This window comes from Puccinia triticina, chromosome 3A, assembly GCF_026914185.1.
Source record: "Puccinia triticina chromosome 3A, complete sequence".
In the NCBI taxonomy this organism is placed as follows: Eukaryota; Fungi; Basidiomycota; class Pucciniomycetes; order Pucciniales; family Pucciniaceae; genus Puccinia; species Puccinia triticina.
Window position 1 is genome coordinate 8,363,994 of NC_070560.1, and position 71,810 is coordinate 8,435,803.

Genomic DNA, 71,810 nt, shown 5'->3' on the forward strand with positions numbered 1-71,810 from the left:
CTACGCCAAATTTTACCTATAGTCACTCATACATAGTACCCCCTTATCTTCAATGGTTCAGTAGTTATAAAGGATATAAGACTTACAGACAACCTACATTCTTCATTAGTTACAATACTCATTTCATTAGTAACCTACTTGAATCATTACAGTAAATTCCTTTTACATATTTATTCTCACATACTAAACTCTTTACATACATTTCTTATTATGTACTATGCCTGTTGTACACCTTACATCATTGGATCTGTGCTTACCTCTTTCAGTAGTGCTCATCATTACAAGTAGTTACTATGTTCTCATCACTCTTCCCCATTAGTACATTCTTTTATTCCCATAACCAGCATTCCCCTTTCAGCATTGCTCATCATTACAAGTAGTTACTATGTTCACATCACTTTTCCTCATTTGTACAACCTTCATTCTCATAGCCAGAACTCCTCATTGTCTGTGCTCATCCTTTCTTCATATAAGAACTGTCTTTCCCCCCTCACTTGTACCTCATGCAGAATTTATAGATAATTTTAGATACAGAAATTATAAGTGCCCATTCTCATCAACCCCTTGCCATTAAACCTTGCCATTGCATTCCCCACTCTCATCACTCCTCCAACTCTCTTACCCTCAGTAGTCAGTAGTTAAAGCTCATAGTACTAGCTCCTAAGATCAAGCAGAAATCAGCCACACCTTTTTCTTCTTTTTCTTAGTGTTACTCTCATCCCCTCAGCATTAGTCAGGAAGGCAGCCTCATCAGCACCCTTGCATAGCTTACATTAGTACTAGTGTTGCTATCCATTTCCCTTCCAAGCTCTATTCTCCCCCTTGAGTAGTTCCAAAGCGTATGTACTGGTTACGGATGATCTCTACCTCGAAAATGGAAAGCGATGATATGTTGGCTCACATTGACGAGGTGGCAAAAGTAGCCAAACGTCTTGACTCTCTCGTCACCCCCGGCAAACCACTCACCGTGAATGAGATACACGCCACTGCTCTGATCAACTCCCTCCCCGCAGACTGGATGAGCTGCGTCTCTTCCCTCATGAATCAGCCTCAGGTCACTGCTGAACAGGTCGCTGTGGCTCTAAAAAGCGAATACCTCCGTCGAAAAACTCACGACGCAGAGGCACCTGTGTCGACCTCCTCGGCCAAGCCAAAGGCCTCGAACCAACACTCTTTGTCTAAACCCCGTGGTCGCCCCAACCGACCTCCTCGTGACAACTCTCGTCACTGTGACTTCTGCAACGTGGACGGCCACGACTTAAACAACTGCTACAACTCTCGACGCATCTTGGACGAGCACAAAGCAAACCAACGCTCTCGAGCGAACCAAGGTGACTCCGATAAGCGTCACGGTAGCCAAGCCATACCAGCAGCCAGGGCGGGAAGGACCTCGGCGGCTACTCTCGGCAGGTCCTCTCAAGATCCTGCGGAGAATGAGGAGTCGGACTACTCCGGATCCGAACTAGAGGTGTCTGCAGGCAACGCGGTTGCCTCTCTCTCCGCCAGCTTCGACTCGCCGACCTGCGGAGATGCCAATATCAACTCTGGCTGTTCTCTTTCCATGACGCCAGATGCCACCGCTCTTACCAGCCTCCGCAGCGATCACACTCCTGTTCGCCTTGCGGACCACTCAGTCGTTGAAGCCACTCACAAAGGTCTGGCGAGACTCCCCATCGAAGGCGGCCCGACCCTAAAGACTCTGGTAGTTCCTTCTCTTCATGAACCCCTTCTCTCAGTGGCTGGAATCTGTGATGCAGGCTTCACGGTCATCTTCACCAAGTCGTTGTGCGACTTCTACAAGTCCTCTGACCTCAAACTCAACGGTACCATGGCGGGAAGGGGATACAGACGAGGAAACCTCTTCTACCTCGCCCCTGAGCCTGTGAGCTCATCTTCCACATTTACCCATACCCCCAGTCCAGTTGACAATTCTCTTTTCGGCTATCATCTCCGATTCTCGCACATTGGTCTCAAACCGTTAAAATCAGTTCTAAAACAGCACAACATCCATCCCTCTGAAATGAACGAGATCGCGGTTCAGCAATGTCCGACCTGCGTCCAGGCCAAAATGCACCGGAAGTCTTTCAAATCTCGGTCCTCCCATCGCTCAACAGCTCCTGGGGAATTAATTCACTCTGATGTCGGTTCCTACAAGGTAGTCTCACGTGAAGGGTACAAATATTTCATTACCTTCATAGATGATTGTTCAAAATTTCTCTCCGTCTTTCCCATGAAATTCAAAAGCGAGTCGTTTGCCTGTTTCAAATTATTCCACGCTTCTTTTGAGAGAAACGGCAAGAACAAGATTCTTTCGCTGAGAACTGACAACGGCGGGGAATATATGTCAAAGGCTTTTGAGGTATATCTTGCCAGTGCTGGCATCAAACATGAACCCGGTCCCCCTCACTCTCCAGAACTGAACGGTGTGGCAGAGCGAACAAACAGGACAATCAGCAACCTTGTTCGCTCATCTTTAATTCAGGCAAGACTTCCCAAGTCCTTCTGGGTCAACGCTCTTCGTCACTCACTCTTTTCCTACAACTCAATCCCCTGCAACACACCGCAAGTTTTTCGTTCCCCCACATCAATCCTAGGGGTAAACGCCGTTGACTTTAAATCTCTCCATCCATTTGGTTGCCTGTCTTGGTACAAAGTCCCTGAAGCCGAACGGAAAAAGCTTGATCTCAAGGGCCGTGTGTCCTTACTACTTTTGTATTTATCTGACGGCAATGGCTTTCGGCTCTGGGACCTGGAAAAACATTCTGTTGTCAAGTCACGGGACGTTATATTTGATGACTCCATCTTTCCGTACGGTGCCGCACTTTGCTCCCCCCCGGAACCTCTACCAGTCGAGGTCTCATGGCCAAAATCGATCTCTTCTTTTCCCGCACCTCCGGCAACGGCGTCCCATCCATCTGACAACCCATCACCAAATCAATGCGCAAATCCAAACATACCTTCAACTCCCGAGCCGCATTCCCCCAAGAAACCCACCAAACAAGTTAACACTCCGGATCTTCCTCTCTGTCCCCGCTTTGATCGCCGCTTGACTGCCTCAATTCATGCCCCAGGCAACGCTCCTTGTGATCCCATGCCCATCAGCTCAGACTCGGGCATCTCTCCAGTTGAGCATCCATCCCCGGATATCTCTGTCATTTCCCTACCTCCTCTTCTTCCCGCATCTGATCGTCTACCTCCCCACAGCCTTCCATCTTCCTCACCTACAGCGCCAGTACCTGCCTCCGCCTCTCCTTGACTCCCAACTCCCGCTCCCCCCCACTCCCCAACTCCCAAACCCCCGTCGTCACCCCCCAAGCCTCCCTCACCACCACTCCTGCCCCAATCTCCACCCCCTAGGCGACGTTCTGGCCGTGAGCGCAAGGCTCCAGATCGCTATGGCACGTGGTCAAAAAATGCCTCGATAGAAGACGACATCGACACACCAAAGACCTGGCGTCAGCTCCTCAAATCACCTAACAAACATCGCTGGCTCAAAGCTGCCGAAGACGAATTTGCATCCCTCCTTGGCATGCAGACTTGGCGCCTGGTGCCGAGACCGGAAAAGCGAAAAATTATCAAATCGAAGTGGGTTTTCAAGGTTAAACGCCGACCCGACCGAACCATCCAAAAACTCAAGGCTCGCCTTGTTGCAATGGGATACACCCAAGTACAGGGCCTTGACTATGACGAAGTTTTCTCACCAACCCTTTGGCTCGAATCTCTCCGCCTAGTCCTCAGTCTCCTGGCATGTCGACAATGGAAAGGCCGTCAAGTAGACTTCAAGACAGCTTTCCTGAATGGACACCTGGACCAACCAATTTACATGGAACAGCCCCCCGGCTTTGAAGACTCTCAGCATCCGGATTGGGTCTGTGAATTGAATCAATCACTCTACGGACTCAAGCAATCCCCGCGACAATGGAACATTGAACTACACAAGGCCCTCATTGACCTTGGTCTGTCTAACTCAAAATATGATCCAACTCTGTATTTCAAAACTATTGGAGGCTCACTGGTTGGCGCACTGACCACTCATGTAGATGACCTAGCCATTGTCGGCGAGCCGTCATTTGTTGATTCTCTCATAGCCTCCATTGGAAAACGCTTCAAAATTGGTGCCGACAAAGATTTAAACCACTTTCTCTCCATCAAGATCACTCGCAATCTGGCTACACGACATGTTTTCCTCAATCAGTCACACTACATCACGGAAATCTGTCAACGCTTTCTGGACGGCCAACATATATCAGTGCTAACTCCAACCGATTGCAACTTCAAGAACTTAAGCCGTCGGAAACCATCTGATCCCTCATCACCGGGCCCGTACAATCAACTTATTGGCTCACTGCTGTGGGTCTCGCAGTGCACACAACCAGACATCTCCTTCGCCGTCAACCGCCTCTCCCAGCATCTGAAAGATCCCTCTTCCGCTCATTGGTTTGCAGGTCTGCGGATCCTGCATTATCTAGCCTCAACTAAGAACCTCAAACTTCGCCTGGGTGGTAAACTTGAATGCTCAGGCTTTTCGGATTCTGACTGGGCTGAAGATTGCGACGATCGTCGATCCACTTCCGCCTACACGTACCGCATTGGAGATGGAGCCATCTCATGGAAGTCCAGAAAACAAGCTACTGTTTCTTTGTCTAGCACCGAAGCGGAGTACAAGGCCCTCTCTGATTCCTGTAAAGAGGGCCTGTGGCTCCGACACCTTCTCAGCGAGCTACATCTACGACCGGACACCGCAATTCCCCTTCACGTCGACAATGAGGGCGCCGAAGCTCTTGCAAGGAATCCAGAACATCACGCAAGAACAAAACATATTCATGCGCGCTACCATTTCATCAGAGAATGTCTTCAAGATGGCGAAATAACACTCCTGCACGTCTCAACCAAGGACATGTTGGCAGATATGTTAACAAAGCCTCTGCCCGGCGTAGCACTGGAGAAACATCGCACCATGTTTGGCATTGTAGATGGATGATCAGTCTCACTTTACCCTATCCCTCAAATCTTTCAATTCTTCTTCTTCTCTCTAATCTTCTACACTCCTTTCACTCTCCTTCCCTTCCTCCTTATCATCCCCAGCCCCAACTCCTATCATGCTCTCTATTTCTTTCTCTTCCTTTCCCTTTTTCCCTCCATTTCCATATTTACTCTCTCTATTTCTCTGATTATGGCACTCATGTATGCAGCAAGGGGGGGTGTTGAGGTAGTCACATTTGTTTCATGTTTCACTTCTGCTACATACATTTCATTCCACTTTTCCTCACATGTCACACAGCTTTCACATCTCACCTTGTACACCTGGGATCAGCGGACGTGGAAGGATCCTTTCCTCATCCTTCACAACCACTCCGTCCGGCTCGCCTCGTGTCCGCTGCTCCCAGGTACAGTCTTGATTGTTTTCTCTTCTCTCTTCTTTCTTCTCTTTCTCCTGTTCCTGATCTATTGTGTAATGAACTCATCCTTCCACAACCACTCCGTCCGGCTCGCTTTGTGTCCGCTGCTCCCAGACCTCTGTTTAGCTCATCACGTAACTCTGACTTAAGCGTGGAAATTTGAGTTTGTGAATTATTTTTGCATTAAGTTTCAAAATTAATTCCTTGGTCTCAAAGGTCTCAGATTTTTGTTTTTCCAAGTATCATTTTCCTGATTTAGTTACTAGAGAGTCTGCCATAGAATTTCAGACAGCAGCACAATTACAAGAATGTTCCTGTATTTCAGAAACCACATGTTAAGAATCATCTATCATGATGTTAATGTTCTCACAAGTTTGCGGTGGGCAGGAGTGGAGTCCTGGGTTGCACGGGGTCAAACCTTTTTTTTTTTTTTTAGATAGATCTTATCTGTTATCTACCAATGCTAGAGTGTCAATGATTGATTGCATTTTGTTACTTGGAATATACTTTTTTCATAAAACCATTGTTACATATGTGAAACACTTTGTGTGAATTTTGCAGGATTGGGACCTAATTGATCATAGGGGACCACATTTGACCTCAGACATGTCAATTTTTCACTCCTGCTATACTATATGAGAGTACTACAAAATGATGGTTCAACCATATTAAACATTTGGTTCTCCGAACTCATACCTTAGTATTCCTTGAGATTTCAAATTGATAAATTATAATGACTGCGGAAGTGCTGGATGTCCGGACTTGAAGATCGTCTGGATGACCGTTGCCGTATCAGTCATTATAAATAATCACCAAGAATGGTAGAGGAAAAAAACATAGGGAGAGGAAAAAGTTCAATGTTTGAAAACAAATATGATTGTACAATTTTATAGTTTTGTCCTCTCTCAACAACCTCTTTCTTATTAATCAGATAAGCATTTGTATTCTTTTCTCGTTATAATATGTTTATTTCAATTCTGTTTTTGCTCATTTTATATCCCCTTGGGGTGATTTTTTATTAGTTATTGCTAACCTTTTTAGTTTCATAAATCCTCTGTAGCATAGTGTAACGTTTCTGTATGGTAGCTGACCTGAACTCAGTTACATTGATTTTTAGCCAAAAATTAGGTTGGTGCAACAAGTTACGCTATGATATAATGTAGAGGTGATGATTTACAACTACCGCTGATAAAAAAACTGTACACAAAATTTGCCGCTACGCTTCCTGTTAGTGGAGCGGACATTGTGACGGTAGAAGTTTTGCTCTTTTTGGGTTAAGAGAATCAAAGCTTATCAAGAGGGATTGCATTTATGCCATCAGAAGGGTGTCCTCCGCAAGGCTCATTTATGTCCTGATTTTTATAAACTAATCATTGAATAGGTGCTTGTTTCTACAAGTAAAGTATGTACAAGATGGTTGTTTTACTCTAGAGTCTAGATAACAGGGCTTGAGAGCGTCTTTGCAGAGGTGGTTGTAGTTGCGCGAAGTAGCGCGGCTTTTTGTTGAGCTGAAGGTTGCGGCTTAAGTAGCGTGAAATAGCGCGGCTTTATAGCGCGTGAGAGCGCTGGGTTAGTTGCGCTAAAGGTCGCGGCTTGAGTTGCGCGAAGTAGAGTGGTTGGTGCGCTATAAAGAGCGGGCAAGGAAGGGTGATTAGACTTAATAAATTAAGTTTGGAGTGAGGTAGGGTTAGCCGTGCTCGGAGCGCGGGGTTATGGACTTAACGCAAATAGTTAAGTAAGCTTGGTTAAGCTTAAGTGTAGGTTTGGGTTTGGTTTAATTTGTTGGATAAACAAAAAAAACTAGGTAGATTAGGGTTTTTGAGGTTAAAAAGGGTTTTGTTCCCGGCCAGACCCCCAATTGTCAGGCTCGGTGATGCCAAGAGTATGGATACTCCTCTAGCTACGCCGGCGACAGAGCACGGTGCGATGTAGCGCGCAGCAAATGCGCGGTAGAAGGCCGAAGTAGCTTATCCAGTCTACTGGCACTTCCAAGGCGGTAGTGAGAGCCAAGGATAATCCTGTGGCCACTATTGGTGACACCCGTGCCCTCCGTGGCGGGATGGGGCCCTTGGTTTCCTTGGCTAAGTCTGGGATGACCCAGGAGTATCTTCTCTACCCCCCAAGTCACCCCGGTATGGGATAAAGGGAAGAGGCTCCTTCCTCTTCCTCCTCCTCTGTGTCTTCTTGCCCTTAGGGTCTTGTGACCCGAGGGAGAATAAATAGTGAGTAGGGAGGAGCTCTTGCACCCCTTCAACGGGTGGTGTAGTGTAGCTCCTCATTAGGAGCTCTTTAGCCGAAAGGTCTGAGCCCGTCCCGAAACTCCAGGGGCCTGGAGCCAGCTCAGACCTAAATGACCCTTTATCCCCTCTAACCTCCTTGTCTGAGGCCAGCCTACCACTCTAGGCTCTTGGATTGCATCTGGGGAAGTTGTTCTTAGCGCAAGTCTGCAACAGTCAGTATGCATTGCACCTAACTACTATCCATTACTGTTTTCCCTTTCAATCTGCTTCCGTTATCTGCGTGATCAGCTCTTCTAGGTCCCTTGGGACCTCGATCCTTAGTTGATCTCGGTTCCTATGGCCTTGCCGTTGACCCCTAGAAAGTGTGTCCGCGCGGTTTTCCGCGGATACTACCCGTTTCGCGACCAGGTTAATCTGCTGTTCGATCAGGATTTTTTGTATCTTCTTCCACTCGTTGTTGACAAAGCGGTCCTTCGACTTTTGTTTTAGGATTACACTTTCTGTTGTGGTGTTATCCGTCCACACTATGAATGTTTTCCCTTTCCTGGCGCCGAGTTTCAGGAGCATTAATAGGCCTAGTCAGACCGCTACCGTCTCTAGCCTGGCAATCCGTTCTTCCTCTTCAGGAACTTCTTCTAGTCCTCTGTCGAGGACGACCATGGACCGTAAGCGAAATTGCGCCCAGCGTTTGCCTATCAGTACCCCAATGCCGTAGCCGGTCAAGGCATCCCCCACCCATCCGATCTCTGTCGGCTCTTGTCGCGGGATCAGTCTGTTCGGCATGAAATTCTTGAGAGTTGTTAACCACTCGTGCAGATCTTCCTCAGCGTCCTTTGGGATTGGCCGCCTTTTCTCTTTGTGGACCCAATCCATTAGCCACCGGTATATGCTGCAAAGGAAACATCGGAGCTGCGGTAAGATGTATGATACGTGGTTTAGGCGTCCAGCGATGACTTCGACCTCGCCGTACGAGAAATTTGCGCCTATTTCAAGGAAGTGCTGAACTTGCCGAATACGTTTCGCAAGTTTTTCATCCGGGAGCCTCAAGGTTTTCTTGGTCCCATTCCAAATGAAACCGACATACTTCTGTTCTTCTAAGAACGGGGAGTATTTTGTGGTGTTGGTTTTCACCCCTAGCTCGTCTGATCGTTTCACCACGTCTATCATCAGGGTTGGGGAGCTGACCTTCTTTATGAAGAGGTTATTGTCCACCCAACGGAAGATATTCACTACATCAAATTCCGCTAGCATGACATTTTTCCACGCATCCGCTGGCCTGCCAAAGGAGCCGCATCCGGCAACGCCTCCAAAGGTGATTCGTGTATCTAGAAGTAGGCCGTCGTTAAAGTCCCGTCCCATTAGATAGGGCCATTGGTCCGGGGCCGTGGGTATCTGGCGGTAAGCCTTTTCCCAGTCGAAGATGGCTAGGAGGACTGGATACTTCAGGTTTTTAATGAAGTTTGCCACGACGTTAAAGTTGTCCCATGTTGTCTGAAAATTCTTTGCGTCTACGAAGGAATTCACCGAAGGGATCTCGGTTCTGCCGTGCGGGAACGAGAGATCATTGATCAGTCTGAGCGAGCCATCGCCGTTTATCACTGCCCCTAGTGGGTTTGTGCGGAAGAATGGGAAACGCTCGGCCACTTGATTGTACGTGAAAGGTCCAAACATCCGTTTGGCTTTCAGTTCTTTCTGAATCGACTCCTCGATTTTGCTTTTTGCCAGAAGCGCAGAGGTGTGGTTCGGTGGGGTGTAATAGGTTAGATCTTTTGTCAGCCTGTGTTTGGGTATTCCCTGGTCAAATCCTTTGCAGAAACCATCCAGCACGTCCTGGAACTCTGGTAGTAGGCCTGCCGCTTTGAGAGCTGCTTCCCAAGCCCCAACATTCATCTCACACGACACGACTGTCGGCCAGCTTTCCTCGGTCTCGGCGACGAGTTAGGGACTTGCCTCGGCCTTATAGGTGTGCTCACTGCAGACTCTTTTTTCGTGGCAATCGCACTGCTGGAGTACACATTTCAACGTTGTCAGGGACCCGTTGCTCACATGTTTATTCACAAAGGACGGGTGTTTGTATTGCACACTGGATGATACCCAGGAAACAAAGGAAACTTAGGGGGGTGAGTCCTCTGCATATGGTCCTCTCACTGCCCCCCCTTTCGGAACAGAGAAACAATTTAGGGAATCTCGCTAACTAATAAGTCTTCCCCTTATTGTACCCTTTGCCAGACCCGTTACCTCCACTTCCTCCTCCACCGCCGTTCCCAGCCCCTCCTCGATTACCGCCTCCGCCTCCGTATGCGTCTCCGTCGTCCCGATCGTCGTGGCTTGCGCCCCACCGACCGCCTTTGAAGCCCCCCTGTTTCGGTTGTTGGCCTTTGGACCCGCTAGGACCTTTTGGCGTCTTGGGACCTGGTCGTGCCAAGTGGGCCGCGCCTTTAGCCGCCGGTTGTTGGAGGTGAAGCGGGATCTTGTTTGCGTGGTCCTCCTTCTTGACTGTTGGTTGGCCAGTGATCGGATCCCATCCGAACCTGCATCCTCCTCCTGCATACGGGTTATCTTTGAACTCGCCTCCCCGAACTGCACCACCTTCGCGTGTTGCGTCAAGACAACCTCTTTCCAATATATGGAGATGTTTGCGACGGATAAGGATCCGTCTGGCATAGTCACCCGGTGTGTTAGGGCGTTGGTTCTAACCTGGATGTCGTATCGCAAGGCTTTCATAAAGCCTTCTCGCTTGATGATTCGGTCTGCGTTCCGTTTGTGAGTGATCAGCCAGATTGCCAGGTTCGCGTGGTTGGGTATTTTCGCCACCGCGTCGTAGAATCCCTGGTGGTTGATAGACCACTCCTGGTAGGTCTGGGTGTACTTGCAAGGGTAGGGGTAGCCACTGTAGCAATCCTTGTCCCCGCTATCCGACTTGACCCTCTTCTCAGCTTGATGTGCCAGCGCCCGGTCTTGCCAGACTTCGTTGAATATGGTGAGGGGGAGCGGTGCTCTGAACGCAAGGAGGTTCCTTTCGAAGAAAGGTGTGAAGCCCAGGTCGTCGCTGGTGGGGATTGCGGCATCGTTGAATATGACGGGAGCTCCCAGGTGGTATGATCCCACCGTCATCTTGTCAAAGTCCCGGGTCCGGGGGATATTTGTTTGAGTCGGGACAGGGACCTTGAAGCCTAGGATGGGCGGAAAGTCGGTCGCCATGAGGGGGGTTGGTGACGGGTGACGGAATGGCGTTGGGTGAGGTTGGCTAGCGTTGGGGGGTCGGCTGGCTTGGGAGTCCTTCGAAGTGCTGGTGTTGGTCTGGGCGGGAGTTGCGGTACACGTTCTGACCCATCTGTGGCCGTCCGGCCGAGGCCGGCGCAGATTTGATAGAAGACTTCTGCCTGACTCGCCTTCCCTTCTTCATCCGCCGCCATCCCCTTTCGGAACGCCACTAGCATCGCTTCCCTGAGGTCCAGCGTCCCTTTCCTCGCGCCGACCGATCCTTCCTCCATCTCTCCAATTACTCCTACTGGATTATCTGCACAACGGTGTAAGCGCAGCAGACAATCTCAGCATCACAACCTCTCTCCTCTAACCTCGAAACCTGTGAAACGTCTATAAGCTTACCATTCCCGAGTTCGATCGTCTTCGCCCCTGCCTTTCCTCCTCTCTCTGCCACCTCCCAGATTTCCTCCAGTCCATTTGTTCCCCCTTTCTCTCTTGTCTCGTCGCCGTCTCCAACCTCCCCCTCGTCTCCTTCCGGGGCCCGCGATGTTGACCTAGTCCAAATCTTTCTCATTGAGGCCTTCTGGATGGTTACTTTCTTTGTCTTCTTCGTCGTGGGAGCTTGTGTCTTCGACTGGTCCTGCTCGTCGAGTTCAACCTCCTCCTGCTGGCTCCGTTGGCTGGTGGACATCGCCTGAGTGGGTCCCGGCTCCGCTTCACCCTCTTGCCCCTGCAACTCGGTCTGATCCTTGTTGATCCCCGCGATCTGCTTCACGGTTGCGGTAGCTGCTGCTATCAAGTTGGACATTTTTGTCAGTCTCTTCCGTTTTCCAATATAGCAAAGCAAAAATTTGGTCCTTGATTGGCGAGTCCTTGGAGGCAACCTGCTATCGGCGGGAATCGGTGATGTCCTGGATCCGTGTTGGCTACTGCTGACCGGTACCGGTTGCTCTCCGATCAACTAGGTTTTAGTGCTCGGTTGCTGCGACCTCTGTTGCGGAGCGCAGTGCTCCCTTGCGGGTGGGAGTCGTCCGCGTGCTCTCGCCGGTGCTCTTCTACTGCGCTGTCCGCGGGGTGCCGCCTCTCCCGTTGGTGCTCCTGGACTCGTCCCACCTCCCGCTGCGCTCCCGGTAAGCGCACAGGAAAAGCTACTTCTAATGAAACAAAAAAAGAGGTTAACGGAGGGGCCAGGGGCGCCTGGGGTGGTTTAGTGCCCTCCGCGGTTCTTACAGGGCCTGCGCACGAAATGCGCAGGGGTTTTTGTGTCCTGTGACTTCTGGGGCCCTTGGAAAGGGGGTAGTTGCGCGATTACTCGCACCCAGGGGATAGTTTGGGATAAAATCCCGATAGAAAAGGGAAAAAACGCAGACTTACTCTCAGCAAGGGTCTGCGGTAAAAAAGACTACCGATCCAAGTAAACCAAGGTCAAGGCAAGGTCCGGCTGGCGCACAGGTCAATTAGACAAGGGCGAGACGGGCAAAGCTTCGAAGGGGTTATAAATGTATCTGAGGGGCCTTCCTTCGCCCAAAGGCCCTTGATTATATATTCGAGCTACAACCGGTAGGGTTGTAGCTCTTATTGCAAATACTTCCTTGGTTTCTCGGCCGGAGGAAGTAGTGCTTCTTACAAGGGTGACGGGAGTGAAGGGGGATTCTACTAGTCCCTTTGCTCCCGTTCACTTTATTTGTTATTCGATCCTTTTGCTATTCCTCGGCTCGAGGAATAGCGTGGTTTGTGTTCCATCATCGGCCGGGGGAGGAGGAGTAGTATAATTCTTTCTCTCCTCCCCAACCAAAGTCCTTCTATTTCTCATGGAGACTACTCTTGGTTTAGTAGTCTCCTGAGAGTGTCTGGCAACCCGTTCTCTAGGCTTGAGAACGGGTTTTGAATCTACTGTTCTTTCTCCTGCCACTTCTTCGGCCGGAGCGTACTATCCTTACTCATTCTTAAGGGATCTTTTTTATGTACGCGGCGCTCCGCGCCGCAGTTAGGTCTTTTCTTACAAGAAAGGAGTCTATTTTGTACGCGGCGCTCTGCGCCGCTATTATTACATACAATTTTTGTACTGTTACAATAGTTAGCCGGGCTCTAACTTATTATAGTAGCCCGGCTGACACTCGTCTTCTGTCTCTTCTGGTCGAACTCTGTAAGTTCCGCTCGTCGTTCCTCCCGCTGGCACCGCTGGTCAATCGTTTAGGGTGCTCCGCTGATACAACTGTTGCCTCCTCGCCGCGATTTACTGATTAGGTGAAAACTGGCTCCGCACTGACGAAAAAGATGTCTGTCCTAGTTTTGGTCCTCCCGCTAATCCCAACCACAATTGTGTTTCAGCTGGTCTTGAAGAAGAGCCTTCTCCGTTTTCCGCAATTACTGTGTCTCCGCTGTCCGAGCCGCCTGATCCGATCTGAGCTTCTTTGTTGCCTGGAGTAAAGAATTCGCCTTCCAAAGGGTTCATTCAACGTTTCCTCGCAAGTCTAGTTCCCGAGTATCCGATAACGACACAAAGTTGGGTTCCCGGCCAGACCCCCACTTGTGAGAATGAAAGCTGGTTAGTCTGTGGGGAATGTCCGCTAACCGCCTCCTTCAAGAATATTGATGTCCGGGCTGTGTGATTGTCGGTAACTCGGCTCCGCACTGCTAATTTCTGCTAGCCTTCAGCGCTCCCCTACCAAGCCTGATCTATAGCGTAATAATCCGCAAGTGAATAAAGCTCTGCACTTTGTAAGCACAAAATCCGCAAGTCACTCTCGAATAAGGATAAGAATGCAGATAATCTTCTCAATAATTCTCGTACATCCGTAATTGTAAGTACAACAATGAGTAATTCCTCCGTTTTCTCCCAAAGAGGAATAAGAGAGTCCCCCTCCCTGTCCTTCCCTCCGCGCACATCGCCGTTCCCACCCAATCCCGCACGTCTGACACTTTCCCGCACTAGACCGCCTACTCCGCCCGCTATCCCGCTTGTCACTTTCCCAGACTCCGCTCCTCTCCGACGCTTGCCCTCCCACTGTCCTCTGTCTAGCCCCCGTCAGTCGTTCTCTTGCCACCGCCTTCACCTCGGTTCCACCCGCTGATGGAACCGCTCGGGCTGTCATGGCTCACCCGCTGACGCGCCGCTGCTACCAGTCCACGTGTGTAGTCCCGCCGCAGTCCAGCCCTGTCTTTTTCCGCTCCGATCCGAATCCGCAATCCGCAATCCGCAATCCGTGCATTCTGGTCCGCGCGTGACTTTTCCGTAAGCTTTAATCTTAGCGTGATTTCCTGACCTCATCCTCAGTGCTTATGTCACCGGAATGCACCCTGCCTGAGCGGCTTTGTGCATTCCCCGCCTGCGCTATCCCCGCGTGGACATTCTACCGCGCTCGCCTATATAAATCACCACACCGTTGTTTGGGAAGATGGATCAAGGAGTGGTGGTTGGACATAACATTCACCTTCATCCCCAAGAGCAACATCTTCCATTTCTGCAGCGCGTGGATGATGGCGAGCAGTTCCTGTTCGTGGACTGGGTAATTCCGTTTGGCCGCCATCATTTGGTGGGATTCATACGCTATGGGAGAGGCGCCTTTCCAGTCCTCACCCTGGAAAAGTGCAGCGCCTAGGCCTGAGCCGCTGGCGTCCGTGAAGAGCCAAAGGCAGTCCTGCGATTCATAGTCGACGTTCTTCAAGCAAGGGAGGGAGGTCATGATCTTCTTGATGTTGTTGAGGGCCTTCTCCTCGAGTTCCCCCCATTTAAAGTCTTTCGGGTTCAGTTTGGTGCTGGTGAGGGGGATCAGGGTACCAACATATTTTTGAAGTCCCCAGACAGATTTCTTCATCCACTGGACTGTCCCCAGAAATCGCTTCACGCCCTTCGGAGATTTTGGAGAGGGCCAGTTCTGTACTGACTCAATCTTCTCTTCATCTGCTTGGATACCGTCGGCTGAGATCCAATGCCCAAGGAATTTCACCTTGTCGCGAAACAAGAATGTCTTCTTGGGAGAACAGTATAGATGGGCGGCTCTAATTTGATCCAACACCGCACGAACATGTGTTGCGTGTTCTTCCGGGGATTGTGAGTAGACCACGATGTTGTCTAAGAGTACGACACAGAACTTGTTGATGAGGTCTCCGAGCACCTCTTCCAATCGTGCTTGGTGTGTAGCCGGCGCGTTAGTCAGTCCCATAGGCATGACACACCATTCCATCAGTCCCCATGGGGTTTTCACAGCTGTAAGCGGTATGTCCGCTTCTCGCATCCTGGTCTGAAAAAATGCATTTGTTTGGTCAATGATGGAAAAGATTTTCCCGGTCGCCACTATCCGAACAAGTTCATCTACATTTGGCAGTGGTGCCCGGTCCTTCACTGTCAGGCTATTCAGTCGGCGGTAATCATAAACCCACCGGGGTAAGGCTTCCGGATCCTTTTTCGGGATTATCAGGCTAGGGGAAGCGTATTGGCTTGTCGATCTCCGAATCCTGCCCGCCTCAAGGTGTTGGTCCAGTAGTTTTTGCCACACCGCCAGGTATTTGTGCAGATACGGGTACTGCTTTTCATTTATCATCACATTTGGGTCCGTCAAAATTATTCGATGCCGGACTCGCAAGCTCTCGTTCTGAAGCTTCAAGGGAAAGGATCCATCCGTGAAAAGGCCTGTTTCCTCGGCTTCTTCAGAAACAGCTGGGATGTCTTGAGGGAAGAGATCGGCAAAATCTTTCAGGATACTTTCTTCCGGTGATGAGTCTAGAGAATTCGATGGGGCTGTTGCTGCCAAGGCGGCCTCCTGCTGATTAACTCTAAAGTCAAAAATTTGTATGTCCGTCCGTAGGCATTGAAGCGCTTGTTGCCTACCGAATACGGCTAGGTCGAATCAATTGATGAACGGCATTCCAAGTATTAAATCGTACACGCCATCAATTTTGCCCACCTTCAAAGGGACGTCCTCAAATGAGATCCCCGAGGTAACATCATCAAGAGTGGCCAGTACAAAATGTTGGATGACTACTTGCTCCGGCAAATTTCCGTGCAGGGCCATTCAAATACCGATTGGTTTTGTCAGTTCTTGTCGTTCAAGTTTCGCAAGTGGAATCAGCCCAGGCTTTATTAGGTCCAATTCTGAGCCTGTATCAATCATGTCTTGCACAAGTATTCCATTAAGTCGTAGTCAAATAATGATTTGGGCCGGCGAAGCCGGTGAAAAAAGGGGGGCCATCGTCGGAGACAAGGGTCGATGGGTTTGAGAAAAAAAAAGTGTAAGGACCTCTGTTAGGTCCTTCACTACAGTCCAGTGAAGTATGATCCGGGAGGATTGAGTGAGGGTTTTGGGGCTAGACAAGACCTTGTGTCTTGGAGAGAATTTCTAGAACCCAGCAGTATAAATTGCACAAATCTAGCTCAGTAGAGGTGAATCAGCTATTCTCTCTATTTACAAGGATGAATAAGGGAAAGAAGAGATGAGAGAGGAAAATGAGAAAGAAAGGGAAATGGGAAAACATACCTAGCTCAGTAGAGGTGAATCAGCTATTCTCTACTGAGCTAGGAAGGCGCGGAGGTGTCGAGTCTAAATGGTCGCGGTGGTGGTTGCTGATGTAATCGTCCGGGACTGTTGTGTGAACCTCGCGTCACTGCAGTTGGCGCGGGCGTCACAGGAAGTGGATCTAATTGCGTTGAGCAGACAGCCAAGCGGTGGTGCGATCCAGGCAAGGCGAGGACCGGCGTGCTGGCCAGCGCCGGCCGCGGCCTGAACTTTCCTGTCAAGCTTCTTGGGAAGGATGGTGGGCTGGAGCCCGGTGGTGGGGTCAACATTGATCCAGGGGAGCAGAGAGGGTAAGGACAGCATGATTGGGCAGGGAAAGAGTGGGAGGATGGTCTCGACGAAATGCTGGAGCTGGGCGAGGCTGATGATGGGCGTGCTGGATGACAGGGTGGCGCAGGCGCTGAGCAGGGGCGAGCACTGCTGCTGCTTCTTTTCGGCGGCGAAGTGCTAGGCGACTGACAAGCCTGGTTGAACGGGATTGAATGGGTGGAGGAGTCTGGGCTGGCAGAGGTTTGCTCCGCCGTCGTAGGAGGGCGGCGGGAAGAGCGGCTTGGTGGTGCAGGGCGGGGGGAAGGAGCATATGGAAGAGCTGGCGATGTCGCCGGTGTGGTGGAGCGGCTTGACGGGCGAGAACGAGGAGAGCGTGAGCGAGATTGGGTGGTAGGTGGTCCTGTAGATTGGGAGGGGATGGCTGGCAGTCTGAGCTGGAGGGGCAGGAGTGGCTCGGCGGTACGCCCATGTTGGTGAGAAGTGTTGAGCAGATCAAGGGAACGTTGTTTGCCGGCACTGTTAGTGGGGGTGTTCCTGGCACAGAGTGCACTTGGTGTCGGCCAGGAGAGTTTAGAAGAGGCGCTGGATCCGCCGTCGGATGTAGCTGGGGCAGATGGGCAGCGGTTCGAGGGCAGGACTGCTGGTTGGGTGTGGGTGGAGCTTGAGGAAGAGCTGCTGGGTGTCATGACTGGTTGCCGCGGTCGGCTGGACAAAAGCCTGCAGGTCGCCGAGATATGGACCGTATAGCAAGCCGAGGACCTCAGAAAGCGCGCTGTTGATTCAGAGACCAAGGGTTCAAGGCCCCGTTCAATCGAGTAGCGGAACGCTCCAACCAGAGGAGCGGAAGGGACCAAGGACAACGAGGCTGGTGTTGTTCTAGCCAAAAGGAGGCGCACACCCTCCTCTAGGTTCCTGATGCGTGCCTCGTATTTGTCAGAGGCGAGGGATTTGTCGCGGGGACCGGCATGGATGGTCATGACAAGACAGACAGGGAGGGGCGGCTGGGTCGGCAGGCTGAATGGAGATCTGAAGATGACTGGCGCGACCGTAGCTACTGCAGCAAGTGCCTCCAACGGCGACGAGCGAGCGAGGCGCGGGGAGCTTAAAAAACCACTTGTTGAGGATGAGCTGGTCAGTCTGACTGGGGCTTCAAGTGCGGTAGATTGGCACGGGAACGGTAGGGTCAGAGCTGTGTTGGAGACGTCGGCAGCGGGAGGGGAAGCGTTGGCAGGTTAATGGAGCTGGGTGGTTTGGGAGGTGTGAATTTGGTTCGGGTCCGGCAGGGCTGCGAATGACCTGGATAGACCAATTACGAGGTTCACAAGGAGGTTGGTTCGAGAAAAAAAAAGTGTAAGCGCTCCAAAGGGGGGTGCTTCACTGGTCGGAACTGGCACTGGGAACGAGGAAGGCTGAGCCTTGGGAGATTTCTAGAACCAACAGTTGTGTGGATTGCAGAAAACCTAGCTAGCTCAGGAGAGATGGAAGGAACATCTCCCTGTCAGGACTACATACAAGGTTCTGGGAAGAAGGAGAAAGGAAGAGGAACTGGACAGACTCACTTAGCTCAGGAGAGATGGAAGGAACATCTCTGCTGAGCTAGGAGGGGCGGGGGAATGGCTGGACTAAGTACCGGTCAGTTTTGTTGTAACCTAACCACTTAGGTTACAGTTAGTGACACTCGCCTACCCGGAGACCATAGTTATGCCTTCGGAGAATAAGCTGCAGAGCTTATTCTCCGCTCCACTACGTTATTCATCACTTTTGTCACATCAGGTTATGAGCCTGTAAATCTCGCTCAGATACTAAAAACAATAAACAACTTTTCTCTCTACATTCAATGTCTCCAGGTAGCTCAGCTTAGAGCGTAATTGACCTCCATTTTTTTCTTTTTGTCTCGGTTTCTCGTCTATTTTTCTAAGGGTATCTCAGCCTAGAGTGTAATCGTCCCGGATTTTTCCCAACATTTTCACCATTCCTTCCATTGATCGCCTCGGTTCTTTCTGGATTGGCAGGCGCTTGGGTCTTATTTGCTTGGTCGACTGAGTTCTTCTCCGTTTTCCCCACTACCCTCTCTGATTACGGAAACACAAGCACATAGTGATAAAGCTATACAGTTTGCCAAACTGTGAACATCTGTCCCCTGGCATGGTGCAGAACGCTTAGACACTATCTTGTTGCGACCTGACATCTACTCCTCTCTTCGATTTCCGGAGAACTCAGTTGATCAGGTAAGTAAGCTTGAGTTTGCTTGTCGGTTACAGTTAGACTCCGGATCCCTCGACGGCTCATTTTATGTCCATTCCACCCAGGAGAAACAAACCTCACATTGGACGCCCATCCTCCGCCTCCGCCATCCTAGGCCGCTCCATTGAAGAAATCACCGAACAAGATCTCTACAAAGCAATCAAGACTGCGGCCCGGACAAACGGAATCATCAACCGTCAACACTCTTTGGACGACACCACCACCATCGATCAACGGATTCCAGGAGCCTGGCAGCAAGCACGCCCGGCAACCCCAGGAAACCGATACTACCCAGCACTCCCACCAATCCCGCTGGCAGTAGCATTGACCGGCGAACCAGTATTCCCTGAACGACTCTTTGCACCTCTTCCCCGTCAAAGCACTCGCCCTCCCCTTTTCCCACTTGTCCCACCTCCTCCCCCCCCTCCATCCTCGGCTAGAGAATCAGCTGTCCCACCGGCAAGCGGCTCATCCTCACCAATTTTTATTCCTCCATCTCCCCCATCCCCAAACCATCCCGACCCCTCTCTGATCAGAATGAGCTCCCGCAACAACCCACCACACCTCTCGGCTGCTCAACGGGCCGCCGATCTTGCTGAAGCCAAAGCCCAGCTTGAGGAATCAAAAATCATCGGTCAAGCGATACACACGGCCACCTCAAACATCGGCGCTGAGCGGATTCTGGCGCCAGATGGTTCGAATTTCGAAGTTTGGGATTGCGAGCTCGCCAAGAAGGGCAGTATTCACCTCAACAACAAGAAATTTTTCAGCACGAGGAACACCAACTCCGTGCTAGAAAAGATTGGCAGGGCCATTCTCTTAGCAATGATCCACCCCTCCCGCTCGTTGGAAGTACAAGACGCGGTCTCCTGCAAGGGCATGTACAATCTTCTTTTCAAGAAATTCAAGACAATCAGCCGAGCCGCTCAGATGGACGTCTTCTATTGTTTCCTTGACTTCAAAACCTTGTTGAAACCGACTTTGACTGGGGTGGCCTCTCAACTTAAGGATCTTGCAACCGAGTGGAAGAACCTTGGTGTGGCTCTCACCATCAACACTTTCATGAGTTTTATCCTCCAGGCCGGTGTTGGGCGCGACACGCCCGTTGGTCTAGATTTTGAGCGAAGGATCAAATTAGAAATGCAGCAATCTCCGGACGACCAGATCCCGCCTTTTGAGAAGTTTGTCCAACTTCTGTCGGCCTGTACACTTCAAGATGGTCACACTCGCCCCTCGCATGGCACAACTTCATCATTGTCAATGTCTCCAGCAATCCATCAGTCCACCAGCAACCTTCCACCTTTCAATCAGGCAGCTTTTCTGGCGGACATACCCGAGAGCGACTGGCCGGCGGCGCTGGAATTCTATCAGGTGACGGCGAATTGCTGCTGGGGTTGCGGGGATGCAGCGCACTACGTGTGGGACTGTCCTAGCCGGTCTTGTTGGACTCCAGTGAACCGACACCAAAGGGGTTCAGGTACGCTATCATACCAACCCGTCCAGATGCCACGACAGCCAGTCCAGCAAGCACCGTTCATGCCGATGATAGGTGCAGTGTACCCGCCACCAAATTTCCCCTATGGTCAGCCTCAATTTCCCTTGACACCCGGCCCAATGCCCCGACAACAATTCAACCCAACCCAGTACTTCCAACAGTATCAGATGCCCTACCCCCCACATCAACAATTCGCTCCTGCCCCCCAACACCAACAACCCTTGCGACAAGCCGACACCTACCGACCGAGTCCTTCCCACAGCCAACGCCAAAGCCCCAACCAAGCCAGACCTCGACCAGAAAGCCATCGTGGGGGTGGGGCATCAGCAAAGGAGGCCGACATCCCAGGTCTTCCTGATGGAATTGAGGATGCCGATTTTGGGGCCATGACGGCAGAATTGGACGTAAGTACTCCTGCCATCGTTGACTCAGGGGCAACCCACCACCTGACCGGTGAAATCGGTCTGCTTCACAACTTTTGTTTGCTCAAATCCCCCATCGCTCTGAACGTAGCAACTTCAGGAGCTGGAGCCTTTATATCAGGCGCAGGCGAGTTACGCTTTTGAGGGCCCGGAGGCGCAACCGTAACCATATATGGGGTGTTGTTTTGTGAGCAAGCCAGTTCAACTTTGATCTCTCTTGCGGCCCTCTGAAAGGCTAACTGGTCATTGAGTTATGACACGCCCAGGGACTGTTTTGAAATCTTTGACCACAAGGGCTTGAAAGTTTTCAGCTGCGGTTTTGAACGTGTGAAGAACCGCTGGTGTCGTCCCTATCCGATCATCAAACGACCGGACGAGTCTCAACTGTAAAGTTTGAGGCAACTAAGAGTGCATTTCCAATTAGATTCTACTATCGAAAACTATGTACAGTGCAATATAATCTAATCTTTGTGAGAGAGAGACAAAAGAAGTGATAGGTACCTAAGAGCAGGACGTGTCGTCTGCTTCTTGGTTGGGTCTGAGGGTTGATCGCCGGTGAAGTCGGCGGGGCTTTAGAGATAAAAAAATGGTTTGACCGAAGGATGAACAGTCTGGATGGGATCTGTCTGTCTGAGTCTAAGTCAGTATATATCGTTTGTCTTTCTTATCTGGAACAGCAGGGGTATTACCTGTCTGTCTGTCGAGAATGGCTGGTCTCTTTTGAGCAGCTTATTGATCCTTTTCTGATGATGTCGGTCGATGCCTATGTGCAATTGTAATTGCCGCATCAGACCGAGACTTCTAAGGTGACAATCTGGGATCTAAGTGGACCACTTACTTAATAGTATTAAGGCTTGTGCTGGTGGCTAATTCGGGCGAGGTTATTCTATGAGCAAGTGAGCTATGTGCGAAATTGGGACGACTGATTAGCCTGAGGTCTGGTCTGACAGGCAAAAACAGCTCCTTAAATACTCACGAGTCCACCTTGTGGGTCGTCTCGCTCGCCTTGAGCCGTTCGCCGTTCCCGGTGGGTCGCGAGGCTTGGGGCCATCCCCTTGGTGATTGGTGGCTTGCACCATCGCCATTATCTGGAAGGGGGAGGCTGATGTTTAGTGACATCTCCTGGATGCACAGAGTCTGAGACAGTGCGGCTTACCTTGCAGTGCAAGATAGCTAGTATCTCCCTTGCTACGCTTCGATGAAGCTGCGACAGGTTTGATACTCTGACAGGCTGGGGTGCTTTGAGTCGGTAGGCAAGAAGCAGCTGATTCTGGAGCAGCTACACCGATGGCAGCCAACAATCTTCTGATCGTGCATCTTCCAGTTGGCTTCGTCAGAAAGTCTGCAAAGTTGGTTTCGGTTCTGATGTAGCGAAGCTTGATCTTGCTGGTGGTAATCAATTCTCGGACAAAGTGTAGCCTAATGTCCATGTGTTTGGTTCTGAATCCGTTTTGAGAGATCTCGCTGCGAGCTAAGTCTATCGCGCCTTGGTTGTCGACGCCGACCGGAATGTTTGTTGGTGTGTAGCCTAGATTGATTTCTGATATTAGGCATGTGAGCCAGGCAATTTCTCTGCCTAGGTCGGAGAGAGCCTTGTATTTGGCTTCAGTCGACGATAACGAGATGGTGGCTTGTCGACTGGCCTTCCAAGAGAGTACTTGTTTGCTGGTGAGAATGACATAGCCAGTTGCCGATCTTCTTGTGTCCGGGCAGTTGCCCCAGTCAGAGTCAACATTTGCACTGATCGAGAGGCTGGGTTCTTTGGTGAAGACAAGCCCCACTTGTTTGGTACCGGACAGGTAGCGAAACACCTGCTCGGCCGCTCGATAGTGCTGAATACTGGGGGTCTCAAGATGCTGTGATAGGACGCTGACCGCATAGGAAATTTCCGGGCGTGTGAGCACGCTGAGGTAGTTGAGGGAGCCGACAATAGCACGATAATTGGTGCCGAGGCTTTTCAGCTGTTGTGGCTTTCTTCAGATGTGTCTTGGGGTTGAGAGCGCACGACGCTGGCGGGGCTGTGTCAAGACCGAATTCGATTAACTTTCGCTCAACGTATTGAGTTTGGTGGATGTGGAGACCAGTTGGGCTTCTGTCGATGTTCATTCCCAGCAGGAACTCAGCGGCACCGAGATACTTGATGTCGAATTCTTGCTCAATTTCTTTCTTGAATGCAAGGGGATCACGACTGACGATGACCAAGTCATCGACGTGCGCGTAGATCCAGGTGGCTGGTTGAGAGGGCAGTTCGGGTCGATGGAAAACACAGGGATCGGAGACTGCTGCTTTGAAGCTGACAGACTCGAGGAAGGCGCTGAGGCGCTTGTACCAAACAAGAGATGCTTGCTTTAAGCCATAGATGGCTTTGCGCAGCTCGAAAATCGTACCAGGTGGGCATGGGTAGCCTTGCGGTGGGAGTAGGGTGACTGTGTCCGTGAGAGGGCAGGTGAGGAAGGCGCTACGAACATCCAATTGATGGATTAGCAGATCGTTGTTCACCGCGAAAGAAAGCAGCAATCGGAGCAAAGCCGTTTTGCCTGTGGGAGCGTATTTTAACTCAAAATTAACGCCAAATGTCTGGCGAAATCCTTGAGCGCATATTCGCGCCTTGTATTCTAAGATCTGATTGTCAGCACCCAACTTCTTGCGGTACGCCCAAGTGGATGCTATGGGTGAGTCTTCAGGTTTACGGGGTCGTTCGACCCAGACTTGATGTTTTTTCATATTATTGATCTCTTTGAGTTCAGCCTCCATCCAGTGTTGCTTCTCCGCGCTCATCATCGCCATGTTGTGCGATTTCGGATCAATGGTGACGGATATGTAGCAAGCCTGTTGGCGTGTGCGCCCTCCGGGTATGATGTTGTGCTCATCAATGGCGCTTTCTATCGGCTTTCCAGGTCTGAATCCTTGAACATATACCCAGCGTTTTCCAGGCTCAGGGCTGATTGGATGGTCAATGGTCTCATCTTCTGGTTCAGCTTGTGCATCTTCTTGGATCTTCTCGACTTCATCAAAGGGAAGTACCGGGTCTGACTGAAAGATTGGGAGTGTGCCCTCGTCCCTTTGGGGAGAAACGTTAACGCTCCTGTTAAGAGCTTGACAGGCTGGGAAGTTGTTCTTGTCGAATTCCACTTGCCTGGAACAGATGACCTTTTGATCAGAGTGACGAAGCACTCTGCAGGACAAGAGGTCATTGGAGTAGCCAAGAAATGACCCGTCCCAGGCAATAGCGTCAAACTTTTCATCGCGATTAGCTTTTGGTTTCAGGGCCCACGCTCTGCAACCGAAGGGCTTGAGGAAGTGAGGATTGGGCTTCTGTTTGAGAAAGAGCTGAATAGGCGGACAGCGACTCTTGGCGAGGGAAGGAAGACAATTGGTGGTGTTGGCAGCTGTGATTACTGCTTCGCCCCACCACTCTGCTGCCATGTTGGATTGAATTAACATGCAGCGGGTCATTTTGATGATCGTCCGATTGGCCCGCTCCGCGATGCCGTTGTGTTGCGGAGTGTAAGGGGGAGAGACGTTGTGCTGTATGCCTTCCTCCTGGAGTACGTCACCAAGTGCCTTGTTGCAGAATTCACCGCCGCCGTTGGTGACCAGCTTCTTGATTTGGTTACCGGTCTGTTTCTCGAAGAACGTCTTGTAGTCGAGGATCGCCTTGGTGGCATCTGATTTTTCCGACAGGAGACTGATGTTAATAAATCCCGTGTGCTGATCTACTAATGTGAGAAAGTAGCGGGCACCGCCATTGGTGGCTGGGCTGATTGGACCCACTAGGTCACCATGGATGACTTCAAGTGATTTTCCAGTCGGGCTGAAGTGCCCTTTGAATGGCAGTTTCGTCATCTTTCCTTTTTGACAGGTGTCACACGGAATCTTGCTGGCCATGAGCATGGGATTGTCAACGATGGATTGAATACGGGCCGCACTGGCGTGGCCGAGTCTTCTGTGCCACATCATGAAGTCGCTTGATGAGGCAGTTGTAGCTAGGGCTTTTGCCGATTTGGGTTGAAGACCAACGACTTCGAAGAGGTTCTTGCTTGTGTCTACGCAAATGGTGTGTCGACCATTGAGAGTGATGAACATTATGCCGCTTTCAGCTACGATGTCGGCCTTTTCTTTGATGAGTTGTGCGAACGACACGAGGTTGGTGGACAGGTTTGGGACGTATAACAAGTCATGGAGGGTGATCATCGTGTTGTCCTTGAGCATTAGCCGAGCCGTGCCTTTCCTCGTTGCCATGAGGCTCGCAGTTTCTCTTCCAGAGCCCGTAAGAATGTAGACAAGCGTAGGTTCGGATTCCGTGAAGAAGTCCAGCGAGTTGAACATATGCTGACTTGCTCCAGAGTCGAGGATAACGGAGTCACGACTGGTTTTCTCACTGCTGGTGTGGTATGCGTAGTGCTCTCTTGGACCAGGGTTGGATGGATTGGCTTCTGCCGCTGTGGTATTGTAGGTCACGGCTTTCGCTCTTTTGACTGGTCTGAGCTCTGGATGGATCGTCCAGCATTGACTCTCCTCATGTGCTGCATCGGGGTTGTGTTTTCCGCCTTTGCAGCTGACGTAGGGTCTCTTCCTGTTTTGCGCGGTTGTGGCCAGGGCCAGGCTATGAGTGGTGCTCGCCGATCAAAGTTGACTTTTGCCAGATTTGACCGAGTCATGATTGGCAATTTGTCTGAGTTTTGAGATCAACAGGAATGGGTTCTTAAGCGTGTCGATGTCGCCAAGCAGTTGCTCCATGAGGGCAGGGCGCTGATCAGTGAGTTTCTCCATGATCGTGACGCTGACAAGTTCCTGCATCACGTTGACTCCGATGGTTGAGATTTCGGCGAGCGCTGCTTCGACTTTCAGCAGGTACTTGAGCAGATCATCGTCAAAAGTTATGCGACTGTAGTTGACCCAGACCCTATAGATACCGTAGATGTTTGCAGCGGCGTAGTTCTCTTTGATGCGCTTCCAAATCTTGAAGGGGTCTCGTCCGCATATAGTCGCAAGGCTGTTGAAGATCTCCGGTATGATTTTAGAGCTGAAGATTAGCCAGACTTCGAGGATGTGGCTCTTGACTTTCTTGGTGGCTTCCGCTGGGTTGTCTATTTCTTTCTTGCAAATGTACCACAACTTCTTGTACTCGAGGTACGCGTGCATTGTGTGGTGCCAGACGGTGTAGTTGTTTCCGTTGAAGGTCGGGATGGTAATGATCTCCTTCTTGTCCTTTTTGCTTGCGGTAGAGTTGCTAGACATGTCGAACGTCCTGCTCCTTGTTGCTGTTGAGGTGGATTGAGGTTAACTCGTCGAGTCAAGACTGTAAATCTGTAAAGTTTGAGGCAACTAAGAGTGCATTTCCAATTAGATTCTACTATTGAAAACTATGTACAGTGAAATATAATCTAATCTTTGTGAGAGAGAGACAAAAGAAGTGATAGGTACCTAAGAGCAGGACGTGTCGTCTGCTTCTTGGTTGGGTCTGAGGGTTGATCGCCGGTGAAGTCGGCGGGGCTTTAGAGATAAAAAAATGGTTTGACCGAAGGATGGACAGTCTGGATGGGATCTGTCTGTCTGAGTCTAAGTCAGTATATATCATTTGTCTTTCTTATCTGGAACAGCAGGGGTATTACCTGTCTGTCTGTCGAGAATGGCTGGTCTCTTTTGAGCAGCTTATTGATCCTTTTCTGATGATGTCGGTCGATGCCTATGTGCAATTGTAATTGCCGCATCAGACCGAGACTTCTAAGGTGACAATCTGGGATCTAAGTGGACCACTTACTTAATAGTATTAAGGCTTGTGCTGGTGGCTAATTCGGGCGAGGTTATTCTATGAGCAAGTGAGCTATGTGCGAAATTGGGACGACTGATTAGCCTGAGGTCTGGTCTGACAGGCAAAAACAGCTCCTTAAATACTCACGAGTCCACCTTGTGGGTCGTCTCGCTCGCCTTGAGCCGTTCGCCGTTCCCGGTGGGTCGCGAGGCTTGGGGCCATCCCCTTGGTGATTGGTGGCTTGCACCATCGCCATTATCTGGAAGGGGGAGGCTGATGTTTAGTGACATCTCCTGGATGCACAGAGTCTGAGACAGTGCGGCTTACCTTGCAGTGCAAGATAGCTAGTATCTCCCTTGCTACGCTTCGATGAAGCTGCGACAGGTTTGATACTCTGACATCAACCTTCTTCTTCCTTTTTTCCTTCCCATGCCCCTCATATCATGTCTTCGGTTCATTCATCAGACTCTACCGACCCTCCACCTTTTTCCTCTGCTACTTCTTCCCTCCAGCTTTCTTCTTCCAAACCGTCTGTTTCAGTTTCTTCTAAATCTCTCTCTGATGAAATCAACGGCGATAATGCCATTCAATCCAATGCTTTTGGTGCAAAGAGCACAGCGAGAGGCGCCTCGGCAAATGATCCTTTAATTACTCCTTTCGAAAGGATCTATCCTTCGTCTTGGAGACCCGAGTCGCTGACAGAATCAGAGAAAGTTTTACTCTTCTGGCACCGCATCTTCGGGCATGTCAGCCTGAGGAAGATCAGATCACTGGTCAAACAGAAGCTGGGTTTTGGTCTGCCGTCTGACCTGCCACCGGGGAAGATCCATTGCCCGGTGTGCGTGATCACAAAAAGTACAAGCCTGAATCCACTCACCAGTACGATGAGGAATCCGGGCAGGTTGAAAATACTTTGCACCGATCTGATGGGGCCTTTCCCGGTTGAATCGGTGGACGGTGCAAAGTACCTTCTTACGCTCAGGGATGTAGCGACTGGTTACTCTTATGTGAGGAGCCTGAAGGTCAAATCAGAGGCTAATGACGTCCTCATGGAGATTATTCGCAAACTGGAGAAAAAAACTGGAGACTCCGTAAAAATTCTTCGCAGCGACAACGGCGGTGAATTCGCGAACAAGGCTTTCAATGTTTTTCTTAAGGAAAAGGGTATCATCGCAGAACGCTCCTTGCCTTATCACCATTACCAAAACGGTGTCGTGGAGCGCTTCAATAGGACAGTGGCAGATATGGGGCGCACTGTCTTAAGTGACAGTCAACTTCCGCGAACTTTTTGGAACTATGCCTTCTTGTGGGCGAATCATGTTCTCAACCGTGTTCCAAATAAATCCAGCAAAGGCAAGACACCCTATGAAGCAATGTTCAACAGGCCTCCGAACTTCACGACATTCAGAATCTTTGGGTCAAAAGCCTTTATCCATGTTCCCCCAGAGAAAAGAGATAAACTTGACAATCGAGTGCAAGAGGCATATGTTGTGGCCCATCTCAAAGCCAGTAAGGGCTGGCTATTCTATTTGCCAGCAGAGAACAAGTTTGTTTCATCGGCGATGGTGCGTTTCGTGGATAGCATCCCAAGAGTCACCATCCCGTTGCAGAAACAGCCGGTACCGGAATCAAAGACTCCTGGAGGAAAAATGTCTTTAGAATTTATTGCTAGGCAAATAGTTCTTGGGAACTTTGTCAATGAATTTGAATTCAAGAATCAGGAACTTCTTGTGGACGCTGTTCTCCAATCCTGTGCCTTCTATGGAGTGGACATGCCAAAAACGTACAAGCAGGCGATGAAGTCGGAGAACAAAGCTGATTGGGCGAATGCAATAGCGGAGGAACTTTCCAATCTACAGCAGATGGACGTATGGGTCTCTCGGCCTATGCCTGCGGGCACCAAGCCACTTGATGGTTGCTGGGTTTTTGCAAAGAAGACCGGGGCTGATGGGGTGTCATGCCGTTTTAAAGCCCGCTATGTAGCCAAAGGCTTCAGACAGATAGCGGGAAAGGATTTCAATGCCACCTTTGCACCTACGGCTACTTTATTCTCCTTGCGCCTGTTGCTCACTATTGCGGCAAGGTTCAACTGGCCAGTCCATGGCTTTGACTTCGTTGCTGCCTACCTCAATTCACCTATTGATGAGGAAATCTGGGTGAAGCCGCCAGAAGGTGTTTCAGTTCCCAAGGGTCATGGTTTTCTACTCAAGAAGGCACTGTATGGTACGCGTCAAGCGGCCCGATGTTGGTGGCTCCACCTGAGGGCGATACTAGATAAGCTCGGCTACTCGCCGTCACAGTATGATAATAGCCTATACATCCTACGTCACAAGAAAGAGGCGGGGGTGATCTGGATCCATGTGGACGACGGAGTGGTGACAGCTTCGAGTGAAGCTTTGATCAGGAAGCTGGAATCCGACCTCAAAGATGTTCTAAAAATCAAATGGAGCCAGGAACTGGATTCCATTGTGGGCCTCAGCATAGAGAGGACCGCAAGTGGATTTATTCTTAGCCAGCCAAAGCTCTCCAAAACCATCATTGATGGGCAATGGGACGGCACGCAGACGGCAAAGACTCCCCTCCCTCCAAATTTCAATGCGGCGACAGAGGATGGGGACCCTGCATCTTCCTTGAAATATCTTCACATTTTGGGTATGTTCAGTTATCTGGCAGTTGGTACACGACCAGATATCGCTTTTGCGGTTGACTATCTGGCGCGTTTCTCTGCCAAAACGAGCGTTACGCACTGGAAAGGCCTGAGACATCTAGTGAACTATTTGGCAGGATCTACTGAACAACGTCTTTGTCTATTTCCCAAAAATGATCCCAACACTGCAAGAAAAACTCTAGAAACTGCTTGCAGTTGAGATGCAGCAAGCTTCAACCAAGCTTCAGCTCAAGCTGGAGTCAAGCACACAAATTCCGTGCTGGTGCACCTTGAGTGTGTACCTCACTGCCAGCATAATTGGCTGGGATGAATTCATCCCAGTTTAACTGGGATGCACTCAACCAATTTAAAATGGGTTGATCTCATCCAATGAAATATAAACCCAAGGGGGGTACCTTGGATTTATATTTCATCAGTTAAGATCAACCAAGTTTAAATCGGTTGAGTTCATCTCAGTTTAACTGGGATAACCTCAACCCAGCCAATTATGCTGGCAGTGCCTTGTTCAACATCTCAATGTTGAACCTACTGTAGTGCTCATGCAGTAGGCTGAGGCAAATGAGCACCCCTGAGCACCCTTTTATTTAATTTTATTAAAGAATCCATGCACCATTGAATCCAGCCAGAATAACATAAACAGTGTATGTACACATGAAAGGGACATGTACAGATGAAAGAAATATGTACACATGAAAGGGGAATGTGAGGAGGTGTATTAACACATAAAAGGGATATGTACACATGATGAAAGGGGTATCTATGCATGAAAGGGGTATTTATGCATGAAAGGGGTATGTGCAGTAAGGGGTTTTTGCACACATGAAAGGGGTATGTACAACTGAATGATAAAAGGGAATTGAAAGGGATCTAAAAAACTTAAAGGGGACATGTAAACATGAAAGGGTCATGAACACATGATGAAAGGGGTATGTACACATTTTGAAAGGGATACATGCACATCAAAGGGATATACACACATTAAAGGGGTATGTGTGCATAAAGGGCTATGTACACATTATGAAAGGGGTGAATGCATACAAAAGGGATATATGCACATGAAAGGGGTATGTGCACATGAAAGGGGTATGTGCACATGAAAGGGGTATGTGTACATGAAAGGGGTATGTGCACATGAAAGGGGAATTTGAACTTGAAAGGGGGATTTGCACAGGTATCAACTCCTGTACTTAGTTTTTTGTACCTTAGACTCTTGCATAAATTGGACAATGTGCATGGAATCAACCAGTGCTTGATTCTTGCATGAGGCACAGCTTGCCTTGAGATCTTGCATCTCAACTGCAAGCAGTTTCTAGATTTTTTCTTGCAGTGCAAGGCGTTAAAAAACTTCTGCGACGCGTCATGGGGCGGCGAGTTCTCCAGATCGTCTTTTGGTGTGCTGGTTGAGTTTATTGGTTGCCCGGTTCTTTGGGTAGCTCGGAGGCAGGCGTTGGTCGCGGCGTCGACATGCCATGCGGAATACATGGCGCTGGGGGCCGCAACAAGACACACATTGTGGGTAAGGCATCTTCTAAAAGACATTCTCAAGGCCGATTTCGTGGGTCACATTCATTGTGACAATCAGTCAGCAGTGAAGGTTGGGACAGACGACGCCGCAAACAAGCATACCAGGCATACTGATAGAGATTTCTACATTACTAATGAGGCCCTTTACCGCAAGCTGACAACTTTAACTTGGGTCCCAACCAGTGAGCAAAAGGCGGACATCTTCACGAAGAGTCTTCCCCCCGAGCTGTTTAGGAAGATGAGAGGTTTTCTTTTTAGGGCAACTTTTTCTTCTCTTTTATCTCTCATGATTTTTTTTTTCTTCTCTTTTATCTCTCATGATTTATCTTTTTTCTTTTTCTCTTTCTGCAGCTGTTTCTCGAGTCAGTTTTGTCATGACATACATTTTTTTTTACTCTTTCTTCTTTTTTTTTCTATCATTTCTTTTCAAAAATTTCTTTTGTAGATAGGGTCTCGCGGCTAGGCGAGGGGGTGGCTGTTGTAACCTAACCACTTAGGTTACAGTTAGTGACACTCGCCTACCCGGAGACCATAGTTATGCCTTTGGAGAATAAGCTGCAGAGCTTATTCTCCGCTCCACTACGTTATTCATCACTTTTGTCACATCAAGTTTGGGATCCTGTGATCCTTCTTGTGACACCCTCAAGGGGGGGGTTACACTTAGCCACCCTTGCTGCACTACGGTAACTACCAATAAAGTCATGCACAAGAGTGAAGTTGGACCAAATGAATGCAGCAAAATATGCTATATCATGATGTGATGAAAAGAAGTTCTTACACTGGCACACAGGGGGAAAGGGGGGTGCCGTGGAAGGCGATCCAGCAAAAGTGGTAAGTTTGAGTCATTTTGGAAAACTATGTATGTATCCCTTGTTCCCAGTCGTGGAGGATGAACCTACCAATTTAGTTGTCAAATCAAATTGGTGTGATTGATAACACGAAATCTTCAGGGTATTATTCCCTTGCTTAGCGCGATGATTTAGTACAGGTCGGAGCTCAATATGAACAAACGTGCCAGCATGTAGAGTGGGATCTTAACTCAAAATGAAAAATCACATAAATATCTATGTAGCCAATGAATGCGAATGGAAGGGTGGGGAGGGGTTAAAAAACAACCTGGATACATTTAATACAACGATTAGGTTTACAACCGTTTCAGTTCGCGATGACATAGTTAGTGCACGGAATATCAACCTAATGACATACAGCTCTGTCGGGGAGAGACTAAAAAGTGGAAGCTATAAGAAGTGATAGCAAATTTTGAGAAGTATTGAACATGCGGAGGAGTTTTGATGGGATGCTTGAGTGCGTAACAAGGGAAACGGAGCACAGTTGGATGAGAGTGGAGTGAAAATGTTGGTTGATTGACGAAAGACGGACTGAGGATGTGCCTCCCAGGTGTAACTGGAATGATGTCAAGGCGAAATTTAATGTCTATGGTGAATTTGAATTGGAAATGACTTAAGCTGGTTGTTGAAGGGCTCGACATGCTGGTTTGATGATAGAGGTCGGATATGACCAGCATGTTGAAGATGATTTTACAACGCTATAACTAGCTTTCTTATTAAGCGTAAGAGTTTTTTCGATTCCGAAAGACGGGTAGCTTCCTTCTGTTCCAGAGTTCACATAGAATGATGTTGATGATTGAAATCAAGGTCCAAGCCATTAGAACTGCAAAATTAACCGGAACTTTTTTTGGTGGGATTATTCATCAAAATTTAGCACACCAGTGTTTCTCGCGATCAAGTCAACGGTTGAAAACAGATAGCAAGACCACTTCCAAAGAAAAAGCTCACGTTCGTTCTTGCCGTCGAGAATAATGCTTCTTGCTGCTCTACTTATGTTATAGAAAGGTGCCTGTATGCAATGTGGGGATTTTACTCAGCTCCCTTTTCGCCACAAAGGGCATTCACTAGCTTTGCGGTTTGGTTTTTGTGAGGGAGTGAGGGAACAAGTCGAAATACTAACCATGTGTGCATATGCATAAATACTTGGTAAGACATCGATGGGAAGATAGCAAACTGAAATGTTCCATATTCTAGAGAGACGCAAATCGACGCGATTCTTCAATGAGGGTGGCAGGTTCAATCGACAGGTCGAAATCACAGTAATGCTTACATCCAGAATATCATGAAGTAAGATACGTATTGAGGAGTAAGGATAATCGTGACCACCTCTATCGTGAGTCCCCTGGCGAAGAGCGAAATCATGCGCGTGCATAACGACGAAAAATGTACCATTATAAACAGACAGAATGATCATTTACTGCCCAAACAAAGGAGGCGAAAAACTTACAGGGCGCTCATTCCGAGAAAGAACATAAGCCAACATAGAGGGAAGCCACCCGCACTACGAAATCGTCCGAATGGTACATGGAAGAATACACTCAAGAGAGCATAGGCGAACTGTGGGTATATTCGTCTCGGATAAGCGTTCCTCTTCCCCGTTAGCCCATTCACCTCATGGTTGGGCTGTAGGCAAGAGCTAATTTTTGCATATGCAGTCCATAATTCACTTACAGACAGCCAGAAGTAACAAATCAACGGTGAGCATATCCTCACTTTTAGCAGGGATTTCAATGTCAGCTTGTTATTCAAGCCAAGTCGGGTCCGTGCCTGAAGACTGTGAGTCTGTTTTAGGGCAGCGAATAGAGTAAAAACAAGTCATTGTCGTGACCAGTAAGCGATTCAATATGCCCTATCCTTCAGGCAAATGGAACAACTGACGCATGTGACCAAGGCTGCAAATGCCACATAGATTAAACCTATAGCCGTCAAGGCAGTGGTGCTGTGGAATAACAGTTTTGTAGTTGCTGGTTAAGATTACCTGGCCCGCATCGAAAAAGAAAAACACCGAAACTTAACGTACACTGGCACATCAAAAGGCCTCAGATTGTCCACTTGGAAATCAAATGGGTTGAGTATCGTCTGAGGTGCGTTTTGCATCAGGTTGGTCAGATTGAAATTAGAAAAGTGAGAGAGTGATTGTGCGTTTCGATTTCTAAATGAAAGTTGGGCTGCTTGCAAAACGTCTTTGAGCTGGAAATGATAAGGCAAATGAATCAGAAATAATGATTGGCACGGCCAGCAGAGGTAAGATAGCCACGAGACGCCAGAGACAACGCCGAACCCACTTACTTGCGGTGAAATGAAATGTGAGTATGCCTGTTCTTGACGAGCTTGCGAAATATACACAGTAACCGCTGATGTGCCGTTGTAAGCTGCGTCTGCTGAGGAGGCTGCTTTCCTCAAGTTATCCGTAGAGCCAGGTTGGACTGGGGTAGAAACATGTACTGCATTCAGAAGGATACCACGGACTCCAAGAAATGTGCAATGCCAGGATATGAGGACTTACCAACAATTGCAACCCAATACCGCTCATCCAAGACCAACTGAGCCACACTTGAAACATCTTTAAAAGCGGAAGGATTTTCAACTGTCCATGTGATTTGTCGAGGCGAGCCCGTCCGCTCTTGGGAAGCACGTAGAACAGCCTGTCCAATGTCTCCTTGGTCGAAGTCCACCACTACTCCTTTCAGCCTGTAAGCATGCTCATCCAGTTTCCATAAGGTACCCCAATATATGCTTAGGACACTGATTATAACCAGCGCCGTCCATAGGGTGCTTAGAGCAACAGCCTTGATATAAGCCCGCCGCTCAGTCGTCAATTCGGAGGCGAGAAAATGGCAGCGGAAAGTGCGGTCGGGTATGACTAGTGTGGGTGTTTCGAGATATCGATCCAAAGTTAGTTCAGTAGAAGGTTGCGCTGTATGGGGTGCATTGACAGTGAGGAAGCCATCGTGATTGCTGATACTGTCCCTGGTACTTGCTTCTTCAATCACACAGTTGGACAAAGGACTGAAGATGGAAGCAGGAGAGTCTTTGCAAGCCATGGTATACCTACAGCGGTGATTTTCTGAGATATGAAGAGATTTGAGGGGGGCGATGCTTTTGTATGTGGAGGAAAGAGGGAGGAAGGCGAGCTTGAAGCCCCTCCGGCGGGCCGGATGAGGCGCGAAGCGTCCTGAAGCGTCTGTGAAGCAGAGGCTCGGAGTGGCTCATCACCTCTTACTGGGCTAATTGAATTCAACAGTTGCGCACTTAAAGTGAATACAAATTTGTGAATGCATGCGATGTCGTTTTTGGCTTTGTACAAGTGGAATAGATATATCTTATTTGAACATCTGCGAGTATTTACATTAGGCACATGTGTATTGGAGATCATGAGATTCTTGGTGATTCCTCATTTTTGTTAGAGGAAGAAAGAAATATACACCCGGGTGCAAGGAGATATGTACAGCAGATCCCAACAAGCTTGCTTTGACGGGGGGTCGAAATCACCATTTTTATTTTTTTAGGGTCATGCTTTACGCACTACGAAATATTACCACTTGGGTAGTGCACTCCAAGAAATCTTGGTTTTTTGAGTGCTCAGCTAGCCACTCCAACATATGGAACCTTGTGCACTACAAAAATTAATGGAGTGCACACTACCATCGCCCTCGATGACCGGGACAGACCGGCCATCGAGACCATACACTGCTCTGGATGACCGGTACAGACCGGTCATCGAAGGGATATGACAACCCTCTCTGTACAAACCGGCCATCGAGAGTATACAACCCTCTCGATGACTGGTCTGCGCCGGTCAGCGAGGGGATACAGCCCTCTCGATAACCGGTCTGCGCCGGTCATCGATGGGATACAACCCTCTCGATGACCGGTCTGTGCCGATCATCGAGGAGATACAACCCTCTCGATGTGTGGTTCACCCCTACGAATGCTCAAGATCTCCGCTCCTCAGCGACCTCAGCCAAGATGTCGTTGTTCCGTCTCACCAGTTGAATCTCGAACCCGAGAACTGCTCTCTTTTGCAGCTGAACTGCCATGCGTCAAAGGCGGTCACGCTAAGTGTTCTGAACTCTTCTTTCAATTTTGATTTCCTCCTCTTACAAGAACCGTGGATTAACCCCTTTGATTTGAATTCTCCCCAGCATCCGGCTTGGCGCGCCCTGGTGGCGTACAAACACACCCCGAAATGCTGGCAGGAACGGCACAAGACGGTGATATATGTTAGGCGTACCATCCTATCAGAATCAGTTAGATTGCTGGAAGGAGGGTCCCAAAATTTGGTCGGTGTGGATGTCACACTGTCTGGGAAAGTGGAGGACTTCCCGCCGATCTGGAAAGCCAGATTTTCCCAGATTTCGCAGGGAAATCTGGGAAGATCTAGGATTTGGGAAGATCAAGCCCAGATTTCCCCGCAAAATCTGGAAAAATCTGGGTTCCCAGATTGACGGGAAGTCCTCCAGTATTCCGACTCTTGAACATTTAGGCAGCGTCATTATAGCGCAATAAATAATCGGGGCATGCCCCTTTACATTATGTAAAACATCATTGTTGGGCCTGATCTTTTGGAAGTAAACTATCAAGCTTTATAACAGCTTACTTTCAAAAGCATATCCTAAAAAAATGTTTTTTACAATATGTAATGGTATTGCATTTTGAACATTACGCTGCGTAATATGACGCTGCCAAACAGGGCCTTATAACCCCCCCTCCCCTTTCTCTACAGTTAATGAGCTTAAAGATTGGCTGACGTCCCACTATTCTCGACAGCACGCAATGGTCATCTCGATGGATGCAAACTTGCATCATCGACACTGGAATCCACCCGGAGTTCGGAAGGTCGGACCGGAAGCCAGACACCTGCTAAGTTTCCTCTGTTCATTTGGTTTTCGGGTGACGTCCCCGAAGAATGTTCTTACTTTCTACTGTGTAAAAGGGAAAGGGTCCACTATTGACTTAAGCTGGGCTAATTTTCTAGGCTCACGGTTGGTCAGGGAGGTCACGGTCTCGAGCAAGAACCTTGGGTCGGATCACCAAGCCCTCCACATTCAGCTTTTGGTTAAGCGTCCCCCCGACCTATCATTGGCGTCCTCCGAGGTGGCCGGATATGGATAAAAAGAAACTGATGTCTTTATCAGCTAAGGGCCTGTACCATAGCGGCTCAAAAAACTGTTTTTCGGCCGGAAAACGACTTTCCTCACGGAAAACAGTTTCCCCTCAAAAACGTGTACCACAGCACCTGTTTCTGGGGGAAATCAGAACTCGTTTTTTGCTCAAAACAATCAATTTCCAGAAACAGGTCTGACCCTGTTTCTCATGTGTGTTTTCCTTCTGCTGAGCCCCCTCCAACCAAGACACCGGGGCCTCTCTCGGCCAATGCAACAAGTGTATCAGTCTCTCTCTCATCTCGGACCGATGCAACATATGTATCGGTCCATCTCTCACCTCGGACCAACCCATGATCACCTCGGACCGAGCCAACAACTCGGTCCGTCTATCCTCCCAGACTGATATTATCAGTCTGAGAGGAATTCTCTCCTTCCTCTCCGACCGATACAACTAGATTGGTTGGAGAGGAAGAGAGAGGGTTCTGCCACCGATACTATGTATTGAGTAGCTCTCTCCCCCTTCCTCTCGGACCGCTCTATTGGATCGGTCCGAGAGGAATCCTCCCCTTCTTCCTCTCTGCCCAATATACAATTGGTCCAAGAGGAAGAAGGGGAGTGTTCCCCTCAGATCAATACATTGTATTGGTCTGATGGGATCTCATCTTGGACCGATACACAATGAATGTATCGGTCTAGTGTTGAGTACCTTCCATCCCCCCCGGACCCATTTGTTATGTATTTATGTATGTACATACACAGTTTGGGCTGGGAGAGAAGTGCAGGAAGCCTGCAGTTGTGGTACACAATTATGGGAGGCTGTTTTTACCTCTTGATAAACTGAATATTGAAAAAAAGAAAACTGTTTTCCTTGCGCGGGAAAAACAGATTTTGTATGGTACAGGCCCTAAGTTATCGTCAATGGCTTCGCTATCCCAGGAGGACCCGGACATGCAGGCCGAGCAGCTGACTACTTTTTTGAAACAGGCACAGGAAGACTTCGGACGTTGGGTTTGGTCGGATCACGCAAAGGCCAAACCGTGGTGGTGTAGCAAGACACTAGATCCAGTGTTACGCACCCTCAACCAAACCCGACAATGGATGATCTTAGAAGTCCCCTGAAGCCCGGGAATGCTATCGCCAATGGAACGAGTATTTCTTATCTCTTGTCACCTCTTTGAAGCAGCGGAACTGGAGAAAGCTCCTTGAAGATGTAAGAGGCCGCTACAGAGGGGCGGGGCTCTTCACTGGGGCAGGACTCAGGGACACAGAGGCAGGGCCTTGAGCGGTTTCTAGAACCGCGGCGGGATGACTTGCTGACTGACTCGGGAGAGATGTCAAGACAATCTTTGCGTTAGTCTAGATACATGATATAAGGGGAGGGGAAGAAGAGGTAGAAGGGGATTGAGCTTACCTGACTTGGGAGAGATGTCAAGAAAATCTCTGCCGAGTCAGGAGGGGCGGGGGAACAGCGAGACTATAAGCGGGATCAATATTCAGGATCCTGTGATCCTGCTTGTGACACCTCCAAAGGGGGGGGGGGTTACAGAAGACCCGTCCAAAGGCGATCTCTACCGGGTCCTCCGATTCACCACCAAGGCGTCGGGGGGAGAAGTCCTCCCCCTCAAGCAACGATGGGTAGTTACGTTACCGATAACGGTAACGTAACGGGATTTTACTAGTTATCTTCCCGTTACGCGTAACACATTTTTAGTTACGGTAACCAATTTTTTTGTGCTTTTTTATATTTTCTCGTTACTTTATCATCACGGAGCGCAAAAAAAATCTAATGTGAGTTACGTTATTGCGCAGACTGTTGTAATTTAGTTACGGATAACGCATGAAAGGGAGCGGGAGAGACACAAATGAAATAGGAACTATTTTTCTTTGTTGGAGGGTGCGAATGATTTTAATACCGTCCCTGCTTCCTCAAACAATCCTGTGAGAGGTACCTCCTCACAAAGCCACATCATGCTGCTTACACAGCGTGACATGGTTGACGGGAGTAAGCGCCCCCGGTTATTGGAGCAGACATCTGCTGCAGCCGAGAATAGGCGTTTGACAGAACAAGAGCTGCCAGAAGCTCCCAAATAAGCGCAAGCCATCTGGGAGAGAGCTGGGTAGGTTTTGGCGTTTGTCTTCCACCAATCCAACGGGGTGGATTTGCGTTCAATGGTGTTATTCTTGAAGGGTATATGAGCCTTCAAGAATGCTTTGACTTCATCCTTGTGCGGCGCTGGTATCTTCACCCTCCTCGAGGCAAGGCGAGCCATGAGTGACTGGCGCTCGGCGGTGGGTGGCCTTTCAATTTCAACAACCTCCAATTCGGGTACCGTCAGCTGATTCTTGGCCTTATGCTCCTCCTTCATGTAGATTTGAAATTGCTGATTGAGTAGCCCGAGACAGTTGGTAACTTCAACACTCTCGGTTCCGAATGCAAGTTCGAATATGTCCATCAGGAAGCAGGGATGCAAGATTGTGGCGAGCACAAGGGTCTCGCAGAGCATAGCTTCATCCAAGTATTTGATGACTCTTTGAAGCATCACATAATACATTGGGTACAGAGTGTCTTCTTCCTTGGAGCAACTCAGCTTTTTGGAAAGCTGGTCCTTGAGCTCCAGGTACTTTGGGAGTACGTGGGCGCCGGTCGGCTGATTACCCTCCATCTGCGACGTCAGATCAACAAAAACCTGAGGAGAAATGCGAAAAAGATGAGTAAAACCCAATCATGATGCAATGGGAGGAACTTTGTAGGTTTTGTACACACCTCAAGCTCTTGGTTGAGGTTGTCAATCTCCTTCCAATCACGAGGTAGGAAGAAAGCGTCTTCAAAAAGGCCTGGCTGGTTTTGGCCCTGGTCTTCCTTGAGCAAGCAATCAATAACTTCCCGCGCGTCGATGGCTTTGCGATAGCTCTGGTACTTAATATTCCAGCGTATGCCATACCCGGCAATCAACGGGGCCACCTTGATATTCATTTCTTTTGTGACTCAATCAAAATTGGCCCGCTGGGCCGCTGATCGAGTAATCTTCTTGATCACAACATCAAGTCTGCTGAGAAGCTCCTTGAGTTTCAAAGTCTTCGTGTGTTGGCCTTGACTACTAGTGTTGGCCGATGAATTGGCCAGATCTTTATCCACAGCAGCAGACTCGTCATCGGAAATGTCATCAGCATTTCCATAGTCACTTTTCCAATCTTTGTTGTCATCTTGTTCAAGTTCAACTGAGTTTGTTTTCGGAACGGGGGCTGGTTTGACTTCTGGAGCTAAGAATTCAGTTTTGTCCTCCTCAAGAACCCTCCCAAGAACAGGGAAGAAACTGAGGACCAATTGCTTGGCCTTCCCCGGAGGCAGAGTCTTCAGGGACAAGGCATCCAATCCCGCATTTACAATCAGAGCAAGCTTGTGACAAAAGCATTGAATGTGCATGCTGGCTGGGTCCCACGCGTGTTCGGATTGGTTTGCCACGCTGTCGTTTTTAAGCAGTTGATACATGGCACTAGCCATTGTATTGTTGTTTGCGCCAGAATCGGTTGTCTGAGCCAACATCTTTTTGTACAGATCACTTTTCTTAAGGACTGCAGCAATTGGTCGAGCTAGTAAATGTCCGTAGTGCTTCCAAGGGATCATTTTTAGGGCCAGATGACGAACAGTATAATTCCAGTTTGAGTCAATGTAAGCAACCACCGCGCCAATGAAGGCAAATCTATTTCCCTTTGTCGTCCAGACATCGTGGATTGGTGTAAATTTAGTGTCAAGATTCTGGAGACAAGGTATAATCAAGAATAAGCACATTTTTATAACATCATACACACTTAAAGGAATTCATCCAACCTTTAGATCTTCAAAAACTGTAGTCTTCAGGATTGAATAAAGCCTCTTCGACTCGTCTGCCGGCCATCTTCGGCCATAGAGTAATGCCTTTGGGTTTGCATATAAAAATGCCACACAAAGAATAGAGTCTTCGATGCAGGACCATGCAATTGCCTGTCGTATTTGCCAGATCACAATGATTTGGTTTAAGACACGGTTGTCAAAGACTGGCTTTGCTGTAAGGAAGGTGCTCATTGGGGTTTGTTTTGCGTCAATGAGTCTCTTCTCCGCGACTGAAGGTGGTAACTTAATTCCAGCCGCCTTAGCTTCATTACGTTTGGGGCAGCCGCTAGCGTTCCTTCCGGCCTGAGTTGAGCCGTCGCGATGAATCATGAGATTTCCGTCAGTCGAGCCATGTCCATGGTACGTCTTATGACACCATCTGCACATATAATTTATGGGTTCTCCCCCCTTTTCCAATTCGTTTCCCTTATAAAAAGGGGCATGGTAGTAATCTACCACGTTTGCATATTTTTCTTCCTTCTTTTTTGGCTCTCTAGGTTGAATTTCAACGGATCCATCGTCCAAAACTTGATCAAAGTCGTAATCATCATTTGGATTAGCCAAATCAATAGTTTTATCGGCCTTCAAATCACCAAGTTTAAACCAACCAAGAAATAAAAAAACCAATCATGCCTTTGTCAGTTATATTCTAATGCTTCATGTAGCATGCATGTTGCTTACTGAATTTTCTGCCGCAGACTTCTGGGTTTTGATTTTGGAAGTCTTGTTCTTGTCAGTCAAAGCACCTTTCTTGGTGGCGCTGGCAGGCCCAGAAGATCCAACTTGATGAGGCCTCTCAGCTGTAGGCCCTTTCTTTTTGTTTTTTGGAGGGGAATTGCCGGATTCCGAGGAATGTGCCTGCGGCCATTTTTGTGATGTTGGCTTTGTGGCCCGCACTCGAGAGTCTGACGACGTAGGGATCATGTCTGGCATTACTGTTACGGAGGAGGCCCGTTTAGATCGACGGGGTTGAACTTGAGACTGGTCAGTTTGCTCTCCAGCATCTTCTCTTTCTTCCACTGGCTGTTGAGGGGTGGTGGGTTCGAATGCCATGGCAAAGGTTTTTTATGGCGGCGAAGGTCTTTTATGGCAACAGTTATGGCAAAGGTTGTTTTTGATAGGTAACACCGGTGGCTCAGGCGAGATGGAGGGGAAAATGGAACAGATAGACCTAGGCCCAGGGGTGTTTGAGGTGGGTTCATTCAGGCAAGACACCAAACCTACTGTATGGAAAAATGTACGCCAAAAATTCCCTTTTGGGAAATCCTCGCGGAGCTAAGGGGCAAGCCTTGAGACGCGTTATCGGTGTTACGGGCCGTTATTGCCGTTACTCTATCAACCCTCTGGGCCAAAACGGAAGTAGATACCGTTACGCTACCAAGATATCAAAGATTTTTGCCGTTACTAATAACGTAACGGGCACCCCCGCGTAACGAGGATAGTTACGTTACTGAAATTACGTGGATAACGATTGTTGCCTCAAGAGCCCCGATGAAACGGTTGTCCATGATAACCGGGATCAGGCTAAGCTACTCTTTGGAGGCACATCAGCCATTAATGTCCCAATAGACCTTACTGACGTCCAGCTTGACTTCTCTTGTTGCTTTGTCAGCTATCCGTCGATAGTGAAGGCGGAGGTTCTGTCGGCTATCAGAAGGATTATCCCCAAAAAGGCCCCGGGGATCGACAGACTAACTAATGAACTTCTTAAGTCCTTTTCCAAGCCTCTAGCTAATAACCTAGTGACGCTGCACAATAATATACTAATCAAGAGCAAATTCCCCGCCGCATGGAAGGTTGCGGTCACGACAATCATTCGGAAGCACGGGAAACCAGACTATACAAATCCCTCAGCCTATCAACTGATTGCCCTGCTCAGCACAATGAGCAAGTTGTTCAAGCTCATATTGGCCAGATGCCTCACGGCTTGGGCCAAGGGTGCTGGAGTGCTGGCCAAGGGTCATTTTGGGGGCAGGAAAGGCTCAGGAACAGTGTGGTATACAAAATGGGAAAAATCAAAAGTTTTCTCTCATAAGTATATTTAACTAATAGAAGGCCTCATGGTACTTCCAAACAGACCCCAGAAATGGATTCTGTGGCCAAATTAACTCCTAGTCCCCACTGGAAGTGTAACCAGAGCGCCGCTACACTGGAAGTTAGCCCTTTTGGACAACCTGTACACCACGGGTTCGTTTCCTGGAATGCACTGCGTTGGCCGGCTGCGGGGTCTAAAACAGGGCAGGCTTGACCTGTCTGCATTGCATCTGACAGCGGGGGCAGGTCAATCGCAGCAATGGGTCAGATGTACGTTGGTCTGACCCATCTGATCCAAGTTTAATGCCAAGCCTGCCGACCACTACATCGGCATTGCACTTGGGTCGAGCGGGGGTAACCCAACTTACCCAACCGACATGAGGCGGCCTTGGCGGGCAGGCCGACGACCTCAGCTGGTAGGGCCAGCCTGAGGGACTTGTTGGCTTAACCAGTTGGTCAAGCGCGAGTCCACCAGGACTTGCCAGCCGGCCAGGGCTTACCCAACTGAGCAAGCCAACATCAAGCCAGCCAGCCCAAAAAAAAAAAACTATTTTTCAATAGGTTTTCCGTGCCTGTTTCCATGTAAGGAAAAAGGCTACATAGGAGAAAAATTACAAAAATAAAATAAAAATAAAAGTGAGGTCTTGAGAAGAATGAGAGCGCCTGCTTTGCTCATAATACTCAGTAAACCCTGGATTCAAGAAATATAGTGCATATTACTGTGTTCTATTTTCAGAAAGGCTGCCGTGGTCTAGTGGTCATTGTTGATGCCTGGACTTGTAAAGTGCTGATCATGAGCTGGCCATCATGAGTTCACGCCCTGGTGAGAGAGTACTTTTGGCAAGTCGCCCTCAGGTCTCTTGACCCAACCCTGACTGCGGCGCCTACCGCAAGCCAACGTTGGATGCAGGGCTGACAGCGGTGCACCAACGTCAGACCGGTGTTGGGAGTTTGCTTGACCGTGGGCTGACGGAGTGGTTTTATGCCAACCCTACGCTGGCAGTCAAGCCAACCGCGGGTGCCATCTTTTCCCGCTACAAAGCCCGCCCAAATATCTGGCGGGACGCGGGAGGGTTGGCCCAACCCCAATTTTCGCGTTGAGACACAGTTGACCGCGCTCCGTGGTGTAGCATCCCCTCAAACCCCTGTCACACATCTCAAGTCACCTTTCCATCACTATACACATACAATTAGGGTGTTCAAAGTTGACTTGCATAAAATCATAAAATTCTGAGGTGAAAAAAATAGGGGCTTGGAAAAATGACTCCCAAGCCCTAGGAAAACAACTCCCAAAACTGGTGAACGTCCACGCGACCCTTGCACGGACGTCCGGGGATGGTACCCCAGACCAAAGGTTGGGTCGCACCTTTTTTGGGAGTCGCTGTCCCAAATGGGAGTTGTTGAGATAATTCCCCAATGACCCTGATTGTTTTTTTGTTGTTTTTCTGCTTGGGAGTCGGCCAACCAAAACCGGCCGGCAGTTTGGGAGTTGGACTGCATGCATCAGGTATGTACATATATGTATGCATATCCAACAGCGGACTCAACCACTCAATTTGACAATTAGGGTGAGCACCCAGCTCAGCACACAGCGCACAACAAAACCTTCAACTTTGGCTTGATCACTCCCCAACACACGCGCAACCATCAATTCCATGAACGGCTTGATCACTCCCCAGCACGTCCAACACCATGTACAATCCTGCTCAAACCCCTTCTAACCGTGTCCCTGCAACTGAAAATGGCAAGAAACCCGCTCAAGACATGGAAAATGCCACTGCAGCCGCTCAAGCTCCCCTGAGCGTTATCCTTGCGATTCCAACCCTGACCGCCATCAAGGGTTCTCCCACCGCGATTGAAGGCCTTAGCAACACCACCAAAGACAAGACAGTGAACCAAGATATTATCCCGGCCATTGTGGACGCTCAAGATCATCCAAACATTGATTTTGTGATCCCGACCGTTGTCAAAGCTCCTCTGGGCACCAATCCAGCCCCTGGCAACGTTCTAAAGGCCCCAAACCTAATCCAAGATGCTATAGACCCTTTGCTTATTCAACTTAACACCAGGAAAAAACAATGATCACTTGCCTACAAGTGACATGAGAAAGTAAAAAGGCCCCTTTGTACTTTACTATGTCACTTGCAGACAAGTGATGATTGTTTTTTCCTGGTGTAACACTCCTGAAACAACAAATAAAATAAAAATAAATAAAAAAATGAAGAAAACAAAATTGAAATTGGAAAAAAATTCAAAGAAGAAGATGTAGACGACAAGCTAGCTAGAGAAGAAAAGATCATCCAAGAGTGTTTGACTCTTCTATATCAACATGATAAGAATGGAATAGAAAAAGATGAAGAAAAATCTGGAGAACCAGCTGCAAAAAATCCTGAAGATGATCACAATGCTCAATCATCTGAATCTTCAGAATCTGCCAAATCCGTTGAATCCGCTGAATCCAAAGAATCCGCTCAGTCTGAAGAGTGCTCTGAATCCGAAGGCCCTCAAGAGCCACATGAAAATATACCTGCACCACCAGCTGGTATCTACACCAATCTTGAATCCCTCAAGACATTGGCCAAACGATTTGCCCATCTCAATGGATATGCCGTCAGCAAGGAGATCTGTACAAGGAAAAAGTATCACTTTCAAATGTGACAGGTAATTTTCTCATTATCTTGAATCAAGTGTGATTCATCAGTTTAACTAATACTGATTTTGCTTTCTCTCTCTTTTTTTGTGGATTTCTAGGGGTGGCATTCCACAGCAAAACCAGTGTAAAGGTGATACGCAAGATCCCTCCTGCTCCCAATTGATTGACTGCCCCTTCACCGCCGCCGCATACTATCAAAAGAAGGCTGGACATTGGAAATTAAGCGTTCCAAATTCAAAGCACAATCATCAAGCCTCTAGAAACATGGCAGCACACACAGCCAACCAAAAACTCACTGATACTCTTTACAAAGAAATGAAAAAAACTTGGTGAAGCTGGATTAAAACCCTCACAAATTCTTGAAGCTTTGAAGAAAACCCACCCAGACAAAACTATATTGGCGACTATTACAATAGTCTACTTGGCTAGAAAGAAAGCTCAACAAGAAACATTGCAAGGAATCAGCCCAATAGTCCATCTCAGCCAAACTCTTGCCAGCTCCGACTACACACCTAGAACCAAACTTAACGACGCTGGCGAATTCAAGGGGTTGTTTTTTAGTCACTCTCTCTCGGTCAAACTACTCAGCCACTATCATTACATCCTGTTCCTTGATTGTACCTACAAGACAAATAAGTATAAGATGCCTCTACTTCACATTGCTGGACTCACGGGATCAAATCGTTCATTCAGCTTGGCGTTCTGTTTTCTTGCTGAAGAAACCCAAGAATACTATGACTGGGCTCTTGATTCCCTCTTGAATGTCTTCACCATGAACAACATTCCTCATCCAGATGTCATGTTGACCAATAGAAAACAAGCTCTCATCTATTCTCTCTTGACTAAATTTCCCAACGCTACCCACATGCTCTGCACATGGCACGTCCAAAAGAATTTGGTCACCAATGGTGCCAGATTAATCAAAGACAAGACAAAAGAAGCCGCTATGCTCCAACACTGGGGCAATCTAGTTTGAGACTCTACTCCCGGTGATTTCCGCTCTGGCTTTGAGCGGTTTTCAGCGCAATATGGTGCTGCATTCCAAGACTACATGCACTTGAATTGGCTTCCAGTTGTTGAAAAACTGGCTAACGCTTGGACTAAAGATGTGCCTCATTTTGATCACCAGACCACTTCTAGAATCAAATAATCACACACCTTCATTAAATCACATCTTCTAGGACCAAACTATTGCTTCTCAGCTGTCATAAAGCTGATCAGAAACGCCCTTGAAACCCAGTACCACAAAATATTGGCAAACTACCACCAGCAAAGAATAAACAGTCTCAGAAGCATCGGAAGCATTTTTTCTAATTGCCATGGCTGGATCACCCATTACGCTCTCCTGTGCGCAGAAAATAACTTAATTGTCAGCGCCTCTCTTGATAATTGGTCTAGGTGCAACGGCTTTCATCAACTCTGGACCAGGATTCCTTGCAAACACCGGATCACGGAATTGGCAAGAGATCAAATGAAGGTGGCACCCGAGGATTTCAATTTACAATGGCACATCAAGGTCAGCCCCTTTTGTTAGAAAATAGTTGCAGGTTGAGAGAGAACACTGTCTCAGAGTCAATAAACACGTCCTGATGCCCTATACCACTTTGATTTTACCAGGACATAAGGCCATCAAATGAAAAACCAATCTCAGAAGATACTGAGAAAATCAAAGGCTTCAAACAAAAACTACTCAAATTGAATCCCACTCAAAGAGTGTTCCAACTAGATGCAATCTCTTGTCTTTTGGAAGGTTCTGGAAAGGTAATTGACATCAAGTTGCCCACAGAGGCGCTGTGGTGACAAATATGGGCGCGAGGCGCCAGAGCGGCCGGTGGGGTTTCCCGGTGTGCAGGGATGGGGGAGAAAAGGGGCTACGGATGCCCTAGGCACGGTGGGGTGCATTACTTGAGCGCGGAGCGGCGGTTGGATGCGGCGGAGTGGAGAAGGCTGCACAGTCCAGCGCGGACTTTCTAGTAGCGGCACAGAGCTGGGGGAAGCCGCGGCAGCTGGGGCGGAGGCGGCGAGTAGGATCCCCAGCCTTCGGAGGCTAGGCAGGGTTGTGGATGATGGATGCGGCGGAGTTTGGTGGCTGTCTACGGCAAGCAACAGAAGCGCAGAGAACAATGTGGGAGCGGCGGTGACAGCGTGCGTGGGATAGGAGGAGGATCTGTTTTATTTTATTGCTGTTGTGTAGTTTTAGTTCTATGTGGGAATGAGATGCGGTGGGAGTTTTCTCGCGGAGGGTCTCTTTGTATGGCAGAGGGAGGAGGGGTTTTTCTTTACTTACTTACTTATTAGGAGGGGGGATCATCATTGGAGGATTTGGTTATATGATTTTTACTTACAGTTTACGGACTTTTACTTCTTCTTTATGGTTACAGATGCGGAGTATTTTATTGTGATTATTTACGGCATTATTAATATGTTTATTGGCTTTTACTGGATTACTCTCTTTGCTATTCTTATTGGTTTTCTTGGGGCTTTCATCTTGAGCGGAGTTTCCAGGAGTACTTCTACGCCGACGAGTTTGGAGAACCCTTGATACACTTGGGAATCTTGCCGGAGGAATGGCGCTGTGGTCATTATATGACAGAGCACCACTTTCTTCTACCACAGCGCAGAAGACCCGAGTTAGACCAAAGGGAGCTCTGAATAAACCAAAGACAACCCAACGCGAACCTTCCAGCTTTGAGCATTGCCATGTCAAACAGAAAGGGAAGCTTGACGGTAAAAAAGAGATGAAGCCGGAGAAAAAACAGAAGATGGAAGCAACCAAGCAAGTACAGCGGCCAAAGAAGAGGGTTCTTCCGGCCAGAAAGACCCAGCAAGATCGGTAGCTGCAAAGAAACAAGAAGATTTTCTGTCCCATCAAGACTGTTACGCTGTGTCCTCCCCCTCTCCTCCGGGAAAGTAAACCTGACCAAGCCAGGGAAGTTTCAGTCAAAAAACCAGAAGACCGGCCCGAATGGATCCTTTTGTTACCAGCAATCATCCAACCTTACATTTGCAGGGTTCTTGACGTCAATTTGGACGGTCACTGCGGATTTAGAGCTGTATCTTGGTGTTTAGGACGAGGTCAGGCAGATTACATGCAGATTTGAGAAGAACTCGGCCAAGAAATCAGCAACTGACACAATTGGTATGAAGATCAGCAGTTCTTACATTGTATAGACAAAATTTTGGAGCGTATCAAGGTTGATTCTGTAGTTTAGAGAAATCTTTTATAATTGCGAACACTTTAAAACCAGTAGTAGTAAAACTAATAAGTTTTTGTTTTTGTGATTAATCAGACTAATGAGAAGGCGACAATATTGAGAGACAAACACTCCTCCCCCTGAGCAAGTATCCTCTGACGGTTATGTGATTCCCTCACGGACTTGACCGGTGTACACTATTAAGCGAGAAATGCCGATGAGTGAAAGTTTTTGATATCTAGACAGCGTCGACGTTACCTTGATCACTGCCGGTGTTGAGTCTTGCTTGGAGAGTGTGACAGGACAGGGACATCTGGGATAGGGGTCACTGACCAAAGTGGGGGGAAACCTAATGGATCATGTATATACTGAGTTTAGGTTTCATCACTTGTGTACTTACAGACATCCGAACTTAGCCTGTATTTACTTTTCCTTTTTTCCTCACTCACATCAGTCGTCTCTCTCTCACCTCAATAGGTGATTAGTCTCCCTTGTTTTCCTTTCCTCGTCTCTTCGCTCCCCCACGATCTCCTCGCGTGCTCACTGCGGTCCTCTGGCGTCTCTTAGGTTTGCCCTCTTTCTTTTCTCTTCTCTTTCTCATTGTGTCCTGTCTTCTTGTTTCCTTGCTATGCAATGCAAACTCACATCAGTCGTCTCTCTCTCACCTCAATAGGTGATTAGTCTCCCTTGTTTTCCTTTCCTCGTCTCTTCGCTCCCCCACGATCTCCTCGCGTGCTCACTGCGGTCCTCTGGCGTCTCTTAGGTGATTAGTCTCCCTTGTTTTCCTTTCCTCGTCTCTTCGCTCCCCCACGATCTCCTCGCGTGCTCACTGCGGTCCTCTGGCGTCTCTTAGAGAGTTTGATCTTGATGGTTCCGAGTTGGTTCGCTGAGAAAGCTGACTCGGGAATATTCTGGAAGTTGATTTGAACTCGCAGCTGAGAATGTGACATGTGATGGATATTTCACCCAACAGATTCTCCCAAACCCTGTGGGCAAAGCAAGTGGATGTCCATGCCATCAATGGGTGAAGCAATGTCCAATGCATTTTCAACTCCCGTATTCTTTTTTTCTCAATCCTGTTCTCAAACATTCTTTCCTTACTCCTGTCCCCCAAACAAGAACCCACCAATATTCCTTGATTTAATTTCTTCTGCTTCCCACTTTGTTTCCCTTGAACTCACATCTCCTTCTGATTTCCCAGCTCCTGAACTACTGAAGGATTGGGAAAAACATGCCTTGCCTGAGGCTTTGGGATGGCAGGCAAGCCATGCCAGATATTTTGAACTGACAGAAGATAGAAAAACTTCATTTCCTACTAAACTATATTAGTTTCTATCTAATTTTAACAATTAGTTTATCATGATCTGGGACCTTTTCTTCCTTTTCCCTAAACCTACATATCTAATTCCCTTTTCACTATCACTTGATGTCTTTGGGGATTGATAAATATCATTTCAAGTTGTACACATTTTTCAGAATGAAGGTGTAACCACACATTTGTGACGACTCCCAAATATTTGGTTCTCACGAGTGGTTTTGGTTGGGTGACTCCCAAACAGAAAAACAAAAAAAATAATCGGTGTCATCAGGGAATTATCTTAACAACTCCCATTTGGGTGTGCGAAATTGGGACGGTGAGGGACCCCTGTCCGTGCTAAGCGGCGGCAGCCGTGTGAGGGGATGGTTGCTGTTTAGGCTGCCCTTGTGGCGGTGGTCCGTAGAGATGAGCGCAGAAAAGGGATTGGGATAGCTCGTGGGTGTGGGTGGTTTTGAGATGTTCGCCGGGGGTTTGGATCCTTGGCGGCGGATGTTTGTTTTGGGAAGTTGAGGAATGTGATCTTAAGGAAAAGGGAAGAAAGGATCTGGAAACTCTGGATGAAGATGATCGGTGTGGAACTTCTATGCTAGGTGTGATCTGAGCTTGGAAGGGAAATGTAGGAGTCACAGAAAATGACAGACTACACGGGTGCTTGAAGGGCTGCCTTCCTTGAATAAGCTTCTGGGAGAATGTACACTAAGAATTTATAGTGTGGCGCAATCTTTTGAACTATTCTTAATTCTATCTGACTCTGAACCCTAGTTACCTTTGTTCAGTGCGCAAGAGATGAGGAATGTTTTATAAAAGGGCTGTAAAGAGGAATGTTATATGTAGGGGATGTAAAGAGGAATGTTATATGTAAGTGATGTAAAGAGTAATGTTATATGTAAGGAATGAAGAAGAGAAATGTTATATGTAGGTGATGTAGAGAGGATTGTTATATGTAGGTGATCTAAAGAGGATTGTTATATGTAGGTGATGTAGAGAGGATTGTTATATGTAGGTTATTTAAAGAGGATTGTTATATGTAAGTGATGTAAAGAGAATTGTTATATGTATGAAATTTGTCTATTTCAAGGGGGCAAGTTATATATATCAATTAATATTTCAAAATATTATAATTCAACAATTTATATCAAGTGATGAGTGCTAGTAATCTACAATATTAATATCAAGTGCAAACATGGGGAAAGAATAAAACAGGAAGGGGCAGAAGAGGCCTCCTTTTATAGTAAATAAACTTGTCTGAGACTAGAAATATGTAGCTGAAAGATTCTTCTACTATGTGATGTGTACAGCGGTGTGAAATACAAAAGGACTTGGTAATTTACTATCTAAGTGGCAATTTCTTTTCACAGAAGAGTGTATCAGATGTGATTATACTCTGAGAGTGGAAACTATTCTGAGATCTACTGTGTATCTACTGTATATCTACTCTTATATGGAAGATACATCTATGAGCTGTTTCTTAGAGATGATTCTTGAATGTTACTATGAGATTTTTTAAATATCTGATACTTATGTAAAGAAATGTTACCAGTTTTCTGGGTGTGAAAATAATTGTGAAAGACATGTAAAATTTAATATGGGGGTTTTTGTACTGTACATGTTTTTTATGTAGTTTATACTGTACTTTAATACTAGAGGCCAAGGCGGCTGCGCTGCTGCAGATTTCAGAGAACATGTCCCAACTTGCCATCTGCTAGCTTTAGCCCAAGTCTCAAGACCAGAGACATTTTGAAACCAACAACTGTGTGTGTGTATGCCTGTTGGAAGACCCACATGAAATTTCTGGTATTTTCTAATTACCATTACAATTTCAAACAGTGTGTGTTATTTCTGCTTCTGACCCTGTTCACTCCCCCTCTGGTTTTGACATCCAGACGGAGTCAATCATCTTCACCCCTTACTTTCAAGCTCATGGCTTTTCTTGCAATGCCCACACCAAATTTTCTGGACACCATCTCCTCAACTCCTGTCCCTTAGAAATACCCCTTTTTTGGTTTTTGGGATAGATAATCATCATGTAAAGGAAGCAAAAAATACATATGAAAACACCAAGATGAGTGGGTGAAAAGATCAGTGTATTTGGAAAAATTGGACCAAAACTTTCATTATCAGCTTAATTTGGCATCTTCACCCATGTGCCATTGAGCTGTGGATCATTGTTCAGCAGTGCTAATTCCAACCATGTTTCTATTGTGTCTGGCGTGTAGAGTGGAGAAGTTGGAGGAGAATAATTTCAGGGGCTGAGTTTGGAGGGTGGTCAGAAATGAAGTTACTGACAGATGTGTCATCCTCATCAACTAATTTCCATTCAATCTCAACTGTTGGCCATCCACACCAGTGATTTTTCTATTGATAGACTGGGCATAAGTCAAAGTGACAAAGGGGTGTTGACTACAGCCAGGACAGGCAAGTAAATTGACTGGAACCATTGTACTCGGCATCTGTGAATGGGATGGAAAGCTGGAATGGTTGCAGACCTGGTCAAGGAAGTCTCTGATCTCAACTGAGGTTGTTGTTGTTAAGAGGGTGATAAGAGGCAACGGATGGCAATTGACTGGGTGATTTGTCTGCATCTCAGCGAGACACAGTCTGCGTAATTGGCCAGCTGTTGGGTAAGTGGAGGGGGTACAAGTAGAGAGCATTTGGAGGCCTTGGAAGGGGCTGGCTTGAACACCGGATGGATGGCCTTTTTGGGAAGCAAGAAGATCCGTGGGGCAGAGATTTAGGATGGGTGGTGCGTCATTTGACTGCTTGGCACCGGGGCCCTTAGTCAGCCCCAACAAGGTTTGGATCGGGCTCTCATCTCAGTGGCCCCATAATATAGGCTTTCTTGTGCGAGGAGGCAGGCGAGACGTCGCTCAAAGGGTGAGTGGGGAAGCTTTGGATTTGATCCGGCGAGGCGAGTATGTTGGGGAATTCGGAGGGCAAAGCCAACACACCAAGCCAGCATGCGCGGCGCTGGCTTGGTTATAGAGCGAGATAATAGTAAAGAGATGAATTTTCAAATTCCCCCGGGGGTCAAATCCCCCTACAATGTCAAGTCTAAGTACAAGCTTTGTTGTGTAACCCCTACATTCCCCCCCACAACAAACAACCCAAACCATAAAAGAAATGAGAGAGAAAAAAACTTAAGAAAGAAAAACATAGATGGAATAAAAACCAAAAACAAAACAAAATAAAATAAAATAAAGAGATACTGAACAAAAAAAAAAAAAAAAATTGACACAACTTCATGACAACCCCACAAAGACATAATAAAGAGAGATTCAGAAGAAGAATGAAAACAACCACAATTAAACCAAGTAAAGTCGACGACTCCGTCCATCCTCTGATTTCCCTCGTCCCGCTCCAGGCAACCTGTGACGTCGCAGAAAGAAGACCGTCCCAAATGCTCACTGGAGTGGCAGGGTGAACCGCTACTCCAGTGCAACCCCGCGGGTACAAAGTTAAGGGAATGTCACTTACTTGACCACTTCCCATCCCCAAACACGGCCCTATTGAACTTCTCCACCAGATTTCCTCCCAGTGCCTTGGTGAAACAATCAGCCATTTGCTCCGATCCCGCCACCCACTCAAGGTTGATTTCTCCTTTTCGCAGACGCTTGTTGGTGACATGGAACTCCCTATTGATGTTCTTTGTCCTCTTCATGCTCGCAGTGTTGGTTGAGATCTTCACCGCCGCCTTGTTGTCGCACAAGAGAACTGGCCTCAATTTGCCCACCAGCGGCGCCACAATCCCCGCCATCCAGACGGCCTCGTCGCATGCCATTGATAGCGCCACATATTCTGCCTGACACGTCGACTTAGCCACAACTGTCTGACGCTCCGCATTCCACGCCAGCGGGACCGACCATAGCGTTGTCATGAAACCATGATGCGACCTTGCCCCTTCACCCATCCAACTAGCGTCCACAATATAAGTCTTCAAAGGCTCCTCCCCCTCTTCCGGCTCCACTTTAAGCTCAAAGTGCGCTGTTGCCCGTACATAGGCCACTAATCTTTTCAGCGCCGCCCAGTGAGACTCGTCCGTGCCTAGTGAGAACCTCGCCAGATAGTGTGTCGCATATGAGATGTCGGGCCTGGTCCCCTGTGCAATGTATAACAGAATTCCTATATATGAGAGATATAGAGCATCCGGATTTGTTGAATGATTCGACAAGAGATTACTGTCTTGCAGAGGCACTGCGGACATGAGCAAAGATCCGTCCATGTCAAGCAATTTCCTGATCAACGCGGGTTGCTGAAGACGAAACCCGCCCTCCGTTTGCCTTATTTGAATTCCGACCAACGACGAGAGTGTTTCGTCCCACTTGAGGGTTAATGCTTCCGACAGTCCCTCCTTAAGTCGCGCCATCAACCCATCTGAGCTCGCCACCAAGAGACCATCATCCACGTGAATCCACAGGAAAGCCACGCCCTCGCCGCTCCTGAAAGTATAGGTGCTCAAGTCCTGGGGATTTGCCTTGAAACCGATTTTCCCCAGTGCCGCCTTGAGATGCAGCCACCAGCATCGCCCCGCTTGTTTGGTCCCGTAGAGCGCTTTCCTCAGCTTCCACACCTTCCCCGGAGTCACAGGATACCCCGGCGGTGGCACCACCCAGACATCTTCATCTATCTCACTATGAAGAAACGCCGTCTTGACATCAAATGAGGCAACCGGCCACTTCTTCTTTGCCGCAACCGTCAGTGCCGTCCTCATCAACGCAAAAGTGGGCGTTGGCACAAAAGTCTCGTCGTAATTGACCTTCCTGATCTGCTTGTGCCCGCCAACGATTATCCTTGCCTTCCTTCGCCAAATGTCTCCTTGCATTGTCCGCTTGGTGCCCAATACTAATAGCCACCTTGACCGCAAGAGTTTCTTCTTGTCACTCGGAGGGTCATCCTCGATTGCTACCCCCAGGTCCTCCAATGACTTCTGCTCCTCGTCCATGGCCCCTTGCCATTCACCAGCCTCTGGTGATCCAACTGCCTCGTGGTATGACGGAGAATCACCCCCATACGGGTCACGTGCCTCCAACGCCGCCACCAGCACATCTTGAAGGTCCAACTCGTCCCCTAGTTTGAAGTCCCCGAGTCTTGTGCATTCAATAGCTGACAACGCGATATCCATCTCACCGCCAGCATCCACGCGGTTTGACAGAGCGTAAGGCTTGTTCTCCTCAAATTGAACCTAAGCTGACGTCGAGACTTTCCTTGTCTCCTCATCCCACAGTAGCCACCCCTTGGAATCCGGTGCCACTCCGATGTGCCTGGTTTTCTGCGAATACAGGACCATCTGCTTCTTTGATCATACATGTACGCCACACACCCAAAAACTTTCAGCAAAGCCAGCGAAGGTTTCGTCCAAAGAACCCTCTCAATGGGGGTCACGTCATGTCCGCGATGCACCAGTTGATTGAAAATGAACGCCGCCTGCCTGAACGCATACGACCACAGGTATTTAGGAAGACGCCTTGTGTGTAGCAGCGACCTCGCCATCTCAGCCAGTGTTTGGTTGACCCTCTCAATTGCCCTGTTCTGATGATGTTTGTATGGTACCGCCCTCTCGTGGACAATCCCTTCAGCCGCCAGAAAATTGGATAGATTCCCGCTCTTCACAAACTCCAGAGCATTGTCCGTATGCAGTCTCTTAACCTTCCAGTTTGACAGGTTATTGGATTTTTGGATCCAGTTTATAACCTGCTGCGTAGCGTCTCCCTTCGTCTTGATTGGAATCGCGGAGACCATGCCCAAATTCAAATCTTGAACCGACAGCACATACTTGAATTTGTCCAACGATGAATCATACGGCCCAATCAGATTGGCCGCCACAACATCTCCCGGCTCCAAGCATATGTTCCTCAAAGGTGTATCCACAGGCGAGTGCGTCGCTTTCATTGTTGCACACGTGTTGCATCCCCTATTCGGCGACACCTCGAAACCCGGCACATCCAGCACAGCCCCCTTCTTCACCGACTCATGCAGCATCCTCAGGGAAAGATGCCCAATCCTCTTGTGCATAACCGCACTCTCCACCGACATTGCTGCCGCGAAGGCCTCAGACGCAGAGTATCGCAAGAAACAGCGATCATTGATTTCAAATGAAGGAAATGAGACATTGTTCTGGACTAGAGTATATTTCTCGCCGTCCCACCTTACTTCACCATCCCATCGCCTGAATTTGCCCAGAGAAATGATCGTACCACTGATGTTTGGGCAGTATAGAACGTTCGACACCTTCAACTTCCCAAATGGTGTCGGCAATTCGATGTCCCCTACTTGCTTCACGGGAAACCAATCTGTAGAAGCAACTATGAGGGACATGGCAACAGGCCTGAGGGAGGTAAAAAAACGGACATTGTTGCTGACACTGTCCGTTGCGCCCGAGTCCAGAAGCGCTGCGTCGCTGCTCCCGGGCTGCTTCTCAATCGATGCCACTATCGCCTTGGGCCGTTGCATGAGCGCCGGATGACACACCGCCGACTTCTTCAAGCGCGCGTTCGGGTCCCTGAGTCGAGGGTCTCCCACCGGCGGCTTCTGATCCTTCTTGAGCGGGCAATCATTCATCCAATGCCCCCACTCGTAGCAGTACCGGCAGGGATTTTTTTCCGTTAGGACCCTCTTCGCCCACGCGTCGCTCTTCCCCACAATTGATTGCGACTGGTCACCGCCTTTCCTAGCTACACTGTCACCGGTCCCGCCCCTCGCCGACCTGTACGCGAAAACTGACGACTGAGCCGGCACGACACTCGAGTTCATTCTTCCTGCGATCTCCAAGATGGTCTTCGACGAAATCATCACCTTGGGGTTGACCGCAATTCGAGCGTCCAGGGCATTGGCTATCCCTTGGAAGTGTGGGTGGCATCGCTGGTGAATTAACAACGCCAGAACTAGATCCTTGCTAATCGACCCGGTACGCTTTTCAATTTCATCTAGACACATCCGCATTTCCGAACAAGCCGTGTTTAAGTCAGCCGATATGTCCGTAGGTTCGCTTGCCTTGGCCCATCTCGACATGATGTAGGTCCAGGACACGTTCGCAAAACGAGATTGGAGAGTCGTGAAGGCCACACGCCCAGCTTTGCCCCGAACCGAGGCGACTAGCAAAGGGTGAACGCTGTTCTCCACCAGGACTCCCGTGAGTGCAGCCCTATCCGCATCGTCGTCCCTGGCAGTCGACACAAAATATTCCGCGGCCTCAAAAACCCGCGTGACCGTCGCCCTCAGGAATAGCTCCCAGTCTGGGAAATTGACCCCATCTTTGGATAATTGAGGTTCAATCGCTTTCCCAAGCTTTTGATACTTCGAAAGTGCGTCGGCCAAGGCCACTGCCCGCTCGGTCCCTGTCTTCGAATCGATCTTCTGTTCGACAGGTCGATTTATGCTCTGGAGCAATATCGCAAGCTGATCAAGTGAAACAAACTGAGGCCCCGCGGTCGACCCTTCAGCAGGACTCTTGCCCTTGTCCCCCGGCTGACCTTCCTGAGCGCTCATCACGTCACCACTTGCCGACGCGGAAGTTGGTAGGGGGGTGTGTATGGCTGCGTACGGCGGGAAGTTGAGCAGGCGTCTATGAGGGGATGAATGTGCTGGCGGTAATGGTGCAATTGACCGAGCAGCGTTCTTGCTTGCAGTTTCAGATTCAGATCCGGTCGAAGTCAAGTTATCAAATCGTTTTCCCGACCGAGTTCCACGCGGCAGGTCTGGTATCTGAAAATAAGACACCTTGCCTGATGCTCACAAACGTGGCGCGTAGTTCACAACAACCACTTCGGGAGATGCACACGTAGGGCGACTCACTTTAGTAGTTTGTCCTGCCCGACCCTCTACGAGAAAACCTTTTCTTTTGAAAGAAATTCAACTCCCAAGACAGAATTGGGACCGTCCGACCAATTGAAAAAAAAAAACCGTTTGTGTCTCGAGCCGGAATTGAGAATACAACCAAATGACTGTTCGCCCGAGTCGGAATCGGGTCTAGCGAGGATCGTTTGTCGAGTTTGTGAATGGTCAAACTAAAGTGTATTTCTAGTAAGCAACATGATACAAGGAAATACACGAGAGAAATAAAATAATACCTAAAGGCAAAGACAACAATAAAAAGGACACGAGCGAGGATACACGAGAGGACAAGGAAAAAGAAGAAGAACTAAGAAAGATAATGTTAGCCTGAGTTATTTGAACAATGGCGAAAAGACTTGTTGATGATGAACATACTGAAGTGAGAAGTCACAGTTGATCGTCGTTGATGGATCGGCGGAGGGTCGACAGGAAGGGAAGTGACAGCGCTAGATTATCGGCGGAGTATCGAAAGGAAGGGAATAGCGAGAAAGAATCGAGAGGATGTTTTCAAAGTGGTAGAGATACGCAAGGATGATCTCAGAGATAGAAGTTTGACAAAGAAAGATGTCAATTGTGGAGGAACAGCAGCGCGAGAGATGATAAGATAAAAGGCGCCAAAAGCAGACAAATAGATAGAGTTTGTCTGAGAGTTCCCCGAGGAAAGACCAGTCGAGTGAGGAAAGTGAGAAGCTTATAAGGTGGATAGCAAAGTTTCGAGCGGGGATTTTGCAGAGGGAATCTTGAGGGTCAAGCGCGAGTGATGACGACATCAAGATCGATCGAGCAGATGATGTCATTAGAAAACAAACTGGGTGTCACGGGACATGTTCCTCTAGAGGGATATCACTCAGATATCAACACCCCCCCTTCCCTCTAGACGACAAAGTCCCAGAAGGTCCAAAGATTTGAGGAGAGCAGGGCGCGGAACCGACTTTGTGAGGAAGTCGGCCAGCATTTTGTTGGTTGAAGTGTACTGCAAGACAATCTTAGATGATTTGATTACATCACGAATGAAATGGAGTTGAATTTCCACATGTTTCATCCGCTTCGCATTGGAATTTGCTTGAAAGTTCGCAACCGCAATACAACCCTGATTATCTTCATGAACAACCGTTGGAGTGTCGGCAGAGGCAAGTTGCACTTCATCCAGGAATTGTCAAAGCCAGAGCAGTTCACAGGAGAAATCTGTGAGCGCTCTGTATTCTGCCTCGCAGGAAGACAAGGAAACAACCGGCTGTTTTTTGGTTTGCCACAAAATCAAGTGTCCGTTGAATTGAGCAAGATAACCAGTGACCGAGCGACGAGTGACAAGGCAATTGCCCCAGTCTGCATCCGTGTAACCAGTCAATGCATCAGGGGAGTCGCAGCGATAGACTAGAGCGTTGTCAACCGTGCCGGCAAGATAACAAAGAACATGGGTGAACGCCTCCCAATGCTTGATGCCCGGTGCCTTGAGGAACCGCGACAAAGAGCTGACAGCGTACGCAATGTCAGGTCTTGTAGCCGTCGAGAGATAACTCAAGGCCCCAACAGCACTCCTGTAATTAACGCCGAGTGAGTTGAAGCGGTCTTGATCTTCGACCAAAGCTTTGTCGAGATGTTCATTCGGGACAAGCGGAGTAGAAACTGTACGGCAGTTTGCCATGCCGTACAAATCCAGAAGAGAGTGGACATAGTGGAGCTGCGAGAGAACAATCGCACCCGGCTCATGGAGAATTTTGATGCCCAACATTAAGTTGGAATGACCCAAGTCCTTCATGTTGAACTCTTGCTTAATTTGATTTTTGAAAGGTTCCACATTTTTACCAAAGACCGCCAAGTCATCAACATGCACAAATATCCAGACAGGTTCTTCATCCAAGCGGTAGAAAACACACGGGTCCAAAACCGCTATGTGAAAACCGACAGAGACAAGCCACCTAAAGAGTCGGTTGTACCAGGCAAGCGGAGCTTGTTTGAGCCCGTAGATCGCTTTGTTGAGACGAAGGCATTTTTTCTTTCTGTCCAATTCGATACCTTGAGGAATTGACAAGAAAACCTCCTCATCAAGATCTGTGTTGAGAAAAGCAGTTTTGACATCCAGCTGATGAAAGTTGAGGTTATGTGCCGCTGCGAAGGAGATGAGAGCTCTCAAGGAATTCAGACGACCGGTCGGAGCAAAGGTTTTTGAGAAATCCACCCCATGAACCTGAGAGAAACCCTGAGCGCACAGCCTGGCCTTAAAAACCAGGCAATCCCCATCTTTCTTTTTCTTGAAGACCCAGGTCTTTCCAACCGTCTTCATGGAAGGAACCAAGTCGACTACGTCCCAAACTGTCAGCCACAGAGTACAAGTCACAGTACCTTACACGTACCAAGTACCTGAAAGAAAAGTGACTGAAGATCGAGGATGAGAGAAGACAAGGGCTGAAGAAGTCAAGAGCACAAGATGCTCAGGGACTCAGAACAAAAGATCAGAAGTCTCCAAAGGAGCAGGTCTGTCTGATATGGGCCCGGAACTGAGTGAGTGTGTATTTCGTGAGGGAACAGAAGAAATACACTGTGACAAGGGGCCTAGAGAGGGGGCCTAGTTGGATATGGAACACTCTGGAAAGGAAAAGAACAACAACAGAAATAAGCCCTCTTCTGGGCATGGGGCAGAATTCTAACAGTACCTGCAATTGTTCACATTACATATAGTACATTCCTTTTTACGCCTTTATTACATATGTATATCATTAGATACAAGCTTAAGAATGTACTCCTGTTATACATTACATTACAGATAACCATAGTTAAATACAGTTACCATAATTTACTGTTGTTATGAGAGTTAAGTTACGTGCAACAGTAAGATCACAATACATTGTAATATTACTGTACACGTGAAATACCCCAAGACAGGTATCACTCATTTATCCCCTGTTACGCCTCAGTCCCCATTTACATAATATATTGGTTATGATATAAATACATAAACAATACATGATGCAATCCAATTCAAAGAGCACTGAATGGAATCACTGATTGGTTATGATCAGCTAGTGTGCACAGCTACTGATCTAGGATCAGTACTGATCATTACACTGCCCTGATCATTTCCAATGTTGATCCTCATGAGGATCTGCTTCCCTTGAGCGCTTCCAGTTCCCCCCTGGTCCTGAAGCGCCTCCAAGCGCCTCATGTTCCCTCCTGCTCTTTTCCCCTCTATATAAAAACGCCCCCCAGGACTGTTTATCCCTCAGAATATTATTACAGCAAGGTTTAACACATACATAGTTAAACAGTGCCTTCATTATCAACCATCATTCAATTCAGGAATACTCTCAACTCTTGATTACCCTTACCTTTCTGTAGGTAAAACCACGAACCCAAGTTGAGTTATTCCTTGGATGCCTCTTAACACCCTGTGTTGATCTGGATGCGCCTTAATTGAGCAAGCCTCTCAGTCAAGATTACTGATAGAGTGAAACCTTTTACAGGTCTTACCACAAACCCCTTGGCCCATCCTTGGCATATTACACTATCATCTTGCTAGTAACAACCCTCCCAGACACAGTTAGTTACCTACAGGCTGACAATTGGGGGTCTGGCCTATTATTTATCCGTGATTCTCACTCCCAAACCGTGATAATCATACTAACATACCTATTTCCTTACCATTTTTATGCCAAAATGTCTTGTTAAAAGACAAATGACCACCATTATCTGTGATTTCAAACCCAACTCCAACCTCCTGAAATTACAGAAATACACAAAGGAAGACCCTAATAACCTTGAAGTCCAAGAACACATCAGAAAAACCCATACACTGATTGGAGAGGACCAATTCTACAACTGTACCTGGATAACTTACAGTAGTCTTTGGATAACTTGTATCTATCATCCTGACGGTACACTTATTGATACTACTGAAGAATCAGAATTTGTGGAAGAAGAACAAACTAAACTTGTTAGAAAACCACAAATTACAGCTTTCCCATTTGGATATCCTCCCGTTGACAAGGAATACTGCTCTTATACAGAACATACCTCCTACTCCACGCTTCCCCCCTTCACTTCTGACGGCCCTCCTCCGCAACTTACGCACAGAAAGAGAAGTCAAATCATTAACTAGATTTCCTGTGATGGTGTCTTAGATTCTCCCTTATTTTCTCATCATTTTCCTAGACTCTTCACCCTGTTTCCTTCTATAAAACCGGAAAAATCCATAAAAAATCATCCTATTGTTGACTATCTCTCTATTTTTGTACTGGAAAAATTGTCTTTATTTCGCCAAAAACCATAGAAATTGAATCATACACACTTAGTTGACTCTACACAGTGAAATTCCAGTGAATTTCATTGATTCTCTCTGCGGAAAATACACCGGAACGCTTGTTCCTCCCAAAAGGAGAAGAGATACGAAAATTTTGAGTAGACCAATCGAACCGCAAGGGTCGATTTACACTACTAGGTTTTTTCCGTGAGACTCCAAACTCTACCATTCCTACGGCAGGAAAGCATTTGTACTGCATTCCCACTTGAGAGCGCATTAGGTCGCGGGACTAAGTGGTACTACATACACCGTGCGCATCCTGTGTATACAGGATCTAAATAACTCAATTACAGTTCAATTACACTGTACTACTGTATTACCCCGGATCTGCAAGGATCTACAGGGATTTACACGCTAGACGCACTCCACCCAACTCAATTAGAGAGCGCATACAGGCGCATAACTACCGTACATACCCTCCTCGAGCCGCAACCCTCGAGCAGGATCACTGTAACTATAAAGGCACGGAATCTGCACGATACAGTCCGGCGGTGGGTCAGCTCTCACGTGTCGGTCCCGGGGCTCCAATCTCGGTATAAATTGCTAATCATGTTGACTAACCTGCACGATACAGTCCGGCGGTGGGTCAGCTCTCACGTTGTGGTGCGCAACACGGTACAGTCAGGGAATCACGGTCAAAACTCAGTTCGGCTCGGCGCGCAGCGGGTACGGCGAGGCGTCTCTAGTTTCCTTTTTGTTGCTCCTCTGTTCTTTGTTTCCTTATGTCCTGGTGCTGGTTATCTTGTTTTTTTTTTATTATTATTCTTATTCCCTTTTCTCTCTGTGCGCGCGTTGGAGGTTTTGAAGGTGGCGGGTTGGTTCCTTTTCCTTTATTATGCTTTTCTTTTTTTGTTTTGGGCGCGCGGGGCATGATGATGGGTCCGCAGTGCGCGGCGCTTCCCTGGAGTCTAAGTTCATCCGAGCTTAGCCGAAGGGGAGGCATAGAACCCTTTCTGATCCAAGGAGGAATTCTATCAGCTTTTTCAATCCCGATCTGAGAGTGGCTTCGTAGTGCTTTCGCTGAGCTTATATCGATCCTAGAATATTCATTCGAGTCTCCGCTTCCTTTTTTGTTGCCTGTACGGCGGCCTTTCTCGCAATATCCGTCGATCTCAAACCTTCTTGATCCCTCGAAGACAGAGTTAGAACTCTAACTTACCAATTCTTCTGTCGATCCCCTCGTTTCCCCAACTCTTGGCGTTTGCTTCGTGATCTCTCAAAGCGACTTAGGCACCATTAGCCCCCACCTCTTTTTCGAATAACTCAAACCGCCGACGCGCGCTCAACGCCGTCGTAAAACAATCATCCAACTTCCTCGCTTCCTGATCTTCAGCTCATCCGACCTTATTCACAGGAGGGCACTCATCACTACATCACTCAAATCCCTCCCAGAACTGCCGCCGGCCCACGCACGGACGGAGTTCCACAACGTGTCGGTCCCGGGGTTCCAATCTCGGTGAGGAAAGAGAGAGGATCCCGGGCACGTGAGGCCGGAACTATACGTGCGCGTTGGTGACAGTTAAGGTTGGTACCTGTCACCGACTAGGTTAGGATCTATGTACATAATGGTGAAGTACATAGATACTAAAGACAAGTTTTCGCATAAGTGGATACCCAAACTCTAAAACCCTTTCCCACGCATGCAAAAACTACCCAGTTAATCCCAGCTTAATCCTTGCCTCTAACATCTTTGTCGCGCCAAGCCTCTTTGTAAACACGTCCGCCAATTGATTAACCGTACTCGTCCATTGTAATTTGATGTTGTTTGCGCGTATCAGGTCATTCACAAAGTAGAAAGCTCGTTGAAGATATTTTGTTTTCTTTTTCGAGGTGTTATCAGTTGCAATTAATATGGCCGCTTCATTATCCACATGAATTGAAGTTTGCGGATATTCTTGAAGATCGTCAAGGATATTCATCATATGTGCCAGTTGCTGCGAGCCTTCTGAGAGAGCCACATATTCCGCCGCGCATGTGGATAGCGCCACCACAGTTTGCCGCCAAGATCCCCAAGCAATGACATCACCAAAATACGTCATGGCATACCCCGTCGTCGACCGCTTGTGTTCTCCTCCCCAGTTCGCGTCCGTCCACAGCGTCAGTCCATCGCCCTTCCCCCAATACGCCAGCCGCTTCTCCAAGGTTTTCTTCTGTTGAGTTGTCTGTTAGTCTGCTACCATGATGTATCACCACAGTATGGAGGGCTGTCGGATTGACCCATGAGCAACCACCCAGCTGGCAGCCACAAGCGTCTGTAGCCTAGTTGGTAAAGGCAGCACTCTAGTATGTGTCTCAGCATAGCTGAGGTCGTGAGTTCGACTCTCACCAGACACATCTTCATTTTACAGTCTCTACATCTTCACATACCCAATCAAGCAGTCCAGCGATTTCCAGTGCACTTCACCCGGATTTGAGCAAAAACGGGCCAACAAATTCACCGGATAAGATAAGTCAGGGCGCGTGCCACTGGACAGGTACATCAGCGCACCGATCACCGACCGGTATTCTGTCGCGTCAATGGGATCGCCGGTTGAGATCTCAAGAGTGTCTTCAGATAGAGGGCTTGTTTTCAGATAGGTGTGTCGCTTATATTTTTCCACAATCTTCTTGGCCATTTGTGACTGATCAAGGAAAACCTCTCCTGATTTCTTCTCAATATTTATCCCAACTAGATGTTCAACTCTTGTCGACCACTTGATCTCCAGTTCCTTCGTCATACCATCGCGCAGTTGGTCAAGTAGGGCTTGGTTTGAGGCCATAGCGAACCCATCGTCGACGTGTAGCCAGATAACCACAAAACCGGATTCCTTGCGAAAAAGGTAAAGGGAAGGCTCGATTTCACTCGCTTCAAAACCCAGTTTTTCTACGGTTTGCTTGAAAAACTTCCACCAGCATCTAGCGGCCTGTTTTGTTCCGTAAAGAGCCTTTTTTAACTTCATGACTTTTTGTTTAAAGTGCGGCATGATTTCTACCGGCGGTTGGACGTAAACTTCCTCCTCGATCGGACTGTACAGGTATGCCGAACTGACATCAAAAGTAGCGGTGGGCAAGAGAAACTTATTTGCCATTGATATCAAAAGGCGTAAGGTGTTCAACAATGCTGTGGGTGCGTAAGTCTCGTTGCAGTCGATCCCCATCTGTTGATTGAACCCTTTCGCCACGTAACGAGCACGGAATTTTTCAATTGATCCATCCGGTCTCCTCTTCAGCAAAAACACCCAACGCGCCCCCAGCACCTTCATTCCTTTAAAAGGATCGACAGCCTCCCACACATTGAGTTTGCCAAACTTCCCCATCTCGTATTCCGCCGCCGTTCTCCATGAATTCGCATCCAATCCCGCCAACGCCGCCTTGATAGTCTTCGGTAAGTCGATTTCCGGTCCTGAGTCCAACTGCGCTAGTTGTTTCGCCTCCTCCGCAGCTATCACATCTAGTGTTCTTTCTTCTCCCAGCTTTAGCATTATTTGATTTAGCACGAAATCTAGGTCTGACTTCTTGATGCTCTTTTTCACAGGAAGGTTCAGAAAATCTGGGAAAGTCGCTGAGGTCGAGTGGATAGCCCTCCGTTCACGAGGCAAAAAAAATAGCCAGCCAGCACCCGCATCTGGATATCCAATGAGAATTGCTTCTTGCGCTCGCTCATCGAGTTTCTTCCGACGATCACTGGGAATATGGAATATTAAAGCCTTCGCCCCAAACAGATATAAGACATCAGGATTGGGTTTTATCCCATAGAACGCTTTGACAGGCGATTTATCTCCTGTTCGTCCATTTGGAATACGATTATGGATGTGTCCGTCCGTCGACCACGCATAACTCCAAAAACGGCGCGGCAAACCGCTCTTGTGGAGCATTGTACGTGCCATGTCACCAATTGTCCGGTTCAACCGCTCTGCCTCGCCATTTTGTTGAGGCGTGTAGGGGTTACTTGGTGCTGTCTTCACTCCAATCACGTCAAGCCTTTTTCGTAGCGCGTGGACATACTCTGGCGCATTGTCACATCAAACGTGTGTGGGGTGGCGGCCGAAATAGTTCTTCAGATGAGACATACAGGACATGATTTTGTCTGGAACATCAGACTTCCTTTCAATGGCACCAACGAACAAGAACGTACTAGCATGATCGCGGAGGGTGACACAGTACCGCATACCGTGTAAGTCCGTCTCAAAAGGTCCCGCAACGTCCGATACCATCAGATCTAGTGGCTTACTTCGACCGATCTGCGATTCAACTCCTAACGCCTTGTGGTTTGTGTTTTTCGACTTTACACACCGATCACAGAAGAACTCCGACCACTTTACTTTGACTTCAGGGTAATTGATCTTAAGGTACTTCTTGACAACGTCATCGGACGCATGGCCGGGGCGGAGGTGCCATTTGTAGGGGTCAAAAGAAGGCAATTGGGACATCTTATTGATTTGGGGTTGGCTGGTGAGTGTTTCGAGAGACCAACAGTAATTGTGAAAGATGGTGGTATAGCTATTATTACAAGGGTCTAACAATGTCGCTTCTGTTCCTTCATATTGAAGTTTCCAACCACTTGCAATTAACCGCCCAGTCGAGAGAATTATGCCATCAACACCAGGAACGTGATAGAATTCGTCAATTGTGATCTTCCCTGTCGGAGTCGGGATCGTTACTCTTCCAACGCCGACAACAGTTACATTACAATCGGTGACCGCGAGGTAAAACATCCGTGGGATCGTCAGCTTACGAGTCGGTTCGAAGAGTGTAGAGTTGCCACTCACATGCGCCGATGCTCCAGAGTCAAGAAGAACTCCCTCCGTCATGCCTGGAAAGTTGACCTTCCTCACGTGGTGCTCGGAACGCCTTGGAGGAACGTACTTCGAGTCCTTCGCTTCGAAATCCGCGGGGGGAGGGGCAATATTCTTCTTCATCGCCACTGCACGCCAGTATTCCGAGCAGTCAGCGAACCAGTGGCCGTGTTGGGAGCAATAGGCGCAATCAAGTCCGTATTGCTGAACCTGCGCTTCCGTCGGCCCCTTTCCTTTGTAGAATTCGGCACGTTCAACCGCAAAGCGCGGATGGTTAAGCTTTGATGACTTATCGTCCGGTGTCCGTCTTTGTGGGGTGACGTACTTCCCACGGCTTCCTTGATTAAACGCGTGGATCCGGTCTAGTTCCATGGCCATGTTATCCGTGCCTTTCTTGCTGACTTTTCCGGTCGCAGACTGGATTACGGTGGCGACATCGGCGAAAGTTGGATCTTTCTTGTCGTTTAGGTTTTGATCCACCGTGAACTCAAACTTCGTCAACGCCGCACCAGTAACCGGCTTGAAGTTTATCTGGAGCAAGATCCCCACCGCTTCGTTGAGAGTGAGTTTTGATTGTTCAAGCTCGCTCATGACCTTTGCCCATGCTGACATCGTCACTTCGGTCGCTATACTGGTGTCGTTATACAGCTCCATGAGGGACGTCATAAGGTCAATCTTGTGACGACGATCCGACCGTTGTGGTGGACAATCTGGTACACGCGGAGGAATCAAGCTTTTTGCCGCGCACGGCGCGCGCCAGAGGACGTCAAGACTCAAGACATCAAGATTCAGCTTTCAGCCCTTGAGGCCTCCTCAAGTTCAACGGCGCGGCGTGGCGCGCATCCTCAAGGCGTTTCAGGTCTTCTTCCCCCCCCCCCCCTCTTCCTTGTGTTTTGGCTTTCTTGGTCCTGTTTTCTTTTAAGTTTATCTTTCATCATGTTTTGTTATTTCCTCTTTCACATTGCGCGCGTTGGATAGGTTTTGTATGAGGAGGGTTGGTTTGTTTTGTTTCTGTTTTGTTTTGTTTTGTTTCTGTCTTTGTCTTATGTTGTTGTTGCGCGCGCGTGCGCGCTAGGTTGTGATGAGATGTCTGCTACATGTCACCAACTCCAAGGTTTGAGTTCAGTTTGAACTCAGGCTTTGGAGCGGCATGGACCCACTCTGAACCATATAGTTTTCAGTCAATCCATCAAAGTTCAAAGTTCACGTCTTGGCATTTGTTTGCCCGAATCTCACGGCTTTTAAGTTCTTTACCCCGCAAAACGTCGATCTCCTCCACCTTCCTGGTTTAGATCACACCTCTCACTCCTGCCGGCAGTATCCCGGCCTCTCTCAAAACAAACCCGCCGACGCGCATCTCCCGCCGTCGTAAAATCAAACCCCCTTCACGCTTACACGAATCTCAGCGCTCTTTTTCGGCCAATCATCCCGGAGGGCATACGTAGATAAATCTCAGCTTTTCTTTTTCCCCTCCCCGAACTGCTGCCGGCCTAGCACCGGCCAGAGTTCCTCATTTGGTCCCCCGAGCCGGGATCGAACCAGCGACCTCAAGATTTACAGTCTCGCCGATTTGGACGGTTTCGAGACGCTTGGCGGTCTTTGTTCTCAGTGAAAGTTTCTTTTCGTTTTCTTTTGTTTTAGGGTTCAGCGGCGGAGGCACAGGAGACTAGAAGTAAGTCCTCCCAGTTGTGCACCTCCGAGGGTTTTTTTTTCTGCTACAAGTTTGTCAAGCATTACATTGCCACTTCGTGAGCCGCCCGATTTCGCCTCGTTTTTTTTTAGGCTATCAATCAAATCGGCTAGCGCGATGGCAGAACCGGTGGCCGGAGCATCTGGTGCTCGGATGGTCAAGATTAAGCCGCAGGATAAGTCCCTGGGCTTCGATGGCTCTAATGTAGAGAGATTCCTGGCCGATTACCAGTTGGCTGCAAGGCTCGATGGCGCTTCTGAGGCCGACATTGCTCAGCAGGTGCGGTTTTTCATTTGCACGGCTGAAGTCAAGGATGTGGTCGAGACTTTGGACGGTTTCGAACCTCCGAATTGGACTCTCTTGAAAGCGGCTATGCTCTCGCATTGGGGAAAAATCGATACAGCTCGCTTTACCACTCGGCATCTGGAGGAGCTGGTTCAGGCATGGAAGGATAAAGGAGGAGTGCAGTCGGTGGTGGACTTTCAGGACTTTCGCAAGTCTTGGCAACCTATCCAGTCGTATCTTTTGCGCAAGGACCACATCGATTCTGTGGAGGAAATCAAGAGACTCTATTATCAGTCATTCTCGCTAGGGCTACAGGAGCGTATCAGGGATCAACTGATCAAGGACAAGACTATGATAACTACTCAAGATAACCGGTTCAAACTACCTACGTTTGAGATTTTGAAGACGGCCGTGGAGGAAGTTATGAGGAACCAGACGGCTCTCACGTTCGAAGATTCTCGCGCTGAAGTTCCGGTTCCCGCAGGGCTTTTCAAACAGTCTAACGAGGTCATGCAGAAGATCGAGTCCGACCGCCGTCCGAAGGAGGCGCCTTCGCAGGCTAGATCTCCCGCTACTATGGACGACATCGAACGCATGCTCCAGTCATTTGAGCAGCGGTTGGAGCAGAAGTTTGCGGCTCAGGCGCGGCCCGCGGCGCCTCGAGGACCAATGGTATGCTATTATTGTCACAGGGAGGGGCATGGGCTCGGCAGATGCGCGGAGCTGCAGAAGGACAAGGAGGCCAAACTAGTGGAACAGCGCGGCGGCAGTTTCTTTCTTCCAAACGGCGCGCTTATTCCAGTGGACAACTCGAGGCCCATTAGGCATGTAGTAGCCTCCTACAACCCAAAGGCAGCAACGGCTAGCGTGCCGGAGGCGGAGTTTCGGGCCACTTGTGGATCTTTAGACCCCTGGCGCCCACCCTCGATCTCTTCTCAATCTTTCTCTGGAACCTATGAGGCCGACCCTGCGCGCAAGAAACACGAGGCTCCTAAGCCTTTCAAGGCTCCGGTCGTTCCCCCTTCTGCGGCGCGTCGACCGGCGCGCAAGGACCCAGCTCCCAGATCCGGATCAGACACGGACGAAATGGATGCCAATTCCGAGTTGTTTGAGCGGGTGCCGGCGGCTCCCTCCATGGAAGATACGTCTAAGGACGCTCCAGTCGCACCGGTGACGCCCAAGGCAATCTCATCGTCTCCTAAGGTGCGCTTCGAGCGCGGCATCGCAAAGGATCACCCCAACGCCACGGACGTGATGCTCAAGAAGATGTTCGATGTCACGGTTCCCAACATCACTGTGTCCGAATTGCTAGCGGTGGCCCCGTCAGTAGCTGAGGGAATGAAGAGATGGGTTTCGAGGCGGCGAGTCGAGGTTGGGGCGGACGAGATGAAGGTGTCATCAGGGACTTTGGCAGAGGACTCGGAGGGAGACGGCCGGATTGACGGCATGAAGCTTTACTCCTGTCCGTTGGGGTATATGCCCTGCTTGGTTGGCGACGAGGAGAGTAACGCCATTTCTTTAATAGACTCTGGATCCCAGCTGAATTTGATCTCGGACTCGATGGCTAACAAATTCAACATTAGCCCGCGGGTAAATTTTAGTTCAGCTGTTTATGGCATTGGAAATCAAGCGTGCGAGCTTGTCGGCGTGGCGGAGGATGTTCCAATTCGAGTGGGCAAGACGATTGTCGGGTCTTGTCATTTCTGGATCACGCGTATGGACGGACCCCTCATTTTCGGTAGACCCTTTCTTATGGATTTCAACGCTACCTTGAATTTCGACAATCAAGTAGGGGAGCGGATCCTGCTGCCGGACTCGAAGGGCCGCAAGATTGAGGTCTCTCTGTGCTCAGTGGATTCCGGGCGCTGGGAGCGCGAGTTTCCGGGGCACGGACGCAAGGCGGTCCTTTCTCACAAGGGGAAGGCACGCGACGACCCGTCGGAGGGTCGTCATTTTTTGTAAATGCGGTTGATCCGGGAGGCGGCAGATCTAATTTAGGGTCCCGACATCTCGCCGCTGGATCAACTGTTCATCTAGGTTCTCATGGTTGCTATTTCTCTCTATCTTCTCACGGCCATCTTGAAAAACAATCTCAAAAATCCGAAAAACAGTCAGAAAATTCTCAAAATTCCGAAAAAATGTTTCCACCATTTCGCTCAGTTTCTTCCATCGGCTCAGTTTCCCTCAAGTCTCTTCAAGTTTCTAGTTCCAGTTTCTCCGCAAGGGCGGCCACTTTCGGCGAAGGTTTATTAGTGAAGGGTGGAAAGGAGGATAATGGGTCTCTGCGGAGGATGGGAGGAGTAGAAGTAAGTTCCTCCCAATTGTGCACCTCCGGGCAAGATGCCACCTTTTTGTCAAAAGCTCTACCGCGTGCCACATATTTGAGCCCCATCGGCCATCCTCTCTGTCTTTCTATTGCAGATGACTCCTCAACAATCCGCCTCCGCAATGAGGAAAAACTAGCGTCAGTTCCAACTCGTACCCGTCTCCGCAAAGAGAATAAACTATGTCATGAATCTTCTCTCCGTGATGAGAATAAACTAGATACGTCTCCTGACGTCCTCCGCAATGAGATAAAACTAGTTCAGCTCCGCGATGAGCCTAAACTCCCGAGCCTCCGCGACGAGGTAAAACTAATGACCCTCCGCGATGAGGTGAAACTAGCGGAATTGCGAATGGCAGCGGAAGGAGGATTTGTGTATTTTGGGACGACGGAGGGATTGGGAGAACCAAAAGTAAGTTCCTCCCAATTGTGCACCTCCGGGCAAGATGCCACGTCAACGTCAAAAACCCTACCTCGTGCCACACTCGTGAGCAAAGCGTCGGCGTTTCTTTCCACCCTTGCAGAGAAGGCAGCGTTTGAGGATTTCGCCGAGCACCGGACGTGGCGATTGCTGGAATGTGGACTCAGTATGCGGACTCAGTTATCACTGGTTGAATCGTGGTGGGACGGATCCTGGTTGTCTTTCGCCGCAAAGTACAAGCCGGTGTCTAAGAAGGTCAAGCCGGTGAACTGTCCAATGCCTCAAGGACTCAACCCCCCGCTTCGACGGCCGCCGCTCTCCAGGGATCCCTATCAGGGCCTGTCGCGATCATTGGCGGGTCCTTTTCAGCCTAAGGGACGGGTGACGGAAGAAAGACTGTCGGTGGTGAATTTCGGACCGGATGGT

General features: G+C 48.5%; 3 protein-coding genes across 3 annotated transcripts; 1 reads left to right on the forward strand and 2 right to left on the reverse strand.

The window, feature by feature from the left end:
• Nucleotides 1-16,809: 16,809 nt before the first annotated feature.
• On the reverse strand, nt 16,810-17,318 carry PtA15_3A891 (uncharacterized protein; the record flags this gene model as incomplete). The annotated part of the gene is made up of 2 exons (XM_053167904.1): nt 16,810-17,066; nt 17,135-17,318. The coding sequence occupies 2 exons, from the start codon at nt 17,316-17,318 to the stop codon at nt 16,810-16,812; spliced, it is 441 nt and encodes a 146-aa protein (XP_053019075.1).
• Nucleotides 17,319-32,304: 14,986 nt separating this feature from the next.
• On the reverse strand, nt 32,305-34,632 carry PtA15_3A892 (uncharacterized protein; the record flags this gene model as incomplete). Its single annotated transcript, XM_053167905.1, has 10 exons — nt 32,305-32,429; nt 32,537-32,597; nt 32,709-32,778; nt 32,859-32,930; nt 33,036-33,145; nt 33,260-33,370; nt 33,467-33,527; nt 33,609-33,778; nt 33,878-34,014; nt 34,095-34,632. The coding sequence occupies 10 exons, from the start codon at nt 34,630-34,632 to the stop codon at nt 32,305-32,307; spliced, it is 1,455 nt and encodes a 484-aa protein (XP_053019076.1).
• A 9,661-nt stretch (nt 34,633-44,293) lies between these two features.
• On the forward strand, nt 44,294-45,259 carry PtA15_3A893 (uncharacterized protein; the record flags this gene model as incomplete). Its single annotated transcript, XM_053167906.1, has 2 exons — nt 44,294-44,605; nt 44,939-45,259. 2 exons carry the CDS (start codon nt 44,294-44,296, stop codon nt 45,257-45,259), a joined length of 633 nt encoding a protein of 210 aa, XP_053019077.1.
• Nucleotides 45,260-71,810: the final 26,551 nt, after the last annotated feature.